General features: G+C 37.7%; 4 protein-coding genes and 1 long non-coding RNA gene across 5 annotated transcripts; 2 read left to right on the forward strand and 3 right to left on the reverse strand.

The window, feature by feature from the left end:
- Positions 1-25,705: 25,705 nt before the first annotated feature.
- LOC149817380 (uncharacterized) lies at positions 25,706-27,773 on the reverse strand. The gene is made up of 2 exons (XR_016427760.1): positions 26,014-27,773; positions 25,706-25,900 (listed from the first exon to the last, which is right to left on the reverse strand). It is a non-coding gene; the product is annotated as an uncharacterized LOC149817380 (long non-coding RNA).
- Positions 27,774-29,149: 1,376 nt separating this feature from the next.
- On the reverse strand, positions 29,150-33,710 carry LOC149817381 (uncharacterized). Its single transcript, XM_089988173.1, has 4 exons — positions 33,387-33,710; positions 30,066-30,277; positions 29,752-29,923; positions 29,150-29,652 (listed from the first exon to the last, which is right to left on the reverse strand). Exons 1-4 carry the CDS (start codon positions 33,421-33,423, stop codon positions 29,483-29,485), a joined length of 591 nt encoding a protein of 196 aa, XP_089844299.1. The 5' UTR covers positions 33,424-33,710; the 3' UTR covers positions 29,150-29,482.
- A 2,802-nt stretch (positions 33,711-36,512) lies between these two features.
- Positions 36,513-42,904, forward strand: LOC149817382 (uncharacterized). Its single transcript, XM_089987364.1, has 5 exons — positions 36,513-36,773; positions 38,521-39,616; positions 40,488-40,915; positions 41,984-42,053; positions 42,609-42,904. Exons 2-5 carry the CDS (start codon positions 38,649-38,651, stop codon positions 42,700-42,702), a joined length of 1,560 nt encoding a protein of 519 aa, XP_089843490.1. The 5' UTR covers positions 36,513-36,773; positions 38,521-38,648; the 3' UTR covers positions 42,703-42,904.
- Positions 42,905-44,799: 1,895 nt separating this feature from the next.
- Positions 44,800-47,310, forward strand: LOC149817383 (BTB/POZ domain-containing protein At1g30440-like). Its single transcript, XM_089987068.1, has 3 exons — positions 44,800-44,831; positions 44,949-45,018; positions 45,700-47,310. Exons 1-3 carry the CDS (start codon positions 44,800-44,802, stop codon positions 47,308-47,310), a joined length of 1,713 nt encoding a protein of 570 aa, XP_089843194.1.
- A 718-nt stretch (positions 47,311-48,028) lies between these two features.
- Positions 48,029-51,565, reverse strand: LOC149817384 (NAD(P)-binding Rossmann-fold superfamily protein). Its single transcript, XM_089986765.1, has 5 exons — positions 51,312-51,565; positions 50,559-50,628; positions 49,447-49,640; positions 48,911-49,083; positions 48,029-48,452 (listed from the first exon to the last, which is right to left on the reverse strand). Exons 1-5 carry the CDS (start codon positions 51,522-51,524, stop codon positions 48,383-48,385), a joined length of 720 nt encoding a protein of 239 aa, XP_089842891.1. The 5' UTR covers positions 51,525-51,565; the 3' UTR covers positions 48,029-48,382.
- Between the last annotated feature and the right edge of the window lie 8,730 nt (positions 51,566-60,295).

Here is a 60,295-nt window from a genome sequence, read left to right on the forward strand (position 1 = left end):
AATTATGACTGAAAGCTGATTGGATGTTTATGTCTTGTTTGATATAGATGTCTTAGGATCAGTATTTACATCACATTGCAGAGATTTTAACTGGTTTGTTTCTCCCTTGTTAATGCATTGCTACATCATCATACATATGATGCTTTGGCTGTTCACAGCGTGTATACTTTGTCACTGTCAAACCCTGTTAAGTATCTTTTTGGCTAATGCTTATTTGAATGATACATTTGTGTTTCAAGGTAGGTTAGGTGGTTGCAAATATTAGACACATATACATAGATCTTTCATTGCAGGCATTGCTTATGAGCTGAAGGTGAAATCTTCATAATCTCTAATAGACATAATGCTTTGCCTGTCCTATTTATTTATTTAGGATGCTGTCCAGATACTTCTTTTTATTGAGCTATTTTCAGTTACAAATTGTGGGTACTGTTTTTTGTGGTTCTAATATTCTTGCTTGATATTTTTTTTTTCATTTCTTTAATTTTTAACAGACTGATTTTGGATTTATGTTCAGGGAAAGGTCCAACTCTTATCACTTGAAGCAATACATCAGTTGCATATCTTTATCTTTGTGTTGGCTATTGTCCATGTTATTTTCAGTGTTCTTACCATGCTCCTAAGAGGTGCTAAGGTATCTAAAATAGGTGTTTTTTTTCTTTTTTATTCATATGTACCAAATATCTTAATTTGGCTATAACAAAAATCAAGTTGCTGTTTTATGTTCCTATAACTAATGAATATTGTGGAGAAATAATGGTTAGTATAATCATCTATTATAGACTTTTATAAGCTTTCTTTGCTAGATACGTCAATAGAAACATTGGAAAGATTCAATTGCAAATGATAAGTACAATATGGAAGAGGGCTTGTGCTAGCATTATCAAATTTTTGTTTCTTTACATGAAAGTTTTTTTTATGCAATTAGGAATCAAGGAATATCTGCCTACTCCAATTTCTTATATGCTGTTTTAGTGGAAGCTGATGAGTTGTGGAGCCTGATTCAGTGTTTTTGCCCTTACTAGAAGGGGGTCCGGGGGTTCCCCCGGCGCGGGTCCAGGGGGGCCGCCCCTGGCGGGGGGTTATAGAAGGGCAGCAGCCCCCCCCCCCTAGAATTTTTTTTCTCGGGCTTATGTTTGGGACCCGCTTTTCTTTGTGGAACACTATTGATTTAAGGACATTGTGCGCAATTTTGGAGAAGAAGGTGATTCATGTTCAACAACATTCTTTTATCAGGGAGCACTCTCTTTTCTTTTCAAGAAATTTGTCTATTCTAAGTTGGTTGGTGAGTCATTGTTTGGTCACATTTTGAGCCTGCATCTACATGTTAATTAATTTCCTTTCATAGTGACAGTTACTATTTTGGAAGAAGCCATATTGATTTGATTATATTTGAATAACTGCGGTAAACTGCAAAATAATTTATTTTCAATCTAGTATTTGCCTTTAAGTTATTCTTGGGAAATAAACATTGTTGTTTTTCACAACTTGTTTAAAATTTGTTTCACCTACTTTGTATATGTATTTTTTATGTGTATTTTATCTTTTATACACAGCTTATATAAATTGTATAACGAAATTTTTTTTCTCAATAGTTATATTTCAAACAAATTTTTTTATATATATTTTTAAATTTTTGCGATGGATAATATCTGTCACTAATATTTGGTTTTGCGACGGAATGTAATCCGTCGCTAAAATAGCGACGGATTACATCCTGTTGCAAAACCAAATCCGTGCTTGTTTAGCGTCGGATTAGGGATGAATTATATCCATCACTAATTAGCGACAGATCAGTTCTGTCGCTATTTAGCGGCCAAGATTATGTGATGAACACTATCCGTCGCTAAACACATTTAGCGACGGATAGCATCCGTCGCTAATCCGCATTTTTCTTGTAGTGTGTTAGTCGGAATGGTTGGAGAGAACACATGTGTTGTATTGTGCTGGAAAAGGCAAATTGCCTTAGGCTCATGATCATCAACCTCATCAAGCAGACCATGGTTGTGGATGGAGCCAGAACTGGTGACTTTAAAATGCATCTACAGTTGCTCTGAATGCGAGTCCTTGGGCTCTTTTGCTCATGTGAAGTGACAAGGGAACATGGAACACTGGTTTTGCATTTCAAGATCTTCTAAGCCATGTGATGTCAATCAAGTCAACATTGTAGTTGAGCATCCTGTTGCACTTATGGCAAAGGTGTATTTATTCTTTTATGAATTTAAAAAGTTTAAATATTTTTGTTTTGGAAATATTTTTTGTGCATATACGAAGACATTAACGTCCTGTTCTTTGTCAGTTCTTCCCTGCTTATTGTTATAAAATCTGAGAGTGAGTGATGCTAAGAGTCCATTGTCTCACACATTTGTTATCCTTTTTTTTTTCAGGATAAAAATATGCAAAACAGATTTAGTTAGGCTAGTGTGTGTCTTTCTACAGATCCTCATTGGGAACAAAATATTCCACAGTAATTAATCTTTGGCTCCATGTCGTTTTTAAGTAGACGTGTGTATGGTAGGTATCTAAATTGATAATTCTTGTGCTTCTAATGCAGTGAATGATCTTCTCATTGAAGTTCAAGCTTTCTGCATTGAGTTTTCAAGGACTAGAGAAGCAGCGGGCCTCTTCAGGTTACTACAAAACCCCTGTTAATTAGTTTTAGTGGGTAGCAGTTTTTCACATTCTTCTTTATCTAATGTATGATATTTTTAGATATAAATGGGTATTTACGTTTTCTTATCACTTCAATTTTATTGGTTTCTAGCGAACCTTTTATGAATGCGAACGGCTGATCTCATTAACTTGCATCAGATTCAGGGTTAGATTGTTACACCACACAAACCCTCTTCCTTGTTTTCTTAATATGAGCAAGCAGGGGGTTATCCTTTCAGGGATTCTGAACCCGAGACCCTTGGTTATGATAATGCAACTTAACCATCCAGCTATCTCATTCAACCAATCACATGTTTGTCTTGTTGATTGTCTTGGTATTTGTTATATTCAACTTACAATTTATGGTACCAACGGGGGCTCATTTAGTTGAAAATGTATTAAAGCCTTTCAATCTAAATCACATGATATAGTTCAAGAACAAGTACTAATGCATCCTATTCCATCAAAACTTCAAAGTTAAGCATGCTTGTGCGAGAGTAGTACTGAGATGAGTGATATAATTAGGGGTGACAATCGTGTCGGGTTGGCGGGTCAGCATACCTCAACCCGAACCTGACCCGTTTATTAAACGGGTCGGCTGTGGCAAACACGAACCCGACCCGTTCAATAAATGGGTAACCCGGCACGACCCGCCAACCCATTTAATAAATGGGTTGGGTCGGGTTCGCGGGTTCTCGGGTTGACGGGTCGGGTTGGCGGATTGACCCGCCTGCCTAACCCATTTATTAAATGGGTCAGCCGGGTTGGCATACCCCCAACCCGAACCCGACCCGTTTAATAAACGGGTTACGTGGGTCGACCTGTTTATTAAACGGGTTGGCTTAAGCCCAACCCGAACCCGCCTAAGAGGCGGGTTGGCGGGTCGTGTCAGGTTTTGCCACCCCTAGATATAATGAAGAGGGTTATTTTTAAGGTGTTTGTTTGTTAAGATTTTGATGGCAGACTTGGGGTATTCATTGGGGTCAATCTACCCGAATTAACAACAACCTTCTATAAGATCTAAAAATTTGGCAAAACCCGAATCCTACAATTCGGGTGAGTTTAGGCATACCCTGATGGGTTAAGTACCCAACCTGTTGACAGCCCTATCCAGATCCTGTACCAGCACCTCAAAGTTGGTCCCGGGTCAGACCCCACCTGGATCTGTCTCACGTCCAACCCTTAGACAGCCTACTTTTTCAAAGAATTGGTCCCGATGATGTTTGGCCATCCCCATTCTCTATCTCCTGCTGTAAAGGGTAGCTCAAAGAGTTTAAAATAAACACCTACCCTTTCAAAGAATTGATTGGATGATAGCCTTAGTTAATTTTCTAGTCACTTAACTCTGGTTAACTTTTTACCATGACACTTTTAGCAGTTCTCTTTCTTTAATTATTGAATGTTACTTTTGTAACTACATTTAAGGGCAAATAAATAATTTGTGGATGTGAAACTGACATTTCTAAAAAAGTATGCAATACATAAAACTTGAACAAGTACTCACTTTGCAATAATATCACGATAAAATCGTGAAGATATGATGTTGACATGTTGATCCGTAGCACTTGGTAACCAGAAGATGTTTTCCACAAAGTGGTGTCAATGGGTAGGATTTGATCCTGATCTGACCCGTAGCAAACCCTATAGGGTCAGGGTTTGGTGATAAAAAATGAGGTCTGAATGGAAACCTGGTCAGACCCAAAGGGTCCGATTAGTATAGGGAATCGGGTATGGTTTCTGAAATTTCATACTAGACTCAGGTCTGACTCGACTTTCGATTGACACCTGTGATTTTTTAATATAAAAATTTTATTTTTTCAAGCATGGATCGGGTTTGATCCATGTAATCCTTATAGGGTCCGTGTATGGTTTTGCTTATAGCAGACCCGATACAAACCAGGCCCGGACTCAGTACCCATACCTCAAAACAGATATCCAGGTTCGGACTCACCTGGGTCTTAACCAGATCCAACCCATTGACAACCCTATGACATATGTGGTAACTCGTAAGAATCGTCTCGGACCCTGAATCGATTAAGGGAATCAGGCTATTTCCATTTAGAACTGAATTGAACTGAATCGGCCAACTTTTAACCACAAACAGACACACGCATCACAAGAATAGTAAAATAATATTAAGGGCACGTTCGGCTGCTCCTTTTAAAAAACATGATTCATAATCACTTTCTAGTAAAATAATATTCCATTGGGTTTTGAACCTGCAACGTCCTAACACAAGGTGACATTGCCGGATCTGTTGGTTGGGTAAAGATGCGTTAGACAGCCCCAGAAGTAGTAACACTGTTGTAAGTGATAGTACAAAGATGATATTTTTGCAGATTTTAATAAATATTTTTATAAGATTACCCAGGATATTCCTAGAAGTTTATTCGAAAATTTTCTTGTAATTATCCACACTTTTTTGCTTAAAAGTAGAAACCTTGTGCAAAACAATCATTAAGAGTTATAGGTAAATAACTTAAGGATGAACATCAACCCACGTACAAATACTGGTATGCATCTAACTACTGGAAAATAATTTACTTACTACTTTTTGGTAGGGGTGGATATCGGGCCACCCAGACCAAGATGGGGTGGGCTCGGCCGCGGTTGATCAGCTAAGCTGGCCTGTCCAATTCAAAATTACATAGGCCCGACAAGGTTGATCAGCTAAGCTGGCCACGGTTGATCAGCTAAGATGAGTGAGAATCCTTTACGATGGTTTGGGCATATTCGGCGAAGGCCTAATGATGCTCCGGTTAGAAGGATAGAGAAATGGAAAAATATATTAGCTAAAAGAGGTTGGGGTAGGCCTAAGAAGACTTGGATGGAGATGATAAGAAAGGATATGAATGCTTTGAACCTCTCCGAGGACATGACATTGGATAGAAATGATTGGAGGAGAAGAATTCATGTGGAGGACCCAAAATGATTTTCTTTTTGGTTCATATCGCCGACCCCAATTGTTTGGGATGAAGGCATTGTTGTTGTTGTTGTTGTATAGGCCCGACAAGGTCCAACACAATTAGGAAATGGGCTTAAAGGGACCAGCCCAAGCCCGATTATAACCAGGCCAGAATCATGCCGGGCCTAGGTTTGCATCGGACCTGTTGGGCCCTTATAGTGCCTGGTCCTGACTGGGCTGGCACAATGTCTACCACCTGTGATGGTGCATTGCTTTTTCTCCTTAAAGCTAGGCTGGTAAATAAGCTTTACGATACAACCTTGAAGTCTTCAAGATTGGCTCATTCATGTGGCCAGCTAAGCCGAGTTCGAGCTCATAATCAGCCCGAGACAAGCCGAGTGTCAGCTGGTTTTTTTATTAAAAAAAACACATTTGTTTTCTAAATGAAAGAAATAGGGTTAAAAAAAAATACATCTAAAATATATTTCTTACTACCTAATAAGCTTATAGGAGTTGAGCCAAGCTGCATACCTATTGTTCATAATCAGCTTACCAGGCCTATTTTACGAGTTTGATTTTTGAAGTCTTGGCATAGGAATATATCTAGGCTGTCATGTGGTAGACAAGCAGACATGAGCGTTGTGTCTGTCTCAGCCGAGTACACACTGATCCACGGCATGTACGAACCCTAACCAAACACCTTCCCTGCCTAACATTTCACCAACAAAAAACAACTCAAATATTGTATATTATATCATTACTGAATGATTAATTGTTTCTCAAAGATGAAAGTTGTCCCTTAATAATGATCATATGTTCCTGCTTGGTTAATTATGCATAGAGGAACTTAATAGTAATCAGTGTCTTGTGTTCTGACCAAGTTCATGAACTCAAGTGCATAGACTAATTTGCCTAACAGAACAACTTAAGAGTTCATGAACTGCGAGTTCATAAATTAACTAGGCAATGCTTCACGTGCCGGGAGAAACACTGGCTGTCAATCCAATAGTAATGCAAATGGTTTCGAACCAATGTTGTCAGTATCAGTATCGGCCCTGTATCGTTTGGCCAACAATTGAGGTGAATTTGCCCGATACATTACTCAAGTGAATCGTTCTGAATCAGCCAAAAATTAATTAAAATATATTATGTATCAATCAGAATGTGACACGTATTAATGCCATTAAAATAATATTAAAAACATTTTAACTATTTTTTTTACATTTATTAAAAAGTAGCCGATTCAAGGGTGAAGCCTATCGATTTTCTGCGGATACACACCATACTGAAAACAATGGTTCGAACCCCGAACAACTAAATAAATTGGGAGTTGGATCATGAACAGATAAAATTTGCAAAATCTCCATCCTGAACCTAACCCATTTGCATCGCTAGTATCCAACCCGTCAGGGTTTTGCCTGAACCTACTCAAATAACAACTAGTTGTGTATCGTAACTGACCGGATTACTTCGAGTTGAGAAAATTAATACCAATCGTGACTATATGCTTTAAAGATATAAGATATTCGGGTCAGTCGGGTCAGGTCAGATATCCGAACAAAGTTATATTACAAATCCGACATGCTCGTTACTTGGGTCAGTTTCGATCATCCAAAACGTTAGGGTTGGAATTTTTTATACCCATATCCAAGTATTTGAGTTCAGTTCGGATAGAGCATCGGACACAAACCCAAATCATTGACAGCCCTAGGTGTGTAAATGAGCTTGTCTGACATGTTTGAATAAAGTGCAGGAAATTTGCTCAAAGATATTCTAAGAAACAAGAAAATTATTGGAATTCATATGCATATGTTTCACAATGCCAATCGTGCTCGTATATCAGTAAGCCTATGATAACATGAGATTGGAGCTGGTTCATTGGGACCCGATTGAGAAAATGCTGGTAATCAGATGCTTCATGATGTGTCACTCTTACCTTAAAAGATGACTTTACAGTAACAAAAGCACATGGGCACCTCTGCCAAGCTGCTTCGAGAAAAAGGATCCTATCCTCTCTAGTCTATGATACAAAGGATCCTATGTCCATTCTACTAGATGCCCAACTGAGGCTCCAAGCTCAGTCCACATTTAGATGAAAATGTGGACCAATCCTGACCATTGGTTTTATTTTGTTTGTAACCTGAAACAACTGCGCTCGGCATGAAGATTTGGTTGCACTGGCTCAGTCTGCTGTACCTATTATTGTCGTGCTGAAGTGTTGGCATGCACAAAAAGGGAGACGCTCATGGGAATTGAACTTTGGTTGCCCATCTAACAGTCAAGGCCCCACCGCACTACGCCAACCCTCCTTGGGGCAATCTTGACCATTGGTTGGAGAGAGGATCGGGTGCAATGTGATTGAACAAAAAAATGAGCATTAAGCACTCAATCGCCATGATCAGGTCTTGGGCCCACATCTGACAGGTTGTCCCCAAGATGGAGGGTGATCAGATGCTTAATGCACAAATATTTGTGCAACCATATTGCACCTTATCTTTTCACGGCTAAAATTGAAAGTAGGATGCTCACATCACATTAGATGTCAGATGATTGAGATAGCCAGTTTCTTTCAAGGCTTCAAAAATGGCATCTTCACAAGAGTATGAAATCTGAGCCGTTGATTGCATCAACATGGAGCCATATTGGTTATCATCATGCTCTTAATTGCACAACAAATGACCGTTAACATTTTTTCTTCCTCAACCATGTTAAACTCCATAACATTATGCACGAAAGAAGGCATATACATGTTCGATCGAGATTGAAGGTTGTCCACTCATCATTAAGCTATTGTCTCCTCATCATTAAGCCATTTGTCTTTTTTATTAATTTAAGGTGGGACCCACATCTTTAAATTTTCATTCAAGTGCCAATAAAAAAAAGAAACAGGTAAGACAACAGCTCACGTTCAATGTAGAACTCCGTGGCTTTAGGTAGATCGTACACCTGAGGCAAAAGCAAAGGCAAAGGCAAGGAAAATATAATAATGAAAAGACCATCACTCTGATCATCTACTCACTCATCTACTTTGAATAATTTAGGGTGGCCTTCCTATAATAGCTCAAGGTTGGTGCAGAGCTGCTTCCCAAGCACAAACATGAAGCCCTCAAACCTCCTCCGGAGCTTCTCCGCACGCCTTGCCGGGAAATTCTCTGCACCGGTGGCTCCCTGGCCGGTGCAAAGCGAGTTCGGCCGGTGGGTCAGCAACGAACTTGAATCCTTGCTGCAGCACCCAAGCGGCGAACTTCTGGGTACAGCTTGATGCACTAGCTAGATGTGACCTTGGCAGCCCAAAGTAAGACCTATGAACTACTTGCTCATCTAAGAGACAATGCAAGAGGAAGTGTGCCACCTTATTACGGGACTTTTACAGATTTGAGTGCAAAACTGCTCTCTGAAGCCATTGAAAGCCACCTCCAAGATGCCATTGACATGCTTGATATATGCAACAATTTGCGTGAGAGGCTTGACTTAGCGATCAAGTACGCCAAGTCATTGGGCATCGCCTTGCATTGCTTGGAAGGCCCTGCTGAACCCAGTTCAATCGCCCTGGTGCGTGCCAGTGCCGAGCTTGAGCAGTGCTTGATAATAGAGAGGAGGTGTGACGAGCTAGGCTCATGCAGCTCAATGCTTAGAAGGCTTGGTGAAAAGCTGGTTCAGGATACAACAGTTAGTGCTAAGGATTCAAAGATCTCTCCAATTGGCACGTGCGAGTCCGAACTGCATGAAGCATTGTGCGCATCCAAGTCCATCACACTACTCACGTGTGGTGCACTTGCAATTGCACTGTCTTTCAAATCCAAGCGCGGCCTGCCGCACATGCCGGATGTGCGAGCCAAGCCTTGGTGCAATGCGTTGCAAGAGCTGCACAAGAGGATCAAAATCAGAGATTGAAGGCCGGAGAAGGAAATCTGGTGCGGCCATCATGAATGAGCTAGCTAGGTGCGGTCTCGGAGTCCTGCTGGAGATTGCGAGAGGCGATTCTCCAACAGCTCGAGAGCAGATCATGCTCATATGCAGGTCCAGGTGATGAGGTGGAGATAAGATCCATTGTGGAAACATTGGACGGATGGTGTGATGAGCTAAAATTGGGGTTTGAGTTCTTCATGCATAGAGTAGATGAGCTCTTTCGCCTCATAATCTCTGTGAGGATGTGTGCACTAGATATCCACCCATTGGTATGACAATATACGTGAAAACCTTATTGGAAAATGTACAAATATATCACAATTTTGGTCATATAAGTTAGTATAATGCAAAAAAAATGAGTAATCCAATGATGAAGGGTTTCAATCAATTATTTCCTAAACCAATATAATCCAATGCATAACTATTTCTTTTTCAAGTACCCCATCTCCATTATTGCAAAGTAAAGAGGAGAAGGCATAACAAAAAATAATTGTGTGAAATAATTGAATTTATCCAGTTGAATCATGTTAGATTGAGAAAAAGAATTCCCTTCAAACAAAAAAAGACTATACTGTAAGAGTAATGATAGAGAGTTGTGATTGGTTCTTTTCTTACTTCGTTTACAAATTCTACAAAGGCCACAAATGAAAGTTAATATTCAATGTTTGTTAAATTACTAATTTTTAGGGTGTGTTTCACAGTCAGGAAATTAAGAGTGCTGGACAAAAAGTCGCACCTCTAGGGGTGTGACACTCTTGTCCCAAAAAAATGGGGACACAACACGACCATCTTGGCGGGACGCCTATGTTTCCCGTTTGCTTCCAGTGTAGGGACTAGGGACTACACAAAATGGGATGCAACAGTCCCTGAGGACTGATGTGTTCGGTCAATCAAATGGCCCCGAGTTTTCACATCTGATCCATGATTCAGATTTTATTTTTACCAAGCAATTAATTTTGTAAAATTTAAGGGAAAGTTTATATATAGACGGGAGAAGAAAGACCTGGGGCATACAAGATGCCATGAATCGTTCTTCTATGGCACAGAATTGTAATTCAGACCATGGTAGTCATGGTGATATAATTTACAATTGAATATAGTTTTGAACCCGAGCCAAACAAGGTGGATCCATTTACTAGACACAATAAAGGTCAAAGAACATACCACCGATCGCTCTAGTTTTCAACTGATGTAGACCAAGGTTGGCAGTGAGCTAGTATAATGAATCTACATGGAGTCCAAGATCAAGTAGGTTAATTAAACCAGAAATTTCCGCAATATAAAGAGAGAAGGAAATAATTAGGTCCAGACTGCTTGAATGCTACTCTGTTATTGTTCCTCCTTCTCCCTAAATAGTTAATTGGTTCGCCTATAATAATTAGTTAGTTAATTCATAATTATTCCGAGTAGTTTAGTTTTGACTTTTGGTATTAAATATACAATCTTCAAAGCGATCTTCCTATCATTTGCATCATCAATTTATTCATCATTTTTGACATGACCCGGAATTTCCTTAACAATATTACTACTTAATTGTGGATCTAACACTAAATTCAGTTTTTATGTAAGTGCATATCAATTTTCTTTCGTGATACCAAAATATGATATCCGGACGAGGAATAGCGAAAGAAAACCCCGGGTAGGCCCCACAACCACTCTCTTACGTGACTCACCTCTGAAAGCTACACACCGGCCCATGCAATTGATCCAGGGTCTTCAACTCAACACCTCCACAACCACTCCCACCATGCTCACCCAGGACGCTCATGGTTGCGGGGTTCCAAACTAGAGCCGGTCTCCTCCTCCACCATCCACCCCATGGTATGATGAAACCCACCTCCCTTCACTCCATTGCTCCCTTTGTCATGAGACACACAAAAACCCAATGCTTTCATTCATCATACGCCCAGCAGAGAAGCAAGGATGGATGATATATGGTCTCGATGGATGGATGAAATATCCACCAGAAGCCCATTACATGAAATAGTTCTTTGAAATGCCCATCAGAGGATGGACGAAGTGCCCACCAAGTGTTTGATGAAAAATGAATGTTTGGATTTGTTTAGACTGATGTGGAGAAATGGCGTGAGGCCTATTGTTTTGGAATAATTTCGAATGAGTTTTTGCTGATTGGATTGGTCGCTGTCTCCCCCTTCTGCATTCTTTTTCTTCTTTTTGATTTGGAGTTTTTTCTTTGATTTAGGTTCTCTTATTTGATTTTTTATTTTTATTTTCTTTTATTAGGTTTTCTTCTTCTTATTTGATTTTCTTTTATTATGTTTGATTTTCCCTAATTAAGGGGGTTTTCTTTGATTTTTATTGATTAGGGTTTTTTTTTCTTTTTCATTGATTAGGGCTTTGATCAAATATGTATAAAAAAATGAATATGATTTATTTTCTTGCATTTTTGGTTTGTATATAAAATTATATGAATTCTTATTTTTTTTCTTTGATTTTCATTGATTAGGGAAGTTATTTATTTGATTTTTGGTTTGTATATAAAATAAATATGAACATGCATTTTAAGGCTTTTTGTTTGTCGACGCTAAAATCCATAATAAACATGTTAAAACACTCATATAATTGGGCAAAAATCCATATTGAGATCCATATTCAGGGCAAAATGCCAATTCAAGATCCATATTCTGGACAAAAACCAATTTGAGATCCATATTTGAAGCAAAAAATCAATTTCATATCCATATTTAGGGCAAAAAACCATGGTTTTAAACATACTTTAGTAATTAGATCTATATCCGAACTAAAAATAAATAATAAACTTGTTAAAACATGTAAAATAGTGAACACCCAAAATAAAGCAATCCAACCTTTTATCGAATAAGAGCGATTCTATCCAAAATTTCTGATCAGGTGACCAGATTCGCACACACCAAGTAGCCGAAACTCTTTATAAACGGATGTCAATCTATAAAGCTCTGCAGAAGATCTCAATCTCATTTGATCAAACATAAAATCGAAGCATTTTTGCTAAATGAGTCCACAACAACGTTGACTTTTTTTTATGGTACGATATAGCAAAATCACAATCTTTAAGAAACTCTAGCATTCTTTCATGGTTATAGAACAACTAAAAATATAGTTTTTAATTTTTTTTTCAACTAACCACATGAAGTTCATAAATATATACGTGACCTACTAAAGCCTACGTATACGAAGTTCTTCTCAATTCAAGAGTAACTATACATACTCGCATTTTACAAACTAAGTTTGATTTTTGTCTGCACATAGTCATCAAACAATAAACATTTGAAATACAACATCCGATTACAGTTCAAACAGGCATTGAACTTAGTACAATTGTTACATAATGAACATAACCAGTGTTCTATTGGTTTCATGTAATTTCATGGACAATCCATCAAACATTCCCTTAAGATCCAATAAAATCTGAAAGCAGGTGCATTTTTTGTTGTTGAGGAAAACGAAAATTAGGAAGAAGTACAAAGGTCTGATGAAGCCTATGTGCCATACAAAAAATACATTATTTAATCTTCAATTTGCAGCAGCTGCAAATAGTTCAAGGTAACAAATTATGAACCACTGAAGTATAAACATAATTTAGTAGAATTCAGTTTTTATTCGATTACTTGGATCCATGGCCGTTTTGGGACACCAGATCCAACTGCGAACTTTATTTAGCACCGACTGTTAAGTCTTTCAAATAGAAAATGCATTACCTTTTTGCTTCCTAAAATGCATCCAAATGTAGGGGATTTGGAAGCTTTATTTTAACTACTTTTCTTTGTGCATGATAAAGAGGAAGAACATGTGAAAAAATAGATTTTATAGGCAAAAACTGCAAGTTTCACCCTTTCATGATATATATATATATATATATATCCAGATTTTGAACGGTCTTTTAAATTTAATATTAGATTTATAAATCTAGAAAGATGATCAGAATATTAGTTATCTTTATTATTTTAATTAAGATGCAATGTCGTTTCTAAAATCAAGTTCGAGTAATTCACCAAACCTTTTCCTTTGCATGTCACTTGATACACTATGTCACATGGGTGCGGGTGCGACACGGGTGCGGCGCAATTTCAAAAATTTTGGACATGGGGACTCGGCTATATATATATTAAAATATATATATATATATATATATATATATATATATATATATATATATATATATATATATATATATATATATATATATATATATATATATATATATATATATATATATATATATATATATATATAAGACTCGGTCAAAGTTGTGCCCATTAGGGGACAGGTGATGAGTTGTGAAGGCATTCTGTACACTTTCTTCATACATGAATAATTCACTTTTGGGCACTTTCTTCATACACTGTAATAATTCACTTTCTTCATACAGGAAAAAACCACAAAAACTTGAGTTGTGCCCATTCTGTACTTAAAACTTGAAAGTGTACAGTTTTTTTAGTTGTGATGGGTTTTTTTTCCTTACAGCTGTAGCCCAGAAAATTTTAAAAAAAAAATTAAAAAAAAATTCCAAAAAATGGACCAAAATGACCCTGGGTGCGTTGACCACACCCAGGGTCGGGTTGACCGAGTCCGAGCCGCACCCGTGTCAGTGCGTGTCGACGCGGGTGCGGCGACCTTGGAGCCGAGTCCGTGTGACATAGTTGATACATGATCTGAAAAAGTGTGTTTAGGGTCTGATTATCACATCAGACCTGAGTCCACAGACCCAGACCCATATTGTTAATGTACAATTTGTATAGCCTTGGTTTTTCATTCCGGATCTGGATATTATACCAGACCCAGACTGTACATCATATATTAATAGATTGTTTAGGTCACGATTTCAATATGAAATCATGACTGCCGCAGCTCCCCTTCCTCTATTCTTTTCTCTTTCTCTCAACGCAGGTTTTAGAGAAGATTTTGACATGGTATGAGAGCCTAGATCCATCTAAGGGTTGAAGAGGCTTCCAAAAGGTGCGACAGATCAAAGGTTTGAGGATTCTTTCATTTCTTCTCCTCTTCAGTTTTCTTCTTTCTTCATCTTCATCTCTCGTTTCTCCTCTTCTTCTCCCTAGTTCTCCTTCTTATTTCCCTGGTGTTTTCCCCTTTAGCAACAAAAGGAGTCTTGATTCCCCTCCTTCTTCCTACTTTTCTTTAGGGCTCTCTTCCCCATCGACCGAAGAAGATCAATCCTACAACTGAAGCCCCGTCCTATTGCCTTATAAATCCAGGGTTCCAGCAGAATCACAGGTCGATTGTGTTCAAGGAAAGCCACAGGTAAGCAAACACTTCCCTCTTTCTTCTTCCAATCACGCTAATCCTGAAGCCATGCTACAGGTAAGTAGCCATCGACTTCTTCTTTTCTACAAATATTCCTGTGCCTTTATCTTCAGCATTTCGCTGTTCTAATTTCTTTCATTTTCTCCATTTCTTTTCTCTTATTACGATGCAAAGTGGGTGGAATCGACCTACATATAGCAGGATCGACCCACCCATTGCGACATTGACGGAATGGTCTCATTCCCACATTTTTTCTTTCTTCTTTTGTTTTATCTTCTTTTTGTTATTGAATTTCAGTGGTTTTGCAGATATTGATGCTTCATTTATCACCCTGTACATTGAGATTTTTTTTTGTTTGTCATTGTTAATTTTTGTCTGCGTCTGATCTTTTCTTTCCAGGTTTAATTTTCATCTTAACATCATTCCTGTAAATTGCATTTGCTTTTAAATGCTTAGATTGTCCATTATATGTCGATTTCCTGTTTATATCTGATTTTCTATTACGTTCGACTGATCTTTTAGTTACATTTTATTCATTCTATTCACAATGTTGTATTTCGTTCTTTTGCATTTAATGGTTCGTTGTATCTGAGGTTTTTTTTTTTAGTTTGATATTTTGTTTCCATCTGATTTCTGATGTGTATTTATTTTCAAGCTCTGTCTGCTCCATTGCCTTATGCCCATTCGACCAACACTAGGTTTCTTTTAAGCTTCTAAATGATAATATTTGAACCTCTTTTCCTGTTGCTTTGTGCATAACAACAATCTGGATGCATCGCTGTTTCGATTCAGCAATATTGGTTTGATTTAGTTTCATACTTTCACTATTTAAATATCTTCCCTGCATTAAAAAGTGCATTGTACAGGAAACCTCTAAATAGAGCTTAATTTAGATTCTCGCCATTAGTTGTTTTGCATTCCCCTAGGTTGTTTTGCTCTTTCAAGCATTCACCATGTATGATACATGTTGCGTCACTTTCCATACCACCAGTCTCTGATGACAAGCCACCCTCAACAACCATCTTCCTCCTTAGCAGTAACCAGTTCTATAGCAATGGAAAGTGACAATTTGTCTAAGAGAGATGACGCCCATTATGAGGATTCAGTTTCTAAAGAACAATAGATGGTTAATGAGAAATGAACAAATGTTAGAAATCAAACTGAGCAAAAGAGGAAGGACTAGTGGCTGCATTTGATTCCTATGCTCCCCTAGCTGTTTATGCTCTTACGTGTGAACTGCATTTTGTTTCCTCTTGTTTTATGAAATGACAGACCCTCCATCTCTAGAGGCCCAACCATTGCCAAAGTCCATTGGGTCATCAAATGAATGGAGGTCATTTTCAACATGGATCATAAAAAAATATCTGAAGTTTGCATAACTTGACGAGGTGACTGAAGGGCTTGGTTAGACTCAACAGAGATGGGTTTTTGCAAGGGTTCTCACAGATTTCTGGAGTTTTTATAGATTTGAAATTCTCACTTCTAAACTTTGTTCATCCTGTGACAGGTTAATTCCTCCAATGTTACCTTGCTGGAACGTAATGGATCCATGGACTTTCAGAAGGGTGACAACACATGTACCTCTAAAACTGAAGATGTCATGAGAAGATATTATTTCTAAGGGGTCTGAATGCCCTGGTAAAGCTACAAAGGCAAACCGCCACCAGGTGACACGGGTATCATCCTCTCTACCATTACTTGTGATTTTCTGCAAATAATACTATTCACCTTCCATTCCTAATAATCTCACAGCCCCATTATATTCCATCATGTTGCATCTTAGACACCACTGTGCACCCATTCCACCATCTTTGTTATCTCGCATTTTCCCTTTTGAGGTAGTTTATCACTTTGGTTTCATTATGATTCTGTGTAAGCATTAGTTGTTAAATTTTCTGCAACTTTATCCTGATTAAATCTTTTTAACATCGTTTCCTGTCATGTATAGTTTTACTATTTGCCATGCAGATGGAGTTTTGTAATCTATTGCATTTTCTCTGGGTTAGCAATACGTTAATAGCAATATCATATTTGTCATATACTGATTACAGTGGCCATTTGGATTAATCTTTTGAGAGAATTTGAAATTGACCTGTCAGGAAATGAGTTGAGGTCATTTGGCTTTGAAATTGACAGGATGGACATTTATCATGTAGCCACTCCATCTGTGGGCTGCCATTTCCATATACAGCCAGTAAACTCACTCACAGAGCTTATCCCTGTAATCCCATCATGGCCTTATATCATTCCCTTGCATTACTGTGTAAACACATCAAGCTATTAATATTTGAAAGTGAACACGAGATGTGTGAAACTAGTCTACAGCAAACATGGGTTATGCTTGTTAAGGGTAATGTTTAGTACAGGAATCTCTTTCCCCCTTCATTCAGTAATTTAGTTCATTAATTAGTTCATTATATTAGGTGGGTTATGTCTTATAAATTATTACATTAGCCTTTTAGCCCAGATTTAGGTTTAGCATGATACGTGTATTGTCATCATGTTTTTAGCATAAGTTAGTTTTAGTCTGTTTATATATGTTGTTTGTTTGTTATAGTTCAGATAGCTGAAATATGCACAACACACTACCCCCTCACTTATACAACTTGTAGCATCTCAGCACTTGCTTTTTGCATAATGCTTCACTTCATCTCCACACTCAACCTCCATTGCACCTCACTTTCACCCTTCACGGACTGTACTCTCTTCACAGTCTTCAGCACTGATGGCACATTCATACCACAACTGCATCTATGGTCACATTCTTCACAGCAGCATACCACGCTTATCACTGCCATCACCTCACTGTATACACCGCACCATGTCCCATCTGTTGTATACCTTCAAGCCTTACTCCCAGCTTCATAGCAACACCACTGGCCCTCTCTATTTCCATTTGATGTTTCACAGTGTAATCCTCCTCCTCCTCATTTGAGTCATTGGTGCATCCATCCCAGTATTGGCACCTACCATGGCACTTGTCTTCTTCATGTTTATCTCACTAACACCATCATATTTTTCTCTGCATCACCTTGCATTAACCAATACAATAGCCACACCTCATCCATACCATCACTATTGCACCCATACTTTCATCTTCTTTACAATTTATATTTGTATATTGATAGTGGATTTACATTTAATACTTCTCAATTTTTGCTTTTGCGTATCCTTCTATTTGACATTTCTATATTATCATCATATCTTCCTCTCCAGTATAATATATATATATATAGGGTCGTTAGAATTTTGATATGACATCTCCTATTATCTCCCATCTTTTGCATCTGGTTTCATATCAATTTAGTTTTTGCATAAAATATGTAGAGAGATATCGTTTTTTTGTATTTTAGGTCAATGATGTAAGAGTTAATCATTAATGAGAATGTTACCTTTCCAGCTTTTAGATAGAATATATGAGCATGCACATATCTTAGAAATTGCTTGTTTTCCATATCATTTTTCTCCTTTATTGCAAAATTTCACAAATGGGAACACGAATGATGCGTGCACTATTTTATAAAAGGTGATTAAGCCATAAGTTAATGATTTGCATCAATGGCCATAGTCAAGGTGTGAACCAAACTTATGGTTTTCATCTTTTATAGAATAACACTCTATCCCTTTTCAAAAACCATCATGTTTCCAAGATATTTTCCTCCTTTATTAGAGTTTAACTTAAAATTAACTCAAAATATATATCAATGACCATAGTCAGGATATATTGAGAGTTAATTTCATTTTAAACACTATAAAGACACCAAAATATGTTTTATTCTTTATGTGAATTTAAATATAGATTATTATATAATACACTCAATGACCATAGTCAAGAAAGTATTATATCCTCAATCTTATTTCAATTTATTTAAAGAATGAAATATGTTTTTCAAATCCAATTTCAAATTCTTCAATTCATTCCATCATTTAGGATAGAATTGCATTATATTTTCAAAATTCTTTTTCAAAATCCAAGTGATTTTGAGATAATTCTTCAAATATCTTCTTCATTCTTTAAATTAATCCTCAAATTCTTATTTATAAATTCAAAATTCTTCTTTCTATTCTCCATTCAAAATCCAATTTCAAGGATCAAATCAACTTTGAAAATTCAAATTCATTCTTTCTTTCCAGGATTCAATTTCACATTCAATTTAACATCTCAAATCTAATTTCAAAGTTCAATTTAACTTTGAAATTTCTGATTCATCTTCTGAATTCCAAAAACTCCAGTTTTTAATCAAACTCATCCTTTATTGTCCATTGAGCCTTGACTCTCAAAATTCAAAATCAAAGTTTTGAGATTGATTCTGAATCTCAAAAATTCGATTTTTCCTAAGTTTTAAATTCAATCTGGGATTTCAAAACCCAGATCCATCTTCAAAAGTCCCATTTTGGATCTTCAAAAATCCAAATTCCACCTTGGGTTCTAAATTTAGAACCCAAATCCATATTGGATTCAGATCTTCAAAAACCAATCCCATCTTGGATCTCAGACTTCGGATCCAATTCCATCTTGGATTTCAGACTTCGGATCCAAATTCCATTTAGGATTCCAGATTTCGGATCTAACTCCATCTTGGATCTTAGACTTCGGATCCAAATCCATTTAGGATGCCAGATTTCAAATCCAAGTCTATCTTGATTTCCAAATTCCAAAAACCAATTCCATTTATCATATCTCATCTAGATCTCTTAAACCCAAATCTATTTTAAAAACTTAATTTGGATTTCTCAAATCTCATTATGATTTCAAACTTCGAATTTAGAATTCAATTCCATTTAAAATTTCATCTCCCCTCCTAAATCCAGGTTCAAAATTCAAATTTAAAGTCTATTTTTTAAAAAAACTTTATTTCTTTTCTTTTATCTCAGCTTCAAATCAATCTTTTCAATTCAAGATTTATTTTTCCGACTCTGATTATTTCAAGACTTAGAACTTCAAAAACATCTTTTCAGATCTATCTAAAGTTCTAAGTTGGATTCAACTATTCAAAGATCACTTCTTCATTCCCTTATCACATTTACTTCAGAAACACTTGGAAAATCTCGGATTTCCAAAAGTGTTTTCTCAAAGCATACATTTCTACATTTGCATTGCACAAGCATGATTCTTGGTGCATTTAGACTGAAAATAAATTTTTAGATCATATTTCAGCAAAACAAAAGGCATGAATTCGATCCTTGATTTGATTACCCCTGGTAAAGGCGCCAGGAACAGTCGAACCTCGTACCGACGAGCGAGTCCCGTTTCCCAATTTTTCCCGCAAATTCTTCAAAAACGGAGGCGAGTAATCTTTTAAATCTTTTTCGAAATTAAGGTCAAGTGAGACCTTCGCAAAAGAGTTCCTCTCATTCTTTCTTTTCTTTTCTCTTCTCTTCTCTCTTCTTTTCTGCCTTTTTATTTTCTCCCTTCAAAAAGGGAAATAGAGGCTACAAAGGAAAAGAGAAGGAAGAGAGAAATACAAGAGAAGAAAATTTTTGCGATGATCACAATAACCCAATCGATTCTTCATTTTTTTTTAATCTGATGCACCAAATCTATGCCCCTGCGTATCCATTTTCTTTTCACTTGGACTAGATATCCAAATCTGACTGTGAAGTTTAGTCAGACCCGAGATACTAATCCTCCTTTGTTGTCCAGACCTACTGTGTGACAAACTTTCTATTATTTGTTGTCCAGACCTATTGTGTGATAATAAACACACAATAGACTACTATCCAGACCTACTGTGTAATTGACCTATTGTGCCCTCTCTCGTAACATATTTCTTCTCACTGCCACAGGTGGCATTCACATTGAAAATACAGTCAGAAAAAAAAAACTCTATTCGTGTGAGAAATCCCATTGCTTAAATATCAAACCTTATAAAAGGTGGAAGGGAAAAACTTAGTTTTTTTTTCTGACAGCCTCTGGTCTCCAATCTTTGAGGTTACTCATTAAAAAAAAAGGCGATCAACAAATCTTTTTGGCTGTAGACTGAGCTCTTCATGAATACTCCTGTTAAAATTTCTTTCTTCATGGATCTTCATTCTTCTTCATCCAATCTTTCTTCGAGTTTTCTCAATCAACTTGTTTCTGAAAAGTTAACCACCTAAAACTTCTTGATTTGGAAGAGACAAATCATCCCTTTTATAAGGAGCCAAGGTCTCTTAGGTCACTTGGATGGAACCACTCCAGTCCCGCTAGAATTTGTTACGAGAGAAGAAAAAGATGACAAAGGGGTAAGTTCAATTGTGTATGTCAAAAATGTAGAGTACCTCAACTGGAAAAGGAAAGATCAGTCAGTGGTTGCATACATCACTTCTACCTTGTCTCAAGAGGTCCTTGTTGCAATTCCCAACAATTGTACAACCCTGCAACTCTGGGAGAAATTGGTTCAGACATATTCACAAGTTTCACAGGCAAGAATGGTTTTTCTCAAGAGGGAATTTCAGATGTTGAGAAAAGATTTCATGACCATCATGAAATATCTAAACAAGATGAAGACTATCACAGACCAACTTGCAGTTATAGGATGTACCATGAGTGACAGTGATATGGTGTAACAGACTCTGAGTGGATTGAGATCCGACTACAATATGATCGTCACTTCACCATTGTGTCTGCCTGCCCTTCCTACCTTTGATGAGCTACGAGCTAAATTAATTCAGTATGAAATGACTCTGAAAGGTTTTTCTGAAGAAACGCATGTTAATACAAATTCCCAAGCAGTTTTTGCCATAGGGGTGACTTACGATCGAGGACGAGGGCGAAAAGGACAAGGGAGAAGTGGACACGGAGGACATGGATTGCTCCCCACTCCAAATATGTCGATTCATGCTCAAGGATAAAGATCCACCCCCACTTGCTTACTTTGTAACAAAAGGAGGCATATCAAGGCGAATTGTTGGCACAATCCAGAAAATAAAAGAAAGGCTCCACAAGTAGAACCCAAAAGTAAGTCTATCAGTATTAGTAACAATAGAGAGATTAAAGATCTGCTGATATCCGCCTTGTCAGAATTGAAATTAAAGCAAAATGATCAAGGCACTTGGTTCGTTGACTCAGGGGTAACGACTCACTTGACTGGTGATGCAGGTAAACTCTCTAATCCTATTCCTTATTTTGACAAAAGCAAAATTGACACTGTAGATGGATCCCACTATCCTATTTCCCATATTGAAAAAAACTGTCATTCCCATGTCACATTTTACTCTTGAGCTTTTTGATGTCCTACATGCTCCCAACATAAAAAAAAATATTGTCTCTGTTTTCTAAACTTGTTGATGATAATCATGCTTTAGTCGAATTCACTCTCTTTTCTGTGCAGGTCAAGGACCTTCACACGAGGAAAACATTCGTTGAAGGAAAGAGATGAGGCAATATATATGTTTTTGAAGAAGATCCATATCACTCCGTCCACCCTGCTCACCTGAATTCGAAGACTTCATTAGAGCCGTGTTCCTCCTCTTCTACAAATGTTTTTAGTATTTCTGAATGTAATAAGCCTTTCTTATGACATAGTCGATTAGGACATTGTGGGAGTCATTTTATTGAGAAACTTGTTTCTAATAATCTCATTCCAAAAGAAAGTCTCAATGTGGATGAGCAAAATCAGAAGTGTTCCAGTTATCTTTTATGCAAAAGTTATGTATTGCCTTTTCATTCTATTAATAATAGAGCTTCAAAACCTTTTGAGGTAATATGTTCTGATGTATGGGGACCTGCCCCAGTTGCTTCTGGATCTGGAAGCAAATACTACATAATCTTTGTTGATAGCTATTCTCGATACACCTGGATATATTTCATAAAAAATAAGTCGAAAGTTTTCCCTTTGTTTCAAAATTTTCTTTCCTTAGTTAAAAATCAATTCTCTAAGTCCATCCAATTCTTCCAATGTGATGGAGGTGAGGAGTTCTCATCTAGGGACTTTATTTCTTTTCTTCAAAATAATGGGATAGGAAGAATGATGTCTTGTCCACACACTCCTCAACAAAATAGGATCGCTGAGCGAAAACATAGGCATATCATTGAAAGTGCTATAAGTATGCTCCATGACAGTAACCTTTTCATCAATCTGTGGACAAAAGCCTTTCATTCTGCCGTATATGTGATAAATAGACTGCCCATGGTTGTTCTAGAAAATAATTCTCCTTATTACTGTCTTTTTGGAGCTCATCCTAGTTATTATGATTTGCGTGTCTTCGGATGTGTTTGTTATGTGCACATTGATCGGTCCCTGAGAAACAAGTTTCAAGACAAGGCTAAAAAATGTAGATTTGTGGGATATGCAAACGACTACAAAGGGTATAGGTGTTATGATCCCATCAACAGGCGTATCAGAATCTTAAGAAATGTTATCTTTGATGAACAAAATTTTGATCACAAAGCTGACACAACGGATATGTCCCCTACCATCACCAAAGTTTATTATCCTTGGCTGAATTTCGAACTTTTTTGCTAGTTTCAATGAAGTCTGTACTCCAGATTGTGGACAACAGGAAGAAGAAACCTCTGAGACTATTGACACATCAAAATCTCAGAATGAGGGAGAAATACCATTCGTACCAGGTAGATACAAAGGCATTTGCTATACTAGACAGAGAACGACAACACGATCTTTCAAATCACACCTTAGCAGCTGCATCTACTTCCTCTCATACTCCTGAGGTCAGAAAATCCAATCGCGTACGACACCCTATTGATAGGTGGGTCAGCTATAACAATTTCTCCTTGGATTTTCAGCTCTTCTTAACTGTCCTGAATAAAGAAGATGAACCTATCATGTACTATCAGATAGTCAATTCTACCAAAAGGGTAGAAGCCATGAATGATGAAATGCAAGTTTTACATGAATATGGAACCTGAGAAATCGTTCCCAGACCACCTGACAAAAATGTTGTTGGGTGCAAATGGGTCTACAAAATAAAATATAAACCATATGAAACCATTAAACGATACAAGGCAAGACTGATAGCAAAAGGGTTTACTCAAGAAGCAGGGCAAGACTACGATGAAACCTTCAACTTGATGTAAAAAATGCATTCTTGCATGGGGATTTGAAGGAAGAAGTCTACATAGAATAACCTCATGGATATCAAGAGCAAAATTGCAAAACACATGTGTGCAGGCTAAAAAGAGCTATCTACCAGACCCAAACTGTACATCATATATCAATAGATTGTTTAGGTCATGATTTCATATTGAAATCATGACTGTGGCAGCTCCCCTTCCTCTATTCTTTTCTCTTTCTCTCAATGCAGGTTTTAGAGAAGATTTTGACATGGTATCAGAGCCTAGATCCAACTAGGGGTTGAAGATGCTTCCAAAAGGTGCGACAGATCAAAGGTTTGAGGATGAAGGATCTCGAGGCCTTGCGCTATTTCCTTGGCGTAGAAGTCGATAGCCAGGCTCATGGCTTGACTCTCACTCGTCACAAATATACGATAGATGTTCTCAGCAGGGCAGGTATGAAAGACTGCAAATGTTTAGCCACTCCAAGTGTGCTCCACCAAAAATTAAGTACTCATGATGGAGACCTGTGTGAAGATCCCACCAGGTACCACAGCCTAATAGGGATGTTGCAGTATCTCACATTTACTCGACCTGATATTGTTTATTCAGTTAATCAAGTGTCTCAATTTATGCATGCACCACGTACCGGACATATGGAGGCAATTAAAAGGATACTCTGATACCTAAAAGGGACCATTGGAGATGAGTTGATGTATTCTTCTCTGGCAAGGATGTGCGTGAACTTACTGTGTATTGTGATGTAGACTGGGCAGGAGATCCTGATGAACAGAGGTCTATGTCAGGATATTGTGTCTTTATTAGACGAAATTTAATCTCTTGGAGTAGTAAAAAGCAAAAGGCTATTGCTAGATCAAGCACTGAAGCTGAGTATAGAAACATGACTGCCGCTATTACCGAAGTCACCTGGGTCCGACATTTACTAACTTTAATAACAGAAGTGGGAGAAACGATATCTCCGTCTACCTTGCTGTGTGACAATCAAAATGCTCTCAATATGTCATTCAATCAAGTACATCACAGTCGTGCTAAGCTTATTTAGATCGACAACCATTTTGTGAGACAAAAAGTTGAAGAAAAAAAGATCGAGCCTGAGTTTGTCAATACTGAAAAACAAGTTGCAGATATTTTTACAAAGGGCTTGACAAAAGATCGTTTTTGGAAGCTTAAAGGTAAGTTATTCATGGTTCAAAACCATGATCAACTTGAAAGGGAGGTGAAAAAGTGTGTTTAGGGTCTGATTATCACATCAGACCCGAGTTAACAGACCCAGACCCGGACCCAGACCCATATTGTTAATGTCCAGTTTGTATAGCCTTGTTCTTGTATAGCATTGGTTTTTCATTCCGGATCTGGATATTATACCAGACCCAGACTGTACATCATATATTAATAGATTGTTATTAAAATCGTCACTGCCGCAGCTCCCCTTCCTCCCACTTCACTCAATCGGGTTGCATAGTTGAAATAATAAGCAGATAAAAGATATGACCCCCAAAACACAAGCCAAGCCAAAATTTTGACCCACTGAAGACGAGTTCAATAGGTGCGCTGCTCACCATGTTTCGCAGAGATGTCCATAGGTCCAGCGCTCCAAGGATAAAACGTCAAGCTAAGCAATCCATGGATAAGGTTGGATGCAGATCCATATTAAACTCTGAAATTAACGTGAGTCTATTGTAGGCTTATCTGGGGAGGTTGGTAGCATGGTAGTCCTCACAAATTGTGGACATTGAACCCAGTTTAGGTATTTTTTGCTTGGGTCAGGATCTGACTTAATTTAGGCCATTGTGTTTGATGCCAAGAAAAAAGGAAGATATTAATTTTTTGAAAATATTTTTCGTTTTTCCAAACACATAAAAGCAGTTAACTGCCAATCTAAAATTGCTCTTCTCACTTTTATCTCTCTACCTAAACTGATTGTACCTTTTCTTTTTTTTCCATCAATTTCCTTCCCTCTATTTTTGTTTTAGCTTTTTTCAAAATTACAGCTACCAAAACCTCTCTCCGTTTTCCACGTCTGCCAATCCTCAGAACTACCTCCCTAACATGCTAAGAGTGACACTTTCCCTTGATAAATGTGTGTGTCAGTTGCGATAACACTCTCCAATAATAACTGATTGCAAATTACAGACTTCCATTTAAACTATACACCTCTCTCTCTCTCTCTTGATAAATGTGTGTGTCAGTTGCGCTAACACTCTCCAATAATAACTGATTGCCAATAATAACTGATTGCAAATTACAGACTTCCATTTAATCTATACACCTCTCTCTCTCTCTCTACCAATTGTGATTTTGAAAGATGCTACATGGCAAGGTAGGAGGATCCCTTGGCGCTATTCAGTTTTAGAAGATGGCAAAGATGTCCGTCAGTATGTTGAAATTCATTTGAATGTTAAAATGATACTATAAGTGTGGGTGTTGGTGCTGGTCACGTTGAAGAATCCAATGCTAATCTTAGAAAACGAATTTTCTGGTTGAAAAAGTGCAAAAGAGGGTGGCTGGCGGTGAAATATATGGATGGCCTTAGCTATGGACACTAAATGTGAACAAACTAATTTAATGTATTCCATGTCGGCCATAATTTTTATTAATGCACAATGATATGTTAGTGCCAATCATCTCTAAGCATTACACAGGGTGTTGGCTATCTATATCATATTATTTTGGTTAAATACTATCATAGTAGTCAAAGCCTCTCTCTCTCTCTCGTTCGGTGCGTGCTAGCACTATAGCACATTAACATGGCACAACTCTATTTGACACCAAAACTTATAAACGAAAATTTTCATTCCAGCTTTTCTACAAATAGTATAAGTGGTGGAATCACTTTTTTTTCTTTTTACATAGGCAAGCTGGGGTTAGGCAGAACCCCATCAGTTATACAACTTACCATTGAGATTTGAACTTGCAACGTTCCAACAGAAGGTGACGTGCAATGACAGCTACAAACAAACAAGTGAAGCCCCAGCTGGTAAAGTTGATTCTATACTTGATAACGCCTTCACTAACCACGTTTTACTCAATCAAATAAGAGAGCACACAACACTCTTTTTTTTATGGCGACAACAGAATAAATGTTGAATAGGCATAGGCTTATTAGATTTTGATAACTACTGCTAAATCTAATTTGCCAATTATTCTAATCAAGTGGGATACAATTGAGAAGACAGCTGAATGGTTAGGTCACACTGTCATTCTAATCAAGGGTTCTCACCCACCAGCTTGCCTATCAACCTTCCCCAAAAAACCAAGCCTGATCTAGTACAGAGCAACACAAATTAATCAATCCTTTCCAAGCATATCAGTGATTAATGTCTGCTATATACACAAAGGCTGGGCGTTCATTAAAATGATTATTCTAAAATGCATCAAGAAGACATTAGCTTGCGTCCTAGATCTCAACCTTTAATTGAATGAAGTCCTAGATAATGGATTTTATCTAAATCGCTTGATAGATTTAAATTCCGACTCTCTTTGTGCTTTCAAACCAACTCTTTGCGCAAGAACAATGGTGAACCAAACGACTTAATATACAGATGTGAAAGCATGAAACCCTTAATAGAAATACGATTAAGTGCCCTTAAGTTAACAACATGATATTAAGCAGATCTTTCAATATGTTAAATCAAGAACCCTCCACAATCGCATATAACCGATTAGCATGCGAAACGGGTAGGCCTACTAGGATATGTTGGAGAAACTGGAAGATAAGTTCTTTGGGGAAATTTCAAAATGGCACCTAACGTTTTCCAAATAAAAAATAAAAAACACACCCAAGTTTTTTCGGGGTTAACCAATCAGACCCAGAGTTCTAGGCACCTAATTTTTTATAATTTCAAAAACGAACCCCAGTTTTTTTGTTAGCCAATTGTCTCCAGAGTTCACCTTCACATAATCGGCCATCAAAATCCACCTCTCCCTCTCTCTTCATTTATCTTCCATCTGCTAACTAATATACTCCTCTTCCACACTTCTTTCACCAGTTCACCACCGTTACAGATGGGCGTCTACTTTTCTCCAACACTATCCTCACATTACCCAATATCCAATCGGCCATCAAAATCCACCTCTCCCTCTCTCTTCATTTATCTTCCATCTGCTAACTAATATACTCCTCTTCCACACTTCTTTCACCAGTTCACCACCGTTACAGATGGGCGTCTACTTTTCTCCAACACTATCCTCACATTATCCAATATCCAGCATAGCCCACCAGCCGGCCATCTCATTCCTCCTGCCACCACCGCCACCAACCTCCTAGACCTTTTCCCACCTTTGCCCACTGCTCACAATTACCACCGTTTTCTCCTTATTTAGTACTACAATTTGACAAGGAAAGACTCAAGAAGTTGAGAGAGAGAGAGAGGGCACCGGGTTGTAGGGGCAGGAGAATAGAAGACCTAGTCCCAAATCTAGTTATCGAGATTTTCTGGGCAAAGGAAAATCTCACAATAAACTTCAACAAATTCTTTTGGTAAATCTGGAGAAAATGTAGGCAAGTTAAATTTTAAAAATATAATGGAAAATATATAAAATATATAAGAAAAATATTACAAATATAAATAATATACAAACATATAAATAGCACATTAATAACACAGACATCATGATAAAAACATGATATTTTCAACATGTAAAATATCACTTTTTTCCAGATTTTACTTGTTTTGAAAATAACGTGGTAAATCATGAGCTTTTAAAAACACAATAATATTTGTAATTTTGAATAATATGATTAGAGGCCTTATGAGATGCAGCTAAGTAACATAAAAAACATAGCAGGAATACAAATGACTAGAGGCTTTATGAGATGCAGCTAAGTCACATGAAAAGCATCGCAAGACTACAAATGAAAAGCACAAAGATAGCAATATGCGATAGCAATATAGATGTCACAAACAGCAAAACTATCGCTCCTACCGGAATTCTCCCAATGCTGCAACAATGCTAACTCATAGAACAAGATCACATCCAGCGAACAGATTTGTTTTGAATCAGACTAAACAACTGCAAGGTCTGTACAGACTCTCAGCCCCCTCCTTAACAACCAACTCAAGCATCATTAATAAAAAAGCATGAGGTATTTCTTGATGTGGGCAAGTCATAATACTTTACAGATCCATGGAGTTCAGACTATGCTAACATCCACAATTCTTACATGGCACTCATTCTTCAACAAATACATTAAGGCATCAATCACCACAAAGCCCACCAACTGTTCCCATCTCTAGTTAAAGGATTAACCCTCAAATCATCCAGTAAGGCTTAAAACTGTTCAACCATAGAATCATATATACAACCCATAGCTGAAAAGGACTAGGGCAATCAATCCATGATACTCAGAAGGAAAACTTCTTGAAATGCTTAAAAAACAAAAACAAAAACAAAATACGGGAACATGAAAAAAAACAATTCTTTTATTCTCTTTTTATCAGATCACTACTAGAACACCAAATAAGTTGTGATATGTTTACATTTCAGGCTAGAAAGATTGGGATCAGAACAGATAGCATCATCAAAATACAAACCAGTAGTTACCCCCCACCCCCACCTACAAGCTACTTACCTAAGACACAGCTAAAACTGTACCCTAACAGTACCGCAGAAGCTCACTACCATAAACTAACACCATAACCTAATCACAAGCAACTAGCACTCACATCAAACTGATCACTAGAGTTGATAATCAAAGTTTTGTACAAGGGCAGAAACATTTCTGTCCTCTTACAGAATCAGTAAGAAGGAAAAGAGGTAGGATGCCTGGAAATATACCCACTCCCACTTCGATTTACATGGGCAACAAATCCACTCGATAAAGGTGTTTGTAAATTGCCATTACCATTATAATTGTATGATTTGATTTCTGTTCTATAACCATTATTGACAACCCCTGGGCTAGATGCTGTAAAATGGAATGAAAAAAAAAAAGGATTAAAACATACTCTACAAAGTGCTTCAAACTGCAAAAACAAGAAAAACAGAAGATAACACTGCAAGTCACCTGTAGGAAAGTTAGATTGTGGGAGCGCCGAAAACCTGCATGGTGTCATCAATTGGGCAGACCGTTGATGGATATTCACATTTTGCGGTGGAGTAGAAAGATGAGGCAAATTGGAGTTTTGAGTGATCGGACTAGCCAAGTTATTAGAAGGCTTGTTATCCTGCCCAGATATCTGTCCAGTGTTCAATAAATTAGAAGTTTGGTTCAAACTTTAGTTTAAGAAGAGGATCACAGTGCAGAAATTGCCCTTTCAAGACAAGCAGTTTAGTTAGTGACAACAAAGATAATGTTTGACACAGGTGGCAGAAACCAACCGCAAACCGTAGTGCTCTCTTATGAAGAGACACAAGGCCAGAGAAGAGTTTAACAGCATACTGGGCGATCTCCTCAGTTTCATACTCTGCAAAAGCGAACCCCTTGGGTTGATTTGTTTCCTTATCTCTTGGGATGTATAAATCTACAACACGTCCTGCCTGAATCATTATCTCATAAAGAACTCTATCGCTCACCTTCTCATCCAAGTTACCTATGAAGATATATTTTGAATAAACAAAAAAAAAATCAGAGCAACGTCCAGCACTTTTCAGCTTTATCTGAAATCTTAATATGTAGGATAATTCTGCTCTACTGATTGCTGAAAGGTCTACAATTCACCAGGCAGCGCCCACTTTCCATATAAGAAAAAACTTAAAAAAATTGTTGTGATTTGCAAAGTCATCTAACCAAAATTAACAAAAAATAACTACTACTTACATGTCATAATATTTGCAAATTAGTCACAAGAATACAAAAGCAGAAAGTTATCAGGGTATTTTACCATAAAGGTGCCAGAAACTTCCAATACATCAGACACATAAAGGAAAGATATCAAAAAGCTCAAAATCAGCAAGAAAAGAAGAACAAGAAACAGGAGAATTAGAACAGAGAGAGAGAGAGAGATCTAGCAAGGTGTTTTGGGGGCTCCAAGGGAGGGTGGTAGAAGGCAGGAAACTAATTTCTTTACTAGTACGTCTGCTGGTCTTACCAACAAAAGGCCAACCTTAGAAGTATGGTATATACGTTGACAAATAAAGCACCACAAAACACAGGCAGTGGTAACTGAGGAAATTGGCAAAGAAAATGGGATGAAGTAGTTTGGGTTGCTATATAAAAAAGCCAAAAACAGACGAACTTTACAATAAAATATACAAAAAAAAGGTCAAAGTTCAAGCTTCCCCTTCACCCCAACGAATTGCACAACATCAAACAATGACAAATTGGAACCCAAAAGAGATAAAAAGGAGTGGAATGTGGTAGCATAACTTTTCATGAACTTGCTCAGGAACCTATGGAGAGAGAGAGAGAGAGAGAGAGAGAGAGAGAGAGAGAGAGAGAGAGAGATGTCAATTGTCAAGGCACTGTAACAAGTAGCAAGTATCACTGCAGCAAACAGCCAGATCTTGGGGAAGTGGTGAATTTAGTGTCACAGCTGGGTCTTAACCCAAAAATGTGGAACGTACCACGGATTCAAAATAAAGAAGATACAAGAAATGAAACACCCCAAGAAAAGGATGTCTAAAGGGAATGAAACGAGAAACACATAGGGAACGTCATGGAAAGCATAAAACAAGTCAGGATAGAATATAAACCTGAAAAGGATTAAAAAATATTACAATGACCTCCCAATGTTAGCAAATTAAACAAAGATGATAACCCACTTTGTAACCATGTAACAAGAGAACAGATGGATACAACGATGATGAAGAGGTCCATAGGGATTCCGACAAGCATGTGTGTGCATATGCACCCACACAAACTATATTACTGTATAATAAAATGACTATTTGAAACTCATTAACAAATTTCCAACCGGGTAATCTCCCTAGTTATTCATGAATACAAATTTCAAAAAACAAAAACTGTGTTTAAGCAAAACCAGAGAGAATGGTAAAAGAAAATAGCCAAAGAAGAAATACTCAAGCCCTAGAATCAAACATTTAGAAAAACTATATGCAAGTATGAAAAGCTATGTCTTTTTAAAAAATAATAAATCTATAAAGTTAACAATAAAAGAACATCTTCTTTCAATGCATCAAGAGTTCTGTACAGATCACATCCAAATACAGTTTTTCTCAAACTTATTAAAATTTCAGGACTGATTCTTCAATACGTTATGTTGTATGGTATTATTCATTTGGTACCTAATCAGAATTTGAACGTGAGAAGCCCCAATAACACTTAACAAGCAAGTATCTAATTCTAATAAAGAAACAACCAACCAAATAGGAATAATATATATGGGAATGAAAAAGGAATCCCCTAAACAGCCTCTATGAGATGCTATTCAATAGAATGCCATATAGATAATAGAGCACAAAATTCAGTAGAAAGAAAAAACTTGAAGACAGTCCATGAACCAACTGCAGAGCCCTATATTGAAACTGTCACAGCCGCAAAATGAAAATCAAAGAACTGTATTCATAAATTCAAACGTTGTTTTGAATCAAGGAATAAATCCCAGAAATATAGAATATCAGAGAAATGCAGAAAAGACAAAACAGGAACTCAAAAGAAACACCAACTTCAACTATCTCAGACCTAGAACCAACAGATTCCTACTGAATGCCAAAGAACATAACGAACTATGACGTACAATGACAAGGGAGGAAGAGAAGACCAAGATTCAATCTAAGCAAATCGAGATACTGGAGGAAATTAGAACTGCAATATTGCAGGATCTGGCCTGAATAAGTGCGTAATTCCATCTACAATGCTAAACAACAAAGAAATCCCTCAAATATCATAACTCATAGAGATACACCAGAAATGACAAACAACTCCTGAAATAATCTCTAATTTAAGAAATTTTGGACTCTAGATTCAGGAAATTCAGACGGACACCATGAAATATAACTTAAAACATAACTACAGAAAAGTCAATCTAAGCCAAAATATTGCATAAATCTTGACCGCAGGGGTTACAAATCCTAGCTTGAACGGATTCCTGTGAAAACAATAGATCTTAAAGGCATTTATAATTTCAACATCTACAAACGATGATCAAAGGAACCTCCCCCTTAATATGTCGCAAAATTCATAAATATGTGCATAAAATAAAACAAATTCCAGCAGCAAACCCTGCTTGCAGCAATCTCGGATCGTAGAATTAGATCCAACAAATTACAAAACATAGCGAGGAAACGAAAAAGAAAAGAGATGTCAAAATGGGAGAGATGAAGAAATAACTCTTAATTCAATCTAAATAAACCACAAAAAACAAGGTAAATTCAACAAATCACAATTACAGAACCTACCTTGAATGAACTCCTAAAAACAACAAAATTAATGGAGATATTGTCTTCAACAATCACAAACAGTAATTAGAAATAATAATAAAACCCTGATAAATCTTACACACACAAAAAAAAACAAATTCCACCCCCCCCCCCCCGCGCCAAACGGCCGATATCTTCGTTTTTATACCTTAGATCTAACAGATGCCACAAAATACCACCGGGAAAAGAGAACAAAACGACGTCTAACAAAGCACAACCCTAATTTCAACGATTCCGAACCCTAAAATACAAGAAATCCAGGATATTCCACGAGATCGAAGAAAAAAAAAACAGGGAAAACAAATAAAAAACCTAACTAACCAATAAAAACGGTGCATCCAGGATTCTTTCCCGCCATTATTCCCGGAAATCGAGAACCTACGATATTTTCCGTCCGATCTGAGAGATTCCTCCGATTCCCGGCTGCCGAAACGATCCAAATCCTGCAAACTAAGGAAGGAAGCGGCGACAGGGAGACCACTAACTCACTCACACACTCTCTTTCTCTCTCTCTCTGCCGACAGAACCCTAACGGAGACTGACCAGAAATAGGAGACGGCGGGTTCTTCTAGAGTCTATACGCGAGATCCGTCTGAAGTGTCCGTTGTGAATTTGTAGCGCGTGGTGTTTCCCAAACGGAACTTAACTCGGGTTAGGCTATCTCTGGTTAAATAGTTGGACCAGACAGGTTTGTGGTCTAGAACGCGTGAGCGTCGCGTGGACGACGGCCAAGCCTCTTTCAACGAGATCTTCGCCATAAATCGACGGTTCTACTGTTCACACGTGTAATCCATTCACGAGTCAAGCTGTTATTGCCTCTTATCCACAATAATTGACGCGTTTTTTAAATCATAAAAGATAAGGAATAAAAATCGCTTACGCAAGGGTATTTACTTTTTTATGTGACCAAATTACCCTAATCTCAAAAGCTATATTACGCAACGGATGTCTTTGAAAGGGGATCAGGTGCTGCACTGGGAACGGGTCGGACAGCTCTGTGGGCCAAGCCGGCCAACTATGGGCCGGGTTTGGTCAGGGTTTAGTCCCTGACACATTGGCTATCAGGCCAAAACTTGGCCTATTTATGAACGGGTCAGGCCTGGTTCAACCCACAAGTTACCGGGGCCGGTTCGATGGACCTGAGCTATTTAATTAATTGCTTAAGATATTAGTTACCCTAATGTACCCTTTAATTTTTAAGCCAACATAAGTTTGGGTTGTGGATTTTTTGGATGAAAAGTCCCAATTCAATCCAGATCGTTCTAAGTTGATCAACCAAGCCCATTGGCTACTTAGCCTAATATCTATCTCTAATGAATTCCAATCTTTTGATTTACAAAGTTATAGAGATGTTGCCCATGAGGGCTCTCCTTATCTAGTAAGGGCCACTTGTAAACATCATGACTTTAAAACTAGGGGTGTCAATGGGTCAGGTTTGGTTCGGACCCAGGCAGAACTAGACTGTATTTTCAGGTATTGTTTTGTGTCTGGACTTGGGTATAACTGGGTCTATTATAAGAGAAACCATACCCAGACCCAATAAGAACTATACATGAACCAAACCCGAACCATACCCGTAAAGTAATACTTTTTATCATTTTTATATTAAAAAAATTGTTGGTCTTAATCGAAACTCGAGTCGGCTCCGAGTCTAGTATAAAATTTCACAAACCATACACGAGTCCATGTATTAATCGGATCTTCAGGTCCAAACTCGAGTCTTAATCGGGTCTTCTTATTTGTTACCATACCTGGACCCTATAGAGTTTGGTCCAAGTCAGGTCTGGGGAAACCCGATCCGTTGACCTCTTTATTTAAAACCCACGGGTGCACCTTAAGGTTCCCAATGAGCATGCACATGAGTGAGCTGGTTTTTTCTAATTATATAAAAATAAACTAACAAATCAATTTAATATATATAAATGCATATCCAATAAGGTTATAAGGGTTAAAAAAACTTTATTACTAGATGTTTTTTCTATCGGTTTTGAATGAGATAGCTTAGATTGCACCATCATCATAAATGAGTATCGGTTTCAATTCCCATAAAGAATATCCCTTAGTTTGCGAATTAAAAAAAATGTTCTTCCTATATCAAAATTTATGTCTTATTCATACATATAAACTGTTTCCATTACATAATTAAAAAATATTTAAAACATGTATGCATTTTTTTTTATTACACAGAGAAACCCGAGTCCTAGGCGAAATGATAAAGAATGCATCATGAACTATCTGCAGTAGTTGAGTGATCTATTACCTAGGACATGTTCGATAGTCTCGGCCTCTTAAAAAAACTACGAGTGAGTGGAGTAAAACTTTGTGGCTAGGACCCTTGCCCCTAAGGTAAAGCTCTTGAGGCAATTTGGACTAGAGTGAGAGCCAAAAAAAAAAAAAGAATATTTTTTTTTATGATGAGGGACTTAGACCTGTATCGTTGGGCCAACGATTCGTGTGTATCGAACCAACACCGATACTCAAGTGTATCATTCTGAGTAGGCCAAAAAATAATTAAAAATATTATGTGTCAAACGTGTTAAAACTATTAAAATAATATTAAAAAAATATTTTTAAGCTATTTTTATATTTATTAAAAAATAAGCAATTTAGGTCAGTATCTTATCGATTTTCTTTACTTGGTGATACTGACAACATTGCTAGGAACCCTCACTGAAGCAAGATAAAACCCTAATGGTGCCCCACGACCACCTTGCCTTAGGTAGCCCACTTTTGAAAGAGAATCACCAAAAGATAAGCATTCCTACATAAAAATGCTTGATGTTCTAAAGTAGGGATGTCAACGGGTCAGGTTTGATTCGGATCCAGCTTGAATCAGATTTTTGAGTATGGTATTGGGTCCAAACCTGATTCTAATTGGGTCTGCTATAAGAAAAACCATACTCAGACCCAATAAAAATTACATGAACCAGACCTCGACCCTGTAAAATAATATTTTTTTATCATTTTTACATTAAAAAATTATGGGTCTTAATCGAAACCGGGTTGAGCCCGATTCTGGTATAAAATTTCACAAATTATACCCGAGTCCATGTATTAATCGGACCTTTGGGTCCAGAACCCAGGGCTTAATCTGGTTTTCTTATTTGTCACCATACCCGGAACCTATAGAGTTTGGTCCGGGTCGGGTCTGGGTAAATCTGACCCGTTGACACCCCTATTCGCAAGCCTAGTCTCGTCGAATGTTCGACAAAGACGAGCTCAAACTTGAGTCAACCCAAACTGACCCTGAATTCATAATCGGTTCGGGTCGGATAATGCAATGATCCAACTCAATGGTAGTTCTGCAAAATTAGCATAATAAAAGGGCATTGCTAAAATTCGCCTTGGATTCATCGAGGGTGTTTTAGTCATCAAGCAATTAAGTGGCATCGATGTAGATTCGGAACAATCTACGGTCATATATATATCTTGACCGTGAATAACAACGGGGCTTCTTTTTGTTGTCGTTCTTCTTCCTCGCTCCTTTTCCCTTCCTCCTTCGACGAAGCGTTCTACTTTCTCTGGGTCTATGGATTCTCATACGAACTCAAGATTCCGAATCCCGTCTTCGACCAACCATCTCCATCGACGCATATCTCTCCTGCAGCCTTCCGATCCCTCCTCCTCTGCCCGATCGGAGACACCGTGGTTTCCGGAGATATGGGATTGCTTGTCTGAATAGCAGACCTCCCGTTCTCCTCTGTTCTCGTATGTTTTTTCCTTTATTTTATTCCTTTTTTGTGATATAATTTGTGGATCTGTGAAGAACTAAGTACCTGTTTCGTAGGATTCCTTCTTTTTGGAATTAAAACAAAAATTTGGGTTTCAAATCCGTGGTTAGCCTTCTTTATTTGTGGGGGCCATAGCTAATGATGCAATTGTTCATTTTTTGTTTGTTTGTTGGATATCAATTAAAACCAACAAATTTGTATTTTGGGGTCGTTCACTTTGTACTTTTTTTTGGGCGCATATCCAGTTTTCTCAATATTTCCCGAAAAAGTAAGAAAAAGACAAATCTCTTGATTTATCTTGAGATTTTTCTCTTGCCGAGAAATTTCGGATATGAAGATCTCTGACAATGATGATTTCGAATCGGGAGAGGTCGCAGAGATACTTAACCTTCTTAGGATGGAGAGTGACATGGAGAAGAGTCTGTTTTCTGAGGAACGTTATAGGTCCATGGCCGCTTGTTTCATGCCCTTTCTTATGAAAAAGAGCCTCGTTCATAGAAAATAGGGTCTCTTTAATATATGGTGGAATCCACATAATAAATGCAATACCTCACCCCCTCTGGGGAAATACTTTCCCTCCAAAGTGGCCCTTTCAAAGGAAAGATGCTTCCCTTGAGCGGGGGTGTAACAAACGCCCATAAGACTGATGATGGTTTTACACTTCCGCTGCTACTCTTTTTTCATCTTCGATGAGGGAGTCACAAATGAGCTTTTCATGGTGCCGTTCAAAAATGCATTTAAACCTGTCAAGCCAAATCATCTTAATGATGGTTTTGCACTTCTATGCTTAAATCTTCAACTCCTCCAAAAAGCTAGTTATGTTAGTAAAGAACAGGGATTGGATTCTTGGAAAGAACGCTCCGAATCTGAAGAAGCAAGCAAGTGCAGATTTTGGTATTTGAATATAGATTCTTTTGAATGTTGAACAGTTGGTATGAGTTAGAGTGAAAAAAGAAAAGAAAAACGAGGATGAACGCATATTGGAGAGCTTTTGTTTGTGGAATTTCACAATGATATCCTTTATTTCGAATAACTTGAGAATTAGTTGGCTTTTGAGATGCTTCGAGCCTTGTAGTTTGTATATTATCAGAAGTTTCTTAGTTCAACTTTACGATATGATATGGGAATACTATTATGGATCTTTCATGCAGGAACTTTAGTTAGCTACGTTAAACATAACCTCAGCTGACCTCTCTTCGTTACAAGATAAATTTAGAATAAAATTTCAGATAGTTTTAAACCTTGACGAACAAGACGACGGGTTACACATTTATTTAACTGTTCATCAGCATCAGGATTGCATCAACAAATGTTTTGAAGGATTATAGTGCTAATTTAAAGCTTATTGAGATGCCATGTAAAAGTATTCATGTTAAATCAATATCACAGATTTTATCACGTTAATATCATGTTAAAATTGCAGTATTTTGGAAATAGGAGATATTTTAAAAAATATCGTGATTTCTTGAGATATTGTCAGCTTTTGAAACTATCACATAATAAAATCACGATACATTCGGAATGTAATTGATATTCGTTACATAGTTTTAAGTTTAAATGAATAATTTTTTCTGATGACACAAGACTGTTCAAAGAACCTTGCGAGGATTATTACTGCTTTAGATAGCCAACTGTGAGTTGGGTACTCTATAGTCTTACTTTTTCCTTGTACTGATTTTGTCATTTCCATTTTCTGACTCATCTTTCTGGTGTAACATTTCTAGGTTCAAATTGTTCAAGAGTTGCGAGCAAAATTGGGTTATCTTTGTTGAGAAATTTTGCAGAGTTTTATCTGATCTTTTTCAATTCTCATGAACAAGTGGAATGAAATCATTGGGACCATTTTGATGACATGACTTTCTCACGGGGACCTCGTCAACCTAAAGGGTCATGGGCAACAGGCAAGTCTCCTGGATGGGCTGCCTTTCATCATAAGCAGCTGCAGAAACAGGATGTGGGACCTCAAACGGAGGCTGATCTCTACCCGCCACTATTAAGCTCATCCTCCTCCACTCTTTCATCTCAGCCGGGAAGCCTCCATGTTAGTTCATCTCAAAATCATAAAACTGAAAAAAATGGGCTCTTCAACCCAACAAGCTCGTTCTCCTCTGTTGTAGATGTTATGCCACTCGTTGAGTGCTCCACTAACAGAACCATGGATGTTTTTGCAAGTTGGTTGACTGACAATAAGCATATTAGCAGTGACACACTGAAAATTAGGACTCCTGAAGAAAAAAGCAGAGCTGAAAACATTGAAATGCTGAAGAAAATGTACAGTTGGGCTGATGACACTTTGATTGAGGATATATTGGCAGTTGTTGCTAATAATGAAGATCAAGCTGGCTTGCTTTTGAGAAGTATGTCTCCTACAGGCTCAGCAGCTGAAGAAACAACAAGACAAATTGATGACTTTCATAGTTCTTCTTGTAACAAAAACTTCAAAGAGGAAATTCAGCTCTGTTATAGAAAATCGACTCCCCCTGTTGAGCCTGAAGAAAAAAACAGAGCTGAAAACATCGAAAAGCTGAAGAAAATGCACAGTTGGGCTGATGACGCTTTGATTGAGGATATATTAGCAGCTGTTGATAATAATGAAGATCAAGCTGGCTTGGTTTTGAGAAGTATGTCTCCTACAGGCTCTGCAGCTGAAGAAATAACAAGGCAAAATGATGACCTTGATAGTTCTTATGAGAGAAACTTCAAAGAGGAAAATGAGCTCTGTGATGATCTATATAGAAAACTGACTCCTCCTGTTGAGCCCGAGTGGGAAGAAGATGATGTCTATTTAAGCCATCGAAAAGATGCAATAAGGATGATGAGGTAGGATCCCTCTTCGTTCATAGTATAGTTATTTAAGTCCCTTTTCTTTTTATAAAAAATCATTCAGTTTTCTGAGTGTTCACTTGAATAAGGAACACAAACTGTTTTAGCAAAATAATATACATAACAATTGTGAAGTTGACCATTATCTTACTGTGAATTTTCTGTAAGGTGGATCATAATTGATGGGTATTCTGAATGGAAGTGTATCACTTATTTATTTTAAGTCTGCTACCTGCTATTGATGCTTTAGTTCGTCTATTTAAGGTGTTGGTGTTGTTTAGGTTAGTTTTTTGCTGAAAAAGGATCCACTTTGTTCTAGTAATTAATGTATGTGCCACAGTCCCTTTAGGTTAAGAAACTTGTGAAAAATAACATATATATATATATATGTGTGTGTTAATCTAACATTAAACTAGTTGTGTTTAACATTAGATAGATTCAACCTTTTGAAAATGACTAAAATATCCTTAAAATAATGGCACTTTTGGAAATGCATGGCTACTTTTTGGGCATTACAAGTCTTTTGAACTTGAAGGGAATTGAAAAGTCAAACACCTTTTCCAAAAAAGTAACTTTATGAATCCATCAAATTTACCCTTTTGACCTCAAAACTAACCATACATTTTCAAAAATGCTACTTTTTAAAAGTATTTATGTTATTTTAATATGGTTGAATTCATCTAATGTTAAAAACAACCAGTTTAATGTTAGATTAACCCTATATATATATATGTATATATATATATATATATATATATATATATTGATATATTGTTGTGGCTGTAATACGAACAGAATCCTCTATTGTATGTAACAAGTTAGTGCATCAATTGATGACTTGAAGCACCAGTTGTTTTTGAATTAACAGGTTGGCATCACACCACTCACAGGCTGCTAGTAGTGCTTTTTCAAGAGGTGACCACTTTAGTGCCCGCCAGCTTTCATTGAGAGCCAAAGAAGAATGGCTGGCTGCTGAAAAACTAAACTTGAAAGCGGCTGAAGAGATTCTCCATATCCGAAACAGTGGAAATGATATCTGGAAGTTAGATTTGCATGGTTTGCATGCATCTGAGGCGGTACATGCATTAAAAATCCATCTGAAGGGAATTGAATCCCTGATGATGGCGAATGGTTCAACATCTTCTGCCAAAATAAGTAATCAGGAAGGCTGGCATAAGGGCTGTCTTTCTGCTGAATCCATTAATTCCTCAGACAGGGAAGAAAACCAAGAAAAAATAAAGCTGCAGGTTCGTTCATCTCGTCTTCAGAGACAAACAGTCTTAGAAGTTATAACTGGTAAGGAATCTTTTTTGTTTCATTTCCTTCTGTTATTGGTTTATATCACCTGGGTAGCCTGTTTTAAAGCCTACTGCCTCATTTAGGGCCATCTAGATTTGAACACTTTTAAACGTGACCTGACTTGGTCAAAGGTCATTGTTGAATGCGATCTGGTCATTGGACTTAGGTGCTGCTGCTTAATCACTAATGCATCCAGAAACGGTAGTTGAAGACTTGGCTACCAAACATAGATAAATGAGTAACCTACTTCAGATGAGTTGCTGTGGATTTGAAATAAGCTGTTAATTAATCTTCCGTATGGGATACTGATTATTTGGTAACAAGGTAAAACTTGGCCTAGTACTTGAATCCTAGGAATTTGTCGTATGCACATGCATAATTGGAAAAAATGGTTTCTCTATGCCATCTGAAAAAGATTAGCTTGTGTTATTAACCTCAAGCTTATTCTGAAATGTGTTGTTCACATGCATTACATGCTTTTTCTCCTCATCTGTCATGGTATATATTGCTTATATTGCACTTGATGGGGAAGCTTGAACCAAATCGAACTAGATGGTGTAAGGTGCTTGTACTAGAATCATGCTTTACTATTTTGTGGTACTTGCAATTAGGGCTGGGAACTGAACCGAGCTGCTCACCCCAAGCTTGTTCATGTTCGTCAAATGAGCTTGGCAAGACGAGCTGTGAGCAGCTCGTATGATATAAATGAGCTGAGTACGAACAATGGGTGGTTGGCTCAGCTAATCTAGGTTCGGAAAAGAGAATATATAAAATATATATGCGAAATATGTCAGATAAAATACTTTTGGGTATGTGGTTAGGTTGTATAGCATGCATTGTGGAGGTCCTGTGTTCAAATCCTGACATTGATAACTTTGCTTAATACATTGTTTTTTTTAACACGAGCCAGCTTGGATTCGGCTCGCCTAGACCCGAGCTGGGTTAACTGGTAAGCGAGCTAAGCCTGAACAGGCTGTGCTCGGTTCTTTTGGCTCATTTACCAACCCTACTTGCAATCCTATGTTTTTCAAGTGTGCAGTCTAAGTTTCTACATATTTGTGACAGGAACTGGTAAGCATAGTCGAGGAGATGCTGCACTCCCTGCATCAGTGAGGAGCTTCCTTCTGACTAACGGGTAATTTTCTACCTTTGCTCTCATTATTCCTGAAAAAAATGTGCTAATGAAAAAAAATAAAGGAAAAAAATTACTCATTTAAATAGGATAACAATCGTGAAAATTTTGATTATTGAATTAGATTTTATTCCATATTAACTTCAAACTAGTGAATGTTTTTGCCTCAGTCAATGTGTATAAAATTTTTTGGTAGGCACTTTGTCTGCATGTTCAAACAGTAATTCACTAGGACTTCCAAATATGGCAAATTTCCATTCAAAAGGACTTCTGCAAATATTTTCGAGAGGCTCTCTGCATGCGTGTATTTTTTTCAAATGTTGTTAGTGGTTGGTTTCTAACGAAATCCATTTTTCATTTCAGGATACAATGAGAATCAGCCTTGAATTAGCTAATTTCTAGTTGTGTTTAGTTTAATTTGGATTGAATAGCATCTCTTTCTTGTGAGCGCATGATGAAGAAAATTTTCTAAAACCTTTTCATTACTAAGTCATCCATGTGAGGTAGATTCTTGTTATACTGTTTTACTGTCATTGATTTAGATCCCCCCTTTGCTAGATATCATTTCCATGATGGAAGACCTGGAGTGACCGTGGTGAAGCCTAAATTCGGGCATAATTGGCTTGTGGATGGTGAAAATAGCCAGAGTTAGCTGGAATGTCGATCTTTTTTTGCAATATTTTCAGAAAGGTGGTGTTCTAGGTGGAATAGGTTGGAAGAATCTGGGAGAAATCACCATGTACCATTTGATGGATGTCTGTAATCTAGCATAAAATTTTCACATCTTTGTATCCTTATTCAAAATAACTTGTAAAATTTGAATGTTTATTATTGCACAATCAAAATTTTGACAAGGTGCCAAGCTTCTTTTCAATTCCAATAATGAAAACTGCTGCTGCATAGATGGACCTTCGTCATGAAAAAGTGAAAGGAAATAATAGAGATTGCCATCGAACGAGAATGAACCCCACCTGCAAATTCACAGTACCAAGTTCATTCTTCTGAGATATGCCTTTTCTTCAACAGTTCAACTCCCTCATCATAGGTTTTTTGTTGGTAATGATGTTTTAAGATTGTGCAGCATAATTTCTCTTCGGATCACACCGGTGGTTTGTCACCTGGGGTTTACTAGGAAGGGGGGCTTACCAAGTGACCCTTGGTGTTTTTTAGGCAAGTTTTTTGTCATTGAAAAAGAAAAAAAATTGTTGTACAGCATCAAACCCCATGTGTTTAGAGTCGAATTGTGACAAAAATATGCTTTATCTAAATAGAGAATGAGGATTGTGCTGCCCTTTTTTCGTTAGGTCATGACCCTTGAAAAATCATAGTTATTAAATATGTTTGTCACTGTTTATTCAATAGAAAACATGTTTTTGACTAAGCATCTTTATTCTCAAAAGTGTACTTTAAAGGGGTAAAAAAAAATCATTGGTTGATATTGTACTAAAATTTGATTATCAAATATTCACATTTTTACATCAAATCAATTCAAACAAACCTTGCTTCTTAATAAATAAGCAATGATGAAACATCTAATGGTTTGGATCTAAACATAAAACACCTAAACGTTTAAAACAATGATTTTTGGTGGGTCCTGACGGTGAACTAACGAAAACAGAGGCAGCACAATCTCCATTTTTGAGCAATTATCGCCAATTTGAAGGGTCCCAAGGACGACCTAACGGAAAATGAGTCCAAATCTATCTCCTTGTAGGATTAGCCAAAGCCCGTGTTTGAGCAGTTATAGAGAATCAGTGACGAGTGGGCCAAAATGATGTGATCGCACTATCGCGGGAAATGGATGACGGTTCTTTTATTTTCCAGAGTGCGTTGCCCCAGGCTTCTTAAGGGCCCTTTTTTTTCACGGGAAAGGCAGTGGGTCCTGTGGGAAAAGGGCCACTTTCCAGGAGATGTGAAACAAATGGGTCCTGTAGGAAAGGCAACGGCCAATGTGGCACCCTGAATGTGATGTGCCACCTTTTCCAACGGGGCCTAACACGTTCACGTGAAAATCCTTCCCTAAGAAGGGGGGACACTGTGTGTCCTACGGCACACGGACTGGGTATCACAAAAACTGTGGCTTAATCAGCAGATTCATCACAGAAACTTGTTTATGAAGCTAGTAAATTATGGAATCACTCCAGAGACAAGAACCTTTGCAAGAAAATATTGTGTTCCCCTCTAGTTACAATAAAAATCATCATACCCAAATTCCAACCAGTATCTTGACTGGACATCTTTCCAAGTAAAATTGGCCAGAAACTGGCTGGATCCAGGTGAGTTCAGCTATGAGTCACGGATCCTTGCTTGGTTTCAATATAGGGACGATGGTTGAATCCAGCGAGAAATATGCGTTCGGGTCCGAATGGATCTTGGATCCTACATGAGCTATCCTAACATGCTTTATGGACCCAATAATTAGGCCGAGGTCCATCCATATTTGTTCGGACTAGGTTCACGAATCGGGCCATCGGGAGCCCCAACAAAAAGAAACCCTGCATCTAGCATTACCTGAAAACACCAAACTCTACAATTTTTTGCATATGGGAAGGACCGAAGGAGCACCAACATTAATTTTCAACATTTGGTAGAGAAAAAAAAGATATTCTCAAGGACCAAAGGGCAGTTAAACTTCCTACTAATGACTTTCTTAATAAAACACGTAACTAAACAGATCACTATTCATTCACAACTCTCTAGATCACTATTCATTCACAACTCTCTCTCTCTCTCTCTCTCTCTCTCAGCAATGGCTTTTCTGGAAGCAGGGAAGCATCAATGGTAAGCAAAAACACTTTTTCTTTATCCCAACATCAGCACAATCTTCATTAGAAGAGAAACAAATGAAGAAGCTAATTAATCTTAATCTTTTCCTACACATGTTCCTACTTTCTGCAGGGTTTCTACCACCACGCTCCCACCTGATCTCATCCTTCACGTCCATGGCTCCACTTTTCATCTTCACAAGGTAAGCAGAGAGAAAGAAATCCACACAAACAAACAAAGCCATGTATCTGTTCTTCTTTTGTATCATCTCTTGCCAATACTTGTACCAACAGTTTATTGTTATTTTTTTGGTGATGACGAAAAACCCTCACCGGGAACCAGATCACTTAATGGGCCCGCATCCCTGCAAGGTAAAACTCAAGGTTGAGGACACGACCACCGAGCCTTACGCCCCTTGATTGTACCAGCAGTCTCTTGTTTTCATAATATTTCACAAAACCATCATCTCTAACCTTTTGAGTTCAGCTGTCATTAACATCTTTACTAGTTCTTTTTAATTACACTATAATAGTCGAAAGCGTGTCACAAGACTCACAACTTGTTTCCTCATTTAAAACCAAAGGGGTTAGCATAGTTGGAGCGGGACTTGGCTGTGGGACAGGCAGTTGGAGTTTGAATCCCACAGGCGCTACCCTCTTGCATAAGCCGAAGCCCAGCATAGGCCCTGGGGGTGAGGGACCTAGCCCTGACGTTTTATGCCGCCGGGATGGCGACATTGTCGAATGCAGTTTCCCTATGAAAAAAAAAACGTTTCCACATTTGATTTTTTTGATAACAAGAAAACCTGTTAAGTTTAAAATCTATTTCATTCTAATCCCTATTACTCCTCAAAACGGCCAATATTGTCTTTCATATTTTGCAGTTTCCTATGGTATCCAAATCTGGAAAAATTGCAGAGATCCTCTCAGAGACTTCCCATAGTGAAGCCTTTCACCTTTCACTCACAGACATCCCTGGAGATGCCCCGACTTTTGAGATAGCAGCAAAGTTTTGCTATGGATACAGCATAGAGATCACTCCTGCAAACTTCTTGTCCCTCTACATCCTTGCTTCTTACCTCCAGATGACAGAGTCCGTCTGTTGCGACAACCTCCAGTATAAGACCATGTCCTTCTTTCACAACACTGCGCTCCGTGATTGGAACAACTGCATCACAGTCCTCAAGAGTTGCCAGGAGAAGGAGAAGATCTCACATGCACAGAAGCCTCTGCTCATCCCCATTATCCGCGAATGCCTGAGTTCAATTGCCAACAAGGTTTCCTGCAGTCCGTCTCTTCTTGGGCTACCGCTTGAAAACCTGGCTGCATCACAACTGGCTGAAAGGATCACCAATAGCAGGAGAAGAAGACTATTTGATTCAAACCATGATCTCATTACACTGGAGATCAGATATTATGAGCTTGCAATGTTATCAATCATGGAAGGTGATGTGCCACTCGAATATGTTGCAGGATCATTAGTCCGGTATGTCCGAGAGAGAATACTTATGATCAACAATGAGGAAGGGATTAATACAGGCGTTGTTGTTAATGAAGAAGGCTTCATGGCAGAGATTCTTGAGACTGTAGAGAGTCTAATTCCTGATCAAACAGGCACCATTCCATGCAAGTATCTTGTCGAATTCCTCCGATGGGCTACCGCATTCCAGGCATCGGATGAATGCCGCAGAAATCTTGAGCACCGGATTGGGAAACAGCTCGAGGAGGCCACTCTCGAGGATCTATTGATACCGTCGTGTGGATACACACAACAAACTAAGTATGATATAGAATGCATATCCAGAATTTTCAAGGGCTATAGTGAGAGTTGCCATGGGAATGATGTCCAAACATCGGCAAGAGTTTATGCACTAATTGATGATTTCCTTCTGGAGGTATCTAAGGATGACAACCTGACTGCTAGGGGGTTCATCGAGCTCGTGGAGAGCAGCCCCAATGATCCAAGAAGGTGCAATGATGGGTTGTATAGAGCTATTGATACATTCTTCTATGTGCATGGCTACCTAACGGAGTCTGAAAGAGAGGGTGTGTGTCAAGTGCTTGACTGCCAGAATTTGACACCAGAGGCGTGCACACATGCCATGCTGAACAAAAAGATGCCCGTTCGGGTGCTCGCCAACATTGTCTTTGTAGACCAGTTGCACTTGAGAGACACCATTGTTAACAGTGATGGTGATGGTGATAAGGCACAAGAAAGTAGTGGTGGTGGCTGTGGCAGCAGCAACAACACTACTGGTGATGGTGGCAATGAAGATGGTGGTGGTGATGATTATGATGATGAGGTGAGGATGGAGATGGAGAAAATGGATATGAGGGTAATGGAGCTAGAGAGAGAGAGCGGTAGGATGAAGAGAGAGATAGAAAGTGCAGGAGGGAGAAAGAAGAGGAGCCTTTGGAAGGAGTTGAAGGCCATGCTGGGGTGTGGGAGTTCAAATGTAAATAATTCTCAAACAAAGAAGGTCCATCCTATTTGACTTTTGTTTCTTTAATATTGGTTTAGTTAATTGATCTTTTGACTGTTACCACTTGGTGTTTATCGTGGATGGTATGCTAAATTTGACCGGATTTTGGTTTGTCCAAGCCTTAATTAATCAATCCTGCAATCAATTTTTGTGAGCCCTGCAAGAATGATCATTGGTGAGATCCAAATGTATCACCAATACTAGTAGAAGGTCAAGTTTATGTTATTCTGGTTTCACCAAGAAAGCAATCACAGTTGCACCAAAAATTCCAAGTTTCGAGTTCTTGACAATCTTTGGAACAAAAGTTTAAAATCCATGAAATTTTAGCGCATTGGTACCTGAATATTTCCCTTAACAGCATATCTAGATATTTTAGCATTGAAACTTTTCGTGCCACTGTCTGGATCAAGCAAAAAACATCTCCCCAGGTGTTTTAACCTTCATATGAAACCTAAAACCTCACCAAGTTCAGATTCTTGCTTTTTTAGTGTGTGTGTGTGTATATATATATATATATATATATATATATATATATATATATATATATATATATATATATATATATATATATATAGAGAGAGAGAGAGAGAGAGAGAGAGAGAGAGAGAGAGAGAGAGAGAGAGAGAGAGGATGGTGATTCATTACAACATCACAATGTTCATGTGCCTTAGATAAGCAGGCCGGTAAAATTAAGATCTCTCGTGTTCCCATCATGGGCTCATCCAAGATACAGAAACAAAAATGCATTTCGGAAACGAAAGTTTTCTTGTGTTTCTCTTTTCTCAGCCAAGAAACATTTTAGAGCACCTTTCTAAGTCTACAGAGCATATGGAAAAGGATGAAGTGCTTCCAAACGGTACGTACTTTACATTCATATAAGCAGTCGGCGGAAAATGCATGACCAATGGAACCAGTTATCTGAGTGCAACCTGGGCTTTTGTAAACCGCTGGATTTGCTTAGATTACAACAGTGAAATGAGCTTTTTACCACACCAAACACAGCCTGAGAATGAAGCAATTCCTAACACAGTAGATGCGAACTGTGTATGGTTACACTCACCACATATACACAAACTTCAATAAATTACACAGTTAGAGAAGCACCATTATCATCTACAGTCAGCCGAAGTATCAATGAAGCAGCATTAGGGGCCCTGATCACATGAACAAAATACAAAACTTCTAGTCAGAGAGAGAGAGAGGGCCAAATCATATGCACTTTGAGGACTTGATAGGAATAGTATTGGCACATCAACCATGGAACAGGCCCGGAAATTTATGGGCATTTCCTACCAACTTGACCTTCCCAATGACATGAAAACTTCCTTTATAGATAGCGTTTTTCTGTCTTCAACAATGTCGGCAAAAAATTTCACAAATGACATGAGACAATAAATGAAAAAGGCAGACGATGAAAATAGACTGATATAAGGTTTTAAGCAAGGAGCATTTATTCTACCCATTTGTAAGTTCTGCAAAACTAGAAGATGTTGGACAAGAAGAAACATCAGCTGAACTCCTGTCTCTTGGGAATTCTACAAGCTCCATGAGATATGGTAAAGACATGGTGAACAAAAAAGAAAAAAAAGAAGAGATTTTAAAGATACATTACCAGGTTTCAGTTGACTGATACAGTTCGGCCGATTCACCAAAGCATGAATGAAGCATTTCTGTGTTTACGACACCTGGACTAAGTGCAACAATCGCCAAGCCAGGAGGCAATTCCTTTGCCACAGAGCGAGAAAGGCCCTCAATTGCCCATTTTGAAGCACAATAAGGTGCAACCTGGTGAAGGATGCAAGTTTTAGAGCTTCAAGTTTAAAAAGATGGAACAATTCAAAATGTCAATTTGCTTCCAAGTTCCTATAAGATCGACTTATGTGTTTCCCCAAGTTTTTTATGCTTAGAAAAATCTTGAAAGAGAACATTTTTAAGCATGCCCAAGTCAGTTTAGTAACTGCTTAGCGCAAACAAATTGCAAGAGTACTTTGGATAATCACCACAAGTCAGCTGAATCAGCATTGGTTGTTCAAGACTCGGGATTAGCCGACAAACACTTTGTTTGAATCATCCCAATATGTGAGTTCGCTTTCAGCTAGCCCTCACTATTAATGCTAAGCTTAAGTGATTAAATAGGACTAATTTTACCTGTCCAGCAGCTGATCTGCCCCAACCAGATGAAATATTGACGATCACCCCCTGCTTCTTTTCTATCATTGCTGGCAAAAAATGGCGCATTATGTTGGCTGTGCCTTTTACATTTGTATCTATGACATTGTCAAACTCTTCCGAAGGCACTTCCCAGAGCTTATTGTTTTTATTGATGGCACCGGCGTTGTTTACTGGGCAAAATGTGCAATTCAGAAATTTAATGAACAACTTGGAAATGAAAATGAGATATTCAAATGCTTTATATAATTCAAGAGCAAGAGCATTGCTCATTTGAAATAAAAACTTTGTCTGAGGGATATACAGTGATCATTTTGTTGCTCATCCCAAAAAACACTATCGATGCTTCAGGCAAATTAGTTAGCATCATGGAATGAATATGACCAAGGTTTAAATTTCCAACTCAATTATATGGTCCTAGCAAACAATCATATACTTCTTAAAGGATGGTGTTTCAGCAAGATGGCCATGCAAAATCCATAGTAAACCAGTTCAATGGTGGTCCAAATCTTGAGATTTATAGGTTTATGGCAATTCGGCAATTCATGGTGCTAGAAGGACAAGTATGGAGTATGAAGGCACAGAATGACAGAAACCCATTTATCGCTAGTTCTAAAATGAATAAACAAGATAGTCCACTCGCTATATAGGTTTCCGTTACAAGCTGTAACCAAAAGATTCTGCTTCTCTGATTGCTTTATGCTGCCACTCCGATGAATTCTTCACAGGCTTCAATTCAGTGAAAGCCTAATGAAAACAGTAATTTTTTCACTCTCCAATGAGTTATTCTTTTGCTTTCCTTTAACATATTCCACAAGCCGAAGGCTCTTTGGAGATGTAATTGCATCATTATTCATCTTTTGATTCATGCACTTTGGATGTGTTCTAATGCCATTTAACATGCTTCAAGCCTGTCCATGGTTACACCCTAACTCAAGCAGTAGGCTAGTAGGCTCTAGGCTCAGTGAATAGCGTACCCACATACACAAACTACAAGATAATACATACAGGAAATTTCTGCTATAAGAATTTATAAATGGGATGAAATGGTGAAAATCAGCCAAATCAAAAGTATGAAAAGAAGTCCAGACCTATGATATCAGGGACGCCTCTGGTCTCCATGATGCTCTTTGCTACCTCCACGATAGCACTATCTAATCTCTACAGAACAAGAAATCTACAATGGTTATCTTACTCATAAACTGAAGTAGCTACGAAACTACGTCAATCTAGTGCAACACAACCAATTGTTTGATCCGAACAAATGCTGTATTCTATAGACAAAAATTAAGATAAAACCATGATTAACGATTTAGCAAAATATTAAGTTGCACACCATAAAAAAATGTGGTTATTTGATAAACTAAGGTTTTTGTGCATAGACTCCCATAATTAGTCCATTTTATGAAATAAAATGCATCAAATTAATTTGGAAAATATATAAATCAATTACAAACTCAGTCACTACAAAATCAACCAATTCGGGTGATTCCAGGAAACTCTCTGTTTCAATCATTCTGGAATCAAACCAAAATTTACTTTTTTTCTAGTAAAAGCACTTGAGTGAAAAGATAAGAGCAATCAACCTAAACAATCAATAAATCAATAAGTTCGGTCTCTGATGGCTAAAAGAGAAAGTGGGTATCTTCCATTTCGCAATTTAAAGTTCCAACGTCCCCATTCTTTCAATCTCCTCGATACCCATTTGCAATCGTCTCGTTTAACAAATAATAAACCGTTTGTATATCAAAACAAAAGCGAATACAACAAAAAGAGAATGGTGCGACGAAAATGAGAGAGAGAGAGAGAGAGAGAGAGAGAGAGAGAGAGAGAGAGAGACGAACCACGTCGGCGGTGTAGAAGGAATGTTTGGGGGAAGGGTCGAGGGTGGCGAGGTGAGCGGTGAGGGATTTGACGTGCGCCTCCGTCTTGGAGCAACCGGTGACCGTGTGGCCTCTCTTCGCCAATTCCACGGCCAGCGCTCTCCCGAGCCCACGCCCAACCCCACTTATGAACACCAACTTAGACGTCACGCTCATCTCCGGCAGCACACCCATCTCTCTCTCTCTCTCTCTCTCTCTCTCTCTCTCTCTCTCTCTGTTAAAGATGGGAAGAAAAGGGGGAGGGAACCATGTAGCAGCTGAGCGTAGGGGCGGACATCGGGCCGGGCCAGGTACGGTCAGATTAGGGCCCGACAGGCCCGGCCCATATTGAGGCTTGAGTCAGGCTCGGATCTGGTTTTCATGCTCTGTGTATTATTTTGCACTTGAACCCGGCTCGATTATCTAATTGAGCTGAGCTCGACCCGACTTTAATCTGGCTTGGGCTTCAAACTGCAGCCCGAGTTTGGCACGGTCAGATTAGGGCCCAACAGGCCCGGTCCATATTGAGGCTTGAGTCCATCTTGACCCAGTTACAATCAGGCTCGGATCTGGTTTGTCGGGCTCTGTGTATTATTTTGCACTTGAACCCGGCTAGATTATCTAATTGAGCTGAGCTCAACCCGGCTTTAATCTGGCTTGGGCTTCAAACTGCAGCCCGAGTTTGCCCACAAGGGTTCCGCTCATCTGGTAAGGGCAACTTGTGAATGCCACATCACAAGTTCGAAACCCATGAGTGGGGTCCCTTGTCACAATGTTGAAGTTGGGTGTACTAAGTGGGCTGGAGGACTTTAAGGGTTTTACCAACGGCAGGCTAGCCAAGGTGCGGCCGGTGATAAGGGGTTCTCTCTTGGATTATCCAAAACAAAGAGTGCAGCCCGAGTTTGAACTGAGTCGGCTTGGTACCCAAAGCTCGTCGGGCAGCCCCACCCAATGGTCACTCTTAGTTGAGCGTTTAAAACTAGGGGTGGGGATTAAGTATGTTGCGGGTTTGGGTCAGATATCAGGTGAGTTCGATCCATTTTGGTTGGATTATTAGTTGAGTCCTAACCTATCTGCTCTCTGATCCTTTTGTGAAAAAAATCTTTGATATTTTGAAAAATATCGTGATTTTTATGATGTTTTCAGAAGTAAATAGTATAATACACTGAAAATGACCTGCGGAGCCCTACTGACGCGGTAGTGGGCCACAGCGAAAGGTAGTGAAAAATGAAAAGAAGATGGAAAATGATGAATCATGGGCAGAAGCAAATAGTAAATGACGTAAACACTAGGGATGGCAGTGGACCGCGGTGGGAAACAAGGTCTCCACCCCCTCCCTATCTCAAAATCCTAACCTCCATTCCCGCATCGGGATGAATTTTAACCTCCACCCCCGCCTCCATCCCTGTTTAATGTCCTCCATCCTCAGTTTAAATGGGGGCAGGGCCCTGTTTCTCCTCGGTCCATAGTCATCCCTTGAAGGATTGGGGACTGGGCAAGGCGGGGATTGGGACGGGGTGGGGGCAGGAAAAGCGTAAGTCCATCCCTGCCTCCATCCGCGTATGAGGATAGATTTTAACTTTCATCTCCACCTCCATCCCCGTTTCATGCCCTTCATCCCCAGTCCAAACAGGGTGAGGCAGGATACTTATCTCTCTCTCTATCTTGTGGCAATTTGAGTTGTAATTGGGGTATGGTTTATTTTCAAATCGGTTTTGCTCATCTCCAAAAATCTTTTTTTTAGAGAGACCCAAATGTCATCTTTATCTTCGTACTCCTATTTGGGATCTTATTGGTGCAAGTAGAGCTATAAATGAGTCGAGCTGAGCCCGAGTTCATTATTTTAAAAATTATTTTTAAGTATTTTTTAAGCTTGTTAATATATAAAATATACATATAATATGTTGAATATTTTATATGATCTTACGTACCTTTTTATGAAATTCATGAATATTCATATCGACCGTAATTATTTCATGAAACGTTATTCCATCTTATCCTAGTCTTACCAGTTTTGATTGCAGGATGAGTTTGTTTGGAAACTTATATAAGTTGTATCAATTTGGAGATGAAAAAACAAAGCTCCAACATTAGAACTTTGAATACACAAATCAGGTTAGGGGTATAAGGCTGAATGAGTTAGGGTGATGCAATGTATCTCATTCTTTTTCTGCAATAGGATCTCTTAAAGATGATACCATCAAGAGATAGACCTACTCATGACGCCATTATGGAGAAATTACTTGAAAATCTGATAAAGATCGTGAAACATGCAACACACATGCTTGTAATAGACCTGACATTGTCTCTTTGCCAGTTGAGTAATTTGATATACGCGGGAGCAAATTGCCTTGTTAAGAGACAATGAATGATAACCACACTCATTATTAACCTTCGAGATAGGATTAACTATGCAAAGTTTAGTCTTGGACAATCAACATATCCTATATTGGTACTGTATGTCAATATACTGGGTGAGCAAAACTTTTTTTATACTCGTAACAATAACTAGTGTAAGCATTTTATATTAAGGTCAGACCTCTAGTATGTCTTTCAATGTGATATTAATTAGTATACTAATAAATATGTATATATTGAGTGAAATTCATGATTTGTCAATTAAGTTTTTTTTTTATAAATTTTATTTTTAGGCCATGTTTATAATTATTATATCTATTCAATTTTAATTTGATATTCTTAAAATTTCTATACCTTTTAGAGTCTTATTTTAATTAAAATTATTACCTAATAAGAAATGACATTATCAAATAAGAAAGTGTGTTTAGAGGTTGACATCAACTAAGACTCTTTTTCTTAAGGAGAGATTAGAGTCCTCATATTCTATAAATAATAGTTTCACCCTAGGGAGGGGCAATAGAGAAATCATTGTGAGTAGCCTAGTATCATGTAACTAAGAGGCAAGCCCAAATTCATTCCATTATGTGTGCTCTTAAACTTAAGGTTGACACAAAAGCTTGAGCTCAATTCTCTTTTTCAATCAATATGGATTTGAGAGCATTGATTGGTGAAATATGTGATTTTTATTTATATCTATCTTGATGTTATTATAAATTTATGTATATTATTTATTCAAATTTATGATAGGATCTTATACATATATTCGAGAGGGATTATAACCCAAAATCAGATTAGCTTGCGAAAGCCATGACTTTGTATCTGTATATCAGAATTAAGGGATTTTTGGTGCATTGAAAAACTTATTCAATCCTCTAAATTCTATCCTTTTAAGCCAAAAGAAATTTCTCTACTTTCATGTTCGAAATTGCATAATAATCAAATGGTTTTTTTAGCAAATTTGATTGTTTATTTAAATAAACTTGATTTTTTTCTTATCTTAACTAAAATCATATCGATGATTGTTGATTATAATTACATGTTTGTTGCTAATTATAAGTAGAAATTATTTAAAATTTGATCCATCTAGATATACTTAGATATTTTAATTGATTATTTATGATCATATACTAATTTCAAACATTGATCTGGTCATAGAGATTTTATTTGCATATTTAAATCAATATGTCATATGGATTATGGATAAAAGCGTAGAACTTTTCTCATTATTATTATCATTTTAAATAAATAAAATTAAAAATGATATATAATTGTTTCTCATAAAATAAAGTAATGAAATTTTACACTTAATTGCAATGATACGTAAATATGTCATACTCAATTAATAATATTTTTTGTAATATTAAATTTTATAAAGTTTATAGGTTATTTTTAGTGTATTTACCTATCATATTTTTTCAACATAATATATTTAATATATAATATATAAAATGAGCCTATATGAGTGAGCTTGCCATGATCATGCTTGGCTCATTTACTTAATCAAGCTGGCTCATAGTTCGTCTCCGTGAGCTCAAATTTTGAGCCAAGCCAAGCTGAACAACGAGCTTCTTGTCTCATTTTTCATCCATATATCCAAGTTGGTTTGAACAAATTGGTCTCTATAGAAGTGATCTACATCATTCATTTAGTAAAGGTCGATATTTAAATCGTCCAAATCCGACTTGTGTTTATGATTTTTTGGTGATTAAAAAAAATCAATGGTTGACAAAACATAAAATTGTGTGATTTAATTAAAAAATCATATTTTTGTCAAAAAAAAAAAACCAAAGGTAGTTTCTTATTAAATCGACCATGCCGAATCCATCTATAGTCAAACTAGGTCAGAACAACTTGCTTCATAATATTTAAAAGGAGTATGAGTATGGGGATGAGTGGAATCGAACTAGACCAACTAAGCATAATATAATGAAAAAATAGCCCATGTTGGCATTTAAGCTTACGTGCTGGGCGGATCTACCTTAACCAAAAGCACAAGGCAACTAAGTTCTCTCTCTCTCTCTCTCTCTCTCTCTCTCTCTCTCTCTCTCATCAACGAAATTAAAGTTGGATAGAGTTTGGATGGAATATATGGAAGAAGCAACGGCTAGAAAGATAAAGAGAGAATGGTTGTCAACTAGTGGCTTAGCCAAATGGATATGCTAGGAAATATCCAAAGGGTTGATACCTCTTCAACTGTGTCCACTCCTTCCCCTTCTATGCCTCCATGATAGAGCCAATCATTCCAATGCATGGAAATTCTTTTTTATTTTTTTTCCTTTTTTAATGGTTGTGTATTATCTTCCCTCCACCCCCAATATCATCTTTTAGGTGTATCTAACACTGCCACGCCTATAAAACTTTGTAATCCTATTCTCTCATCTCCACCGTCCATCAAGCAGTACAACCAAGTAGATTCACAGAAAGGGGTGGGACCCACTGCCATGAGTGATGCATTTGGTGCTACATTTTCCAAAAATGATTGCATCCTTTGACATGGGATGCAAAGTTTCCTTGATCCTAACCTTCTAGTTGATGCATCTGGACCGTCAAGATCAGTCCACATCTAGGTGAGAAATGTGGACCAATCCTAACTGTTGGTTGGACGGTTAGGATTGAATGTAGGATGAAACCCATCCTATGTCAAATGATGCTATATATATATATATATATATATAGTGTGTGTGTGGTCTCGTATTCCTATATGCTGAACTATAGGAATAGGATTGAATGCAGGCTGGTCCAAACGCTCTATCTTTTTGATAAAAGTTTCTGCTCGGGATGATTTTTGGTATTTTGAACTATAATCACAAATCTCGTTCTTGGGAAAGTATTGGTGAGGAAAATTGTTGTGATATTTCAAAATTATATATATTTTTAGCAAAAAACTTGGAAAAATATTGGTGTATTAAAATACCATCGATACCAAGCAAACGTTTTGATTGCATATAAAAAATTTGTCAAAAAAAAACATGATATTTTCAAGATGGGCAACATTTGAAAATATCAAATGTTTAGTATAAAATTGAATATTGAAAATATCGTGATAAAATGATGATATTTTCAAAATATTGGTGATATTTGTGACTTCGAAATCACAAGGTTATCTCCACAATTGCCTCTCCTGAGAAAAAAGGGATAGCAAAACCCTAAATTTGATGCAGTAAAAAAAGTTTATGGACATTAGTTTTAGAGAAATTAAACATTAAGTAATTTGTTTGTAAAAATCTGCCACAGGACGATCCAGTTTGAGCCAATCACAGTTCCAGTTAACCAACCACGAAACGTCAGGGCTCACCAATAGGAAGCCTTAGCCTAGTGGACGTGGGGGCACCAGGTTCCTTTGACGATGAGTAGAACAAAATTTCCAAAAATACCCTTGCCTCATTTGTTTAGCAGAAAATCCTTGTGTTTGCCAATTAATTACTCAGCCAAGTAATATTTTTGCGCTATTACCATAATAGGCATGCTCTTCCACCACTTATCCCGAACAACTCCTCGCTGATGAAACCATAAATTTTTTTTTTTTGAAAGGCAAGTTGGGGTTAGGCGGACCCCTACAAGAACAACAGCCGCCCCATGTGGCAGAGGGATTCGATACTGGGCCTTCAGCTTGACACAGGACTCCACTTACCACATAGTTACTCAAAGCACCTCTAAGGGGGAAACAGAGCCGAGTCCTGCCTCCCGAAACAGTTATTTATTTTTTTTTTAAAAGCCCAGTCCAGCCCTGACTGCAGCAAATAGTTTGATTTGTCCATATGAAATAGATTTTTATTAATAATTATAGCCATTTTTTATTTTATCTCAAAAAAAAAAATCGGGGGCGCTGCCTCCGAACCCCCGACTATAAGCGCCATGCATAGGGAGAAGCGTCGAGGAATCTCACTTCCCATTTGTAGGAAGAGCACTTCACTCTTGAATTCCTATCGTTTCCTCTTAGCTTTTTTCATGTTATTATTTATTTTTGTTTATTTCCTGATCACTTGGTTTTTTTTGTGTCTCAAATTGCATCCAAAACCAATCCCACCTCATGCTTCATATTACCTTTTAACACTTGCTTTCTTGCTCCTGTTTTAGGCAACCTCTCCTGTTACGCTTCTTGATAACTAGCTATGGATAAAAGTATATAAATTTAAAAAATAAAAATCATGGTAAAAAAAAATTGGAATATCAGTGACCAGAGCACTGGATATAAATTCCCATGATGTTCAATCTCATAATCTTATAGCACACTACCAAGCTTTTTGTGTCTTTTACTGTTTTAAACCCACGGCCCTTGAAGGAAAGATTCTCATTTGTCTCATTTCTCACTCCTAACGAGAGGGTGTTGAGTGTGCACCCCCGAACATGCACTGTAGCTACAGTGCGTGTTTTTGGGTCTCCACTGAGCGCCGCGTGTCTCTCAGTGGGGTGTACGGAAGAGTCTACACCGCCGGCAAGATGTACGACAGCTCCTCTGTACACCACACTGAGAGCCACGCGGCGCTCAGTGGGGACCCAAAAACACGCACTGTAGCTACAGTGCATGTTCCTGGGAGGAACATAACCTGCCCGCCTCGTCAATGGTCAAAGAGGTTTGAAATCATATTTGGGGCCCATATTGCTCATTTCTCACGTGATTCTGATGTAAATTGGAAACCCGATTTATGAAGGAAGGTGGGGCATTGGTAGTTCGATCGACGATGGTGTCGATGGGTCGGCTAACGGTGGTTGTGCAAGACACACCCACGACGGCAATGACAGATAGTGGCTTAAGTCCGTCCACGGTAGGCTCCATGTGCAGTTCCTAATCCGATTTGCCAATCTGTTGGTTCTCTGGTAGCTCTTATTTTTTGAGTATCATCATCATCTGTTCTGTTGCATTGAGTCCAACTTATCATATACCCAATCCATTTTTACAGCGAATTTTACACTCATGCGGTTCTTCATGACTTTTTCCTACTGGTTCCTCGAACTGTGAAACATCGTGAACATGTGATCAAGGTATTGCTTTGATACCAAACTGATGTAAATTGAAAACCCTACTTACGAGAAATTTTCAGCCAACTAAGAATTATCTAAAAAAAATCAGAAAAAAATATGAAATTAATAAAAAAATAAATGACTAAAAAAAAGAAAAGAAATAACTAAAACTTTTCTCATCTTTAAGTTTGAATAACCTTCTAAATCTCTCATCTTTTTATAGATTAGAGTTTCTTAATTATAATCAAATTAATTAACTTATTCAAATAACTTAAAAAAAGATAAAACTTATCCTCACAACATGGATCAAACATAAATGATCCAATATTTCAGCACAAAGATAAAAAAATCTAAAAATAAATCCGAATTGATTCTTTGTGAACCCGGGTCTTCTGCTATGTTCTTCCATCAAATTTCAAAGCACAGTCTTATTTTTGCTTTTAAGAGTCCAAAAAAAGGGTTTAAGACTCTATCCCAAAAAGCCAAAACCTTGACATGAAAGGTTTTTTATTTATAACTCAAAGAAACCACTTTGATAACTAAGACCTGGTCGCACTGGCTCATCCTGACATACCTATGGTCATTATAAGTGGAGGCTCCAACATGAACGATTAAGCTATCCAACCCAAACCTCCAAGTGGATCAATACTCCAAATGGGGCGGACGGATATACGATGCACACAGCCCAGTCCTGCCTCCCGAAACAGTTATATATATATATATTTAAAAGCCCAGTCCTAGCCCAGCCCTGATTCCATATGAAATAGATTTTTATCCATTTTTGTAGCCCAGCCTTGACTGCAGCAAATAGTTTGATTCGTCCATATGAAATAGATTTTTATTAATAATTATAGCCATTTTTTATTTTATCTCAAAAAAAAAAATTTGGGGACGCTGCCCCCAAACCCCCGACTATCACAAAATTATTTTTTTTTTTTGCCACACCCCTGTTTGCCCCCCCCCACACACACACATGAATCCTAGCTACGCCACTGGATGCATATAATGTTATGAAAACCACAATCAGAACGAAAAAAATACAAAAGATTTACGTGGTTCAAGACTTAGGCCCATGCGCAGGAGAAACCATAACGAGATACAAAACTCTCAAAACCTTAATCCCTAATACACCTGTAAAGTTCAAGTGCAACATGATTGCACAAATATTTATCCATCTTGGGGACAGGTCAGGTGTACGTAGGACCTATGACCTGATGGAGGGTGATTGGGGTGCTTAATACACAATTTTTTGTGCAATCATATTGCACCCGACTCCTAATACACCAGAAACTCTGGTGCCCAACTCCAAAAGAAGGCAACTATATACTTGATGAAAAGAGCAAAACCTTAGCTAATACATAAGGAAACAAATTATAAAACCTCAGAGAAAATTTTCATTCTACAGTTCAAAATATTTTCAAATTGAGTCGCGGATCGAAATAGGTCCAATATTCAAGGCACTCACAACACATATCATAGTTGATCCTTTTTTTGTTTTAAGGAAAATGCTATGTAAATTTCAATGGATATCATATTAGAAAATATAAGAAAGCTAATAAAAATATTAAAATGAATAAAAATAACAAGAATAATGATGATAATAACATGATATATTAGAAAATAGGTGAGATCTTGAAAAAAAAAAA

This window comes from Nuphar pumila, chromosome 14 (genome assembly GCF_984573655.1).
Source record: "Nuphar pumila chromosome 14, dmNupPumi1.hap1.1, whole genome shotgun sequence".
Classification (NCBI taxonomy): domain Eukaryota; kingdom Viridiplantae; phylum Streptophyta; class Magnoliopsida; order Nymphaeales; family Nymphaeaceae; genus Nuphar; species Nuphar pumila.

What these genes read in the sequence shown, in the direction of transcription:
- LOC149817381 (XM_089988173.1), bottom strand. Translation starts at nt 33,423, where the DNA reads ATGGCGGGAAAGAATCCTGGATGCACCGTTTTTATTG. An exon ending in TGGATGCACCGTTTTTATTG is followed by an intron (nt 30,278 to 33,386) that starts GTTAGTTAGGTT and finishes ATATCTTCATAG; the next exon opens with GTAACTTGGATGAGAAGGTG. An exon ending in ACAATCTAACTTTCCTACAG is followed by an intron (nt 29,653 to 29,751) that starts GTGACTTGCAGT and finishes TCCATTTTACAG; the next exon opens with CATCTAGCCCAGGGGTTGTC.
- LOC149817383 (XM_089987068.1), top strand. Translation starts at nt 44,800, where the DNA reads ATGGCTTTTCTGGAAGCAGGGAAGCATCAATG. An exon ending in GAAGCAGGGAAGCATCAATG is followed by an intron (nt 44,832 to 44,948) that starts GTAAGCAAAAAC and finishes TACTTTCTGCAG; the next exon opens with GGTTTCTACCACCACGCTCC. An exon ending in CCACTTTTCATCTTCACAAG is followed by an intron (nt 45,019 to 45,699) that starts GTAAGCAGAGAG and finishes CATATTTTGCAG; the next exon opens with TTTCCTATGGTATCCAAATC.
- LOC149817382 (XM_089987364.1), top strand. Translation starts at nt 38,649, where the DNA reads ATGACTTTCTCACGGGGACCTCGTCAACCTAAAGGGTCATGGGCAACA. An exon ending in GATGCAATAAGGATGATGAG is followed by an intron (nt 39,617 to 40,487) that starts GTAGGATCCCTC and finishes TTGAATTAACAG; the next exon opens with GTTGGCATCACACCACTCAC. An exon ending in AGTCTTAGAAGTTATAACTG is followed by an intron (nt 40,916 to 41,983) that starts GTAAGGAATCTT and finishes TATTTGTGACAG; the next exon opens with GAACTGGTAAGCATAGTCGA.
- LOC149817384 (XM_089986765.1), bottom strand. Translation starts at nt 51,524, where the DNA reads ATGGGTGTGCTGCCGGAGATGAGCGTGACGTCTAAGTTGGTGTTCATA. An exon ending in AGGCGTCCCTGATATCATAG is followed by an intron (nt 49,641 to 50,558) that starts GTCTGGACTTCT and finishes CATTTTGCCCAG; the next exon opens with TAAACAACGCCGGTGCCATC. An exon ending in GCAGATCAGCTGCTGGACAG is followed by an intron (nt 49,084 to 49,446) that starts GTAAAATTAGTC and finishes ATCCTTCACCAG; the next exon opens with GTTGCACCTTATTGTGCTTC.